The sequence below is a fragment of the Stomoxys calcitrans genome, chromosome 2 (genome assembly GCF_963082655.1).
Source record: "Stomoxys calcitrans chromosome 2, idStoCalc2.1, whole genome shotgun sequence".
Classification (NCBI taxonomy): Eukaryota; Metazoa; Arthropoda; class Insecta; order Diptera; family Muscidae; genus Stomoxys; species Stomoxys calcitrans.
Window position 1 is genome coordinate 237,444,693 of NC_081553.1, and position 72,089 is coordinate 237,516,781.

A 72,089-nucleotide genomic window follows, 5' to 3' on the forward strand; every position below is an offset into this window, starting at 1 on the left:
GAGCTGAGATGACTAAAAATGGATGTCAATGAATGTCTAGAGTTCAAATTGCAAAAAGAAAACGAAATAATTTTAATATTTCGCTTGAGTTCGCAAAGAAAGCTTGGCTGCAATTTTTTAAATTGTCACCTGAGTGACTTATTTGTGTGTGTGTGTGTGTGTGTGTGTGCTTTTTCTTCATTCAGACATGTGCTTCATTTTCCAGAAGGTGCTCAATCAATAAACCCTCCTAATAATGGTTCGATGGTTTATTGACACTTTATTGGCATTTACAACTAAAATATAAATTATAATGGGTATGTAGGTATTCTTATCGAAAGGGGACAATTATCACAAATAACGCCTTAGATGCGCTTACCGCTACATTGGCTTGTACTTTTATAGGGCGGTGTGGCCGCCAGACCTTGTCACGGCGACCATTAGCCAGGCAAAGAGAATTGCAAATGTGGGTGTTGATAGGAAGGCTGCACTATTGCACCTGCAAGAAAAAGTGGCATTCAGCAAACAATTGCCAATAGTGGGGTATCATTTGTTGCTTACTTCTCTCCTTGCTCCACCCAAGTCAATAGCGACGAACTAATGCCTTGAGAGTCCAACAGCTTGTTGATATCATTGATCATATCCGGATCCGTGGTGTTTCTGCTCAGGACTCGAAGCAAACTAACCGATTGGGCAATACCTGAATAGCCACACACAAAGGCAAACTTATCTAAAGTCCCCATATAAATGAATGTGACTGTTACATTGGTGTCCGGACTATCTCCATAGAAGGTCAAATTGAATTCTCCTCCTTGGGTGTAATTGTTCCAGGGAAATGTAATGTTCTCCTCGACCCTTTTCCATTTATTTTCCAGGTTGTTCATGTAATCCAACTGCAGGGTGTACTCATCGTTTTGAATTGCAGAGGGCGCCGTCACCTTTAGGCAAGCTGGAACTTCACTTTGAGGAGCTCTTGCTACTTCATACCAAACACCGGACGTCTAGAATTTTAAATAGACATCATTTGTGCTTTCTGCTATGAGATTTTAAAATTTACCTCATCAAGATTGACTTTTTGAGCGGTCGCATTTCCAACGCAACTCCATCGTCCTTGTGCTTGTCCTGAGCCCAATAGGGTGAGCAAAATAACAATAGCGAACAAATATAGGCACTCCATTGACTTGCTGGCCATTTTCGCAAATTCGCAAGCTAAAGCAATGCCACACACTCTCGAGGCGAATCCCACAACAGCTAATGATGAAGTGACTAGTCGCTTGGTCGTGTGGTGCCTTTTCTCGCAAACACTGAATCGATTATGTTATCAGGAGACAGTTGTTTGCTATCAATAAAGATATCGATCGATAGAGGTTGCTAGTCTGCATTTGACAGTTGAGAAGTTGTAAACCTCGTCTATGAGACATTTGGAAATATTGACTTTTTTTTTTAGATTAGATTAGATTAGATCTTTATTAAACAAAATTCAACTATATAAGTATAATATTCATTGCTTGTATTTTTTTTTTTTTGATTAACTTTAATAAAGATAGTTAAACTTAGACAATGTTTTTTTTGCATTAAACGTCTGTCACATTTGTGTTTAGTTTAATTCTTGTATCAAATAGTGCCTATAATTCATTGCACATTTTATGTATTTAATCAAATTGCTCCAATCATCCTGTCGTTGTCCATTCAATATATTGATCATTTCATGATCAGCTAGTATTATTTTGCCAAAGTACAAAATTCGAAATTCTTTTAGCACTGGGCATACACCTACGAAATGTTGGATATTTTCGATAGCCCGCATATTGCAAAGGTTACATAATTTATGGTTATCTTCCACACCATATAAATTGCCGTTTAAGTTAAGCATATTGACTTCATGACTCATTCAAAAATTCGTGCTAATCCATAAAAAAAAACTATCAATGATGCACCTCACTACTCATACAGGTACACATAGAGGTCAAAATTTCGATACATAAAAGTTAATAAATAACAACTAAAAGCGTGCTATGTTCGGCCAGGCCAAATCTTGGCAACCCACCACCATGAAATCTGCTAAAAATGTACACAAAATTATCTTGGCAGAAGAGCATAGTTGTACTTGGCAAATGTGAATTTGTCCAGGAACATTCCATTAGGGAACAGGGCAAACTTCTCACATATCAATGTCCGATTCAAGTTTTATGCTCAATGAAAAGTCACCTCCTTTTTATAGCCGAGTTCGGACCGCATGCTGCAGTACGTCACCACTTTGGGGAGAAGTTTTTACATGGCATAGTAAATTTCAAAACAAAATTGTAATTAAATTCTTATTTAAAAAGAAACATTTTTGTGAATTTTTTTTTCAAAATTTTAATGAAATTTTCTAACGACAACATTTTAATGAGATTATCTATAGAAGAAATTTCAGTGTAACATTCTCTAACCCGGGCCGGATTCTCTTCGAAGTTTTTGTTTTAAAGACAAAATTTCATTAAAATTTTTTCTAAATATAGGGTGATTTTTTAAGAGCTTATTGAGAGGAAAGTTAAAAAAACACATAAAATTCAGACAAGTGAGTCAAATCTTTATTTGAACTTATAGTACGGTCCATATAATTTAACGTTTGAAGATAATTTCATGCAAATGTTGACGGTGACTGTGCCTCAAACAGTCAATCCGCGTTGTCTTACGAATCAATATTTCAATGCGTCAATTGAAGCGGGTTTGTCTGTATAGACATGGGCTTTAACATAGCCCCACAAAAAATAGTCTAAAGGCGGTAAATTGCACGATATAAGCGGCCAATTGGCGGGTCCCGAATGTGAAATAAAATGTTCACCGAACTCACCTCTCAATAAGTCCATTGTTACTCGTGCTGTATGGCATGTGGCACCGTCTTGTTGCAACCACATGTCATGCAAGTCAAGCTTTTGCATTTTAGACAAAAATAAAGTTAGATATCATCTCACGGTAGTGCTCACCATTCACAGTTGCGTTACGACTCGCATCATCTTTGAAGAAGTACGGTCCAATGATGCTACCAGCCCATAAACCCCACCAAACTGTTACTTTTTCTGGATGCATTGGTAACTCTTGCAACGGTTCTGACTGATATTCAATCCAAAATCGACAATTCTGCTTATTTACGTACCCATTGAGTCAAAAGTGAGCCCAATGGATGAAGCGTGCGATAAACTTTCTTAACAGACAAAATTTCAGCGTAACATTTTCTAACGAAAAAAATCAAGCCTGGGCCGGACCCCTCATAATTATTTTTTTAAAGACAAAATTTCATTAAATTTTTTTCTAAATACAATATGCAAATTAAATTTCTTTTAAACTCCAAATATTAATGAATTTTTGTTCTAAAGACTAAATTTCAGTGAACATTTTTCTAAAGACAAACGTTTGCCCAGCCACACTCCATTTTGACTAAACATTTCTAAAGCCTTTTTATTATGTTTATTTTTTTTGTCCTAAATAGAAACAACAAGTACGAGCGTGCTTAGTTCGGCCGGGCCGAATCTTATATACTCTCTACCATGGATTGCATTTGTCGAGTTCTATGCGCGGTATCTCTTTTTAGGCAGACAGAGAATATTGAATAAGAACTGTTATGCTATTGGAGCTATATCAAATTATAGTCCGATTCGGGCCACAAATGAATGCTGAACATTGTAGAAGTCATTGTGTAATATTTCAGTTCATTCTGATAAGAATTGCGCCTTGTAGGGGCTCAAGAATCAAAATCGGGAGATAGGTTTATATGGTAGCTGTATCAGGCTATTGATCGATTCAGACCATATTAGACACGTATGTTGAAGGTCATGACAGAAGCCGTTGAACGAAATTTCAGCCAAATCGGACGAGAATTGCGCCCTCTATAGGCTGAAGAAGTCAAGACGCAAGATCGGTTTATATGGCAGCTATATCAAAACATGTATCGATTTGGCCCATTTACAATCCCAAATGACCTTCACTAATAAAAAGTATTTGTGCAAAGTTTCAAGCGGCTGGCTTTACTCCTTCGAAAGTTAGCGTGCTTTCGACAGACAGACGGACATGGCTAGATCGACTTAAGATGACGACGATCAAGAATATATATATATTGTGGGGTCTCAGACGCATATTTCGAGGTGTTACAAACAGAATGACGAAATTAGTATATCCCCATCCTATGGTGGAGAGTATAAAAATGTAATACCCTACACCACCTGGTGTACGTGGTACTTTTTATATGTAGAACTTATCTCGAAATCTAGTCAGACTTTCATTTGGAAACCTATTGAAATATCAAAAAGTCATTAATAGGCATTAAACATAAGTAATTTTTGATCTGTTCGGTAATTTCAACATGGATCTATTCCCCGTTGGGTGTGCTTTTACAACTGAAATTGATCCTGTGAAAATTATCTCTTGAAACTTCGCTGCGTACTACGGCCTTTTTTATTATTTAATTTAAGAGCACACTCAGTTGATTAACTTACGTCGCTAATCGCCGGAGACTTTGTCATTAGACTTAAAATACACATGCTTGGCATTGTTGTTGCTCAAAGACTCCCCTCTGGCTGACTGGTATGTTGTAATGAAATTCCTGGGACAAGTTCTGTGCCCTCCTGCCGCTGTCTCCTTTGTTTTAATCAAGGTAACCTTTTTAGAAATTCAATCCAAGGAGTGTCAGCGCTAACATTGGCCACTGGTGCAGCATGCACTACAATACGCTTTGGAGAAAGGCATTGTAGAGGGTAGCCAAGGCAACATAAAGGCGAAGAAAAGAGTGCTTGCACTCTGTGTACACTACACCAACATGATGTACAGCTCAAAACAAATTTCAATATAGTTACTCAAAGTCTGGAGTAATGATGCCAAGGACATTATTACAACACAACCTGTGGGTTGCAGAGTCAGTTATATCCTTCGAGAGAAGCCAAAGACGAAGAGAAGTAGGAGCAGAGCTTGGCAAGCATTGTATTAAGGCAACATCCACAGTCATTTGGAAAGCGACTGCTGCAATGTCAGCTCATAAAAATTCCTCCACAGGATATGCACAGCATCAGCATGTGTACGGGAAAGGAGATGTATGGCAGAGCACTAAACTGGAGACAAGCGACAGACGAATGCATGGCCCTATGATAGACAGCAAGAGAAACGCGCAAACTATTGAGCTAGGCGGCATCACTGATGCTAATGGTATGTAGAGCCCTGTTTGAGCCTCGCCTCAGTGTGTTGGTTAGATTGGCATCTTCCGAGATGCCTTCCAAGTCGAGCGTAGTGAGGTGTACCCAAGCACAAAAGGGAAAACAAAAGAATCAACTTAAATTGATTTTGAGGAATAAAGTTAAACGAACACTGCACTGCCTGCACACACACACACACACACACACACATCCATATAACAGAAAGTACATCGTAGTGAACAACCGAGCGGTGGTGGCGTAGCTGCCTTGTCAGTCATGCCTTTCCCAATTTTAGGCGACTGAATGGATGTTTGCAAATTATTTGCAATAAACAGACAATGATACTCTCTGTCCTTTACTACTGGATGCATTCGAAGAGTTCATACACCAGAGACGCGCCTCACCCATGGACTTTTGCGTCCAGACGAAATAGTAGTTGTAAAAGAATGGGCAGCGTACTTCGCTGTGTCTCAGTTTTTTGCGGCGCAATGCTATACTTAAGCCATTCGATCGCTCACCTTTGCCGGTGCAGCCTGATGTTTACTTTCATTGACATTGCCTCAGTGCGAGAAGCCACATTCACACAGACTCACAGATCCCCCTCCCCCCAGAAGGGAGGAGAAAGCAATGAAATGCTATTCATTGAAATTCAATTCCACAGAGTCCTTGAGACCTTGCCGCAACACTGCCCATCACTACTGCAAACCATTCATGGCTCGCTTTATTGTTTTCAGTTGCGTTGCTGATGTGATTATTTCTGCGATAATTCGAAATAATTTTTTTGTTTGTCTTTGCTTTTCGTGCAATTGCATATCAAGTTGATTTTAAATATTTAAAAAATCAATTTAAAAAGTAAACCAACAACAACAAAATTTTCAAGCTTGCTTTGCATTTTTTTTACGAATATTTCGAAGCTCTATATTTGTATACCTCAACACCACTACTGTGATACGGGGTATTATAACTTAGTGAATTTGTTGGTAACACCCAGAAGGAAGAGAGCTATATATAGCCCCCATGTATATGTATCAAGCACCCATATGGGCATATCGGCCGCACCACAGCAGTGTACATCCAGTGGATCCTGGCTTAAGTCCCCAACTTCTGCCCATACAGTTGCGATATGAATAGAGAGGATTAAGCCCTGGAAGGATTCCAAACTCGCCATATGTCCTTTTTCTTTTGCACAACACCAGCTGTGTGATTCTGGGGTTAATGCCAAGCGCTGAGTAAGCGCGTCTTGAAAGAGATTCGTGATAGTAGAGAGAAAACGACTGCCAAACCATATGACGATGACATTAGCATAGGCAATCAACTTAGCACAGGCTTCAACTTCGTCAAGCTAATATAGGTGAGCAACCTCATTTCAGTCCATTGGACCGATCGCTGCAGGAACATTATAGACATTATTTGAAGGCGCCAATAACTCGCCTTGTCATATCGAGCATCATAGACACTCAGTATTTAAGCAAGAATACGTGCCGCCCGACCAGACGTTTTACTTTTTGCTGAAATGACTCGTTAGCAATGTCTTCAATAAGTGGGGCATGGATTACTTTATAGGTATGTAGCTGGCGAAAAGCAAAGAGCCACGAGATCTTTCCTGTGTCATTACTTTGGTTAAATCCATCGCAGTACATTCGATGAATACATTTTTGGTTTTTAGGGATATCTTGGAATGATCACCATTAATGACGGGAGGTAAAGACAACCCCACTCCATTGGCATCTTAGATCGCGGGATTGGCCGGTGAGCCGGAACGCAATTGCGGCAGAATTGCTCTGGTTTGCCAGGCAGGTCAATCTCCAAGGACTACATTTACCCGGCAGCTGTTCACCTTATCCGTTTGTTTATTCCAATCTTCATTAATACGAATAAGTTGCCTTGTAATTAACGAATTTCAATAGTGTGGAAAATTGTTTTTGTTTTGGTTGACAGTCATACGGTAACAATGATGTCAACATATAACTGTTTACTATCAAAACAACGCTTTACACGCCAAATAAAAAAGTTCAATTACAACATAACAAATTAGCAACATTGTTGGAAACATTGTGAGATTTCACAAAATTCGAAGTCGATACTAGGCTTTACTTGTTAATAATAAAGAAAACAACAGTAAAAATTTTTAAGTTCGGTCATGATGAGCTTTGAGTACTCTCCACTAAATCTTGCCTTTCGTATCGGCGCCTTATATTAACTCAAGAAGTTCAAATGAGGTCGGGTTTAACCCATTCTTCCCAAAGGTATTGTGGAGACTAATCTCACTCAGAGCTCCAACTTTATTCGAAATCAAGTCTAAATTACAAAAATCATGAGTATAAGAAGTCTTTGTATGTTGGTGGACTTGCATATTCAGGTATATTTCGTTTTTAATTGTTAAGGGTCTTGTTCAACTATTTGAACAGAGTTGGCTCACAAATAAACCTTGTAATGAGCTCGGGAAGTCTAATTGGGAGATGGGTCTTTGTGACAACTTAATTTGGGTCGCATTTGACACAGGTGTTTAGGAGTTCAGTACATCTCACTCTCGCAAATCGATATGGCATGATCAGTTAAGAATTTTACGAAGATCAAGGAGACTAATCAGAAGATCGGTTTATTGATTTTAAGGGATCTATATCATGTTATACACCGATTTGAACCTTACTTACGCGCTTGTTGGAAGTCATAACAGAATACAAAGTGCAAAATTGCAGCCAAATCGGGTTATAATTGCGGTCTTAAAATCTCAAATCGGTCGATTGGTTTGTATGGCAGTTATATCAGTTTATAGACCGATTTAGATCGTGCTGATTTTAAGAATTCGTTACAGAACACTACGTTCAAAATTTCATCCAAATTGGATAACAATTACGGCTTTTAGGGTTTCAAGTTGTCAAATCAGGAAACCGGTTTATGTGGGCTATATCCAAATCTGAACCGATATTGCTCATTTGCGAACCCCAACGACCAAGCGAATATCTTTATTCGTTTAAACGCTATCGTGATTTCGACAGTGGGACGGACATGGCTAGATCGACTTACAAGATCAAGACTATCAAAAATATATATACTTTATGGGGACGCAGGTCAAAATTTCGAGGTATTATAAATGGAATGACTAGATTAGTATGGCCTTGTACCCTTTCTTTTGAATGAAAATAGCCTTTTCAAAGACTCTCAAAATACTTATAACGATGTATTTGTTATCTGCATGTGTCACGCATTGCCAGAGGGTTTACTGTAGCTGTATTTTAGCCATACTTTTCATTGTCAATGTCTAGCATTTCGAAAAAATCGATGCTTATCATTATTTAAGGTTTATGGTAGTTATCAAACAACCAATTAAATCACTTAACTTCAAGTGTATACTTGGAGAAATTGTTAGAGTGGAACTAAAAAGAAAGAAAAATAAAATTTCTTAAGACCACTGTGGCATGACGCAAGATCCGCTGAACGACTTGGTGCTTATGCCATTGCTAATGTTGACGACATTGGAGAGATCATCTTAAACGTCTGTACTAAGTGATGGTTGACATTCTGTGTTGATACAGCTCTCTATCCAGATCGGCTCTTCTTTAAATTTGCAACATACACCCTTATTTTTGATAAAAAAAAGCCCAAATCAGAATCAATTATTATTCGGATCCACACAGGCGCACAGATAGTATCAGTGTGGTGAGATGTGCTTGTTTCAACAAAAAGCATCTATTAGCCAATATCATTCTTCTTTTGTCATCAATATCATTTTTATACCCACCACCGAAGGATGGGGGTATATTCATTTTGTCATTCCGTTTGCAACACATCGAAATATCCATTTCCGACCCTATAAAGTATATATATTCTTGATCAGCGTAAAAATCTAAGACGATCTAGCCATGTCCGTCCGTCTGTCCGTCTGTCCGTCTGTCTGTTGAAATCACGCTACAGTCTTTAAAAATAGAGATATTGAGCTGAAATTTTGCACAGATTCTTTTTTTGTCCATAAGCAGGTTAAGTTCGAAGATGGGCTATATCGGACTATATCTTGATATAGCCCCCATATAGACCGATCCGCCGATTTAGGGTCTTAGGCCCATAAAAGCCACATTTATTATCCGATTTTGTTGAAATTTGGGACAGTGAGTTGTGTTAGGCCCTTCGACATCCTTTGTCAATTTGGTTCAGATCGGTCCAGATTTGGATATAGCTGCCATATAGACCGATCCTCCGATTTAGGGTCTAAGGCCCATAAAAGCCACATTTATGGTCCGATTTCGCTGGAATTTGGGACAGTGAGTTGTTTTAGGCCCTTTGACATGTTTCTTTAATTTGGTCCAGATCGGTTCAGATTTGGATATAGCTGCCATATAGACCGATCCTCCGGTTTAGGGTCTTAGGCCCACAAAAGCCACATTTATTATCCGATTTTGATGAAATTCGGGGCAGTGAATTGTGCAAGGCCCATCGACATCCTACGTTAATTTGGCTCAGATCGGTCCAGATTTGGATATAGCTGCCATATAGATCGATCCTCCGATTTATGGTGTAAGGCCCATAAAAGCCACATTCATTATCCGATTTTGCTGAAATTTAGGACAGTGAGATGTGTTAGGCCCTTTGACATATTTCTTCAATTTGGTCCAGATCGGTTCAAATTTGGATATAGCTGCCATATAGACCGATTTCTTGATTTATGGTTTTGGGCCCATAAAATGCTCATTTATTGCCCGATGTCCCCGAAATTTGGAACAGTGAGTTAAGTTAAGCCCCTTGATATACTTTTGCAATATCGCACAGATCGGTCCAGATTTGGGAATAGCTGCCATATAGACCGATATCTAGGTTTTAGGTTTTGGGGCCATAAAAGACGCATTTATTGTCCGATGTCGCTGAAATTTGAGACAGTGAGTTTGGTTAGGCTCTTCGACGTCCTTCTTCAATTTTGCCCAGATCGGTCCAGATTTGAATATAGCTGCCATATAGAACGATCTCTGGATTTAAGGTTTAGGGCCCATAAAAGAGGTATTTATTGTCCGATTTCGCCGAAATTTGGGACAGTGCTTAGTGTTAGGCTCTTCGACATTTTTCTGTAACTTGGCCCAAATCGGTCCAGATTTGGATATAGCTGCCATGTAGACCGATATCTCGATTTAAAGTCTTGGCCCCATAAAAGGCGCATTTATAATCCGATTTCACTGAAATTTTACACAGTGACTTATGTTTGGCTTTTCGACATCCGTGTCGTATATAGTTCAGATCGGTATGAGGTATATGAGTATAAGGTATGAAATTTTCACCGAATTTTGATGAAAGGTGGTTTACATATATACCCGAGGTGGTGGGTATCCAAAGTTCAGCCCGGCCGAACTTAACGCCTTTTTACTAGTTTGTATTTATGGTGGTACGGAAGAAGATGAAGTCGCAGACTATTTCTTTGACTTTGAATTCTCAAAGTATGATCCTGGTTTTAAATGCTACTTTAGGTTAAAATACCAATATTTTCACACTACACTACCATGTTCATACGGAATTCTGCGCTGAATTGGGATGATTGTCTCCCAACAAAACTGAGAACCAAAAGATGTGAATATACAGCAGAATTCCAGACATTGTTTTGTAATCATTACGATGACATTGTATACAATTAAGTATAAGCAAACAGTTCTCATCACCAAGGAAACACAATGTGCGAATGAAGAATGTGGATGACATTTGCCACATTCAAACTTAAGAACAAGTGCAGCATCGAGTACTTCGCTTCATCCACAGCATTTTAAATTGCTAACATCCGGCTGCATGTGCTGCCGTAATTGAGCTTTGGCAGCACTTTCGTTTGCAAGTCATTGTTAAGGAACGAAGAGCGCTTACTCATATTAAAACAACTACAATAGGCTGTATCGCCTACCTTGAACATGTTAAAAGTGAATAGTGAATTTTCTCAGACTAATTACATTCGTTTATAGTTATTGTTTAGGTTTATGTTAACCACTGCTGCGGAGTCGGAGTCGAGCAATTTTGCCCATAGTCGGAGTAGAGATAATTTTCTCCACGCCAGACAAATTATTAAAAAGTTTTCAAAAAAATCAAAAAAATCAAATTCTAAAAATTTTTTAGAATAAATAAATAAAATGTTTGTTGTTTTTATAGTAGTCTGTTGTAAGCAATTTTGCTGTTTTTATATATTCAAGCTCAAGGTCTTGTTTGTTTTTATTTAAATTATTTATTCATATTTGGTGTACATAAATCGTGTTTGGTTTTTCATTTGGATATACCATACCTTGAAAATAGATTCCATTGAAATATTGACTAATAAATCAAATAAAAAACCAGAAAGACCTCGAGCTTGAATTGAAAAACAGCAAATTTAAAAAAATAAGCAGTTTAAATTTCAGGCAATTTTCTCTTAGAGAAACTTTTATCGATATATGTTTTTAGGGAAAATGTTGTATATGAGTTGTCTTTAAAGACACCTTCAATAGTTTTTTTCAGAAAATGTCACTGAAATTAAAAAAAAAATAAAAGTTTTATTAAAATTTTGTTTTGAAAAATTTCGTTAAAATTTTGTCTTAAGGAAAATTTCCGCCTTAAGAAAAAATTTCGTTAGAATTCTGTGTTAAAAAAAGTTAAAAGTAAAATATTTTTCCTTAACACATTCCATTATAGTTTTGTCTTTAGAAAAAATCTCATTGAAATTTTGCCTTTAGAGAAAATTGCATTGAAATCTTGCCTATAGAGAATTTTAAGAAAAATATCAATAAAATTTTGTTTTTGAAATGTTATTAAAAAAATGTCCTTGAAATGTTATGCTTTAAAAACTAATTATTAAAAATTTGTTTAAAAAAAATTTATTGAAAAATTCTTTGGAAAAAAATTGCAAATTAATTGAAAATTTGTTTAAAAAATTGAATTGAATTTTTGTGTTTGGAAAAAAATACATTAAAATTTTAAGCTTTAAAGAAATTTCCATTAAAATTTTGTGTTGAAAAATTGCATTGAATTTTGTTTTTGGAAAGATTTTATTAAAATCTTGTCTCTATGTACAATTTTTTGCTATCCATATTTTGGGAGTCATAGAGGAAAAAGTTGTGTGTCAAATTTCAGTGAAATCGGATTATAACTGCGCCTTTTATGTGGCCAAGGCTTTAAATCGAGATATTGGTCTATATGGCAGCTATATCCAAATCTGGACAGATCTGGGCCAAATTAGAGAAGGATGTTGAGGGACCTTATACAACTCGCTGTCCCAAATTTTGGAAAAATCGGATAACAAATGCGCCTTTTATGAGCGCAAAACCTTAAATCGAGAGATCGGTCTATATGGCAGCTATATCCAAATCTGGGCCGACATGGGCCAAATTGAAAAAAGTATCGAAGGGCCTAACAGAACTCACTGTCCCAAATTTCAGAAAAATCGGATAATAAATGTGGCTTTTATGGGCCTAAGACTCTAAATCGGAGGATCGGTCTGTATGGCAACTATATCCAAATATGGACCGATCTATGCCACATTGCACAAGTATGTCGAGGGTCTTAACTTTACTCACTGTCCCAAATTTCGATGACATCAGACAATAAATGCGCTTTTTATGGGACCAAAACCTTAAATCGATTGATCGGTCAATATGGCAACTATATCCAAATCTGGACCGATCTGGGCCAAATTGAAAAAAGATGTCGAAGGGCCTAACACACCTCACTGTTCCAAATTTCAGCAAAATCGGATAATAAATGTGGCTTTCATGGGCCTAAGACTCTAAATCGGAGGATCGGTCTATATGGGGGCTATATGAAGATATAGTCTGATATAGTCCATCTTCGAAATTAACCTGCTTAAGGACAAAAAAAGAATCTGTGCAAAGTTTCATTTCAATATCTCTATTTTTGAAGACTGTAGCGTGATTTCAACAGACAGATCGTTGTTGCAAACGGGATGACAAAATGAATATGCCCCCATCCTTCGATGGTGGGTATAAAAAAAATGGGGACATACATTGAAATAAGTTATTTTGTCGAAAGTACTTGTCTGAATCTATTCAAAAACAGACAACTAATTCGATTTATGTTCTTTTGTCATATGCAATTGCAAAGAAAAGGAGATATGTCGATTTGACCTATTTAATAACTTTGGAAACAGAAGTGGTAGGAAGACCCTGGTAAGACAGAAAAAACCGTCTTCAAAATCTACATTTAAAACAAAAATCAAAAATCTGGAAAATGTTCTTATCTCGAGATAAGTTGTTTTGTCAAAGGTCCACAGAAATAATTGAGGGTGTCCAAGATCTGGTTTCTAAATTATTAGGTCTTGCAATATTTGGGCAAGCGTTGGTAAGATTATGGTCTCGTGTCTGGTCGAGTATTCCGATCAATTTTTGTTGATTGCTCTTTTCAAACTACCCAATTGAGGCTTAACATATGATTTTTGCATATAGCTATAAAGAAAATGTGTGTTTTCACATTAACAACTATCGAATACTGAGTTATAATGACAGCCGTTAAACCTCCAATATATCATATTTTTATTATTCCACAAGCGATATGTGTTAGTTATGCTTTATGTTGTTCAAATTGATATTATAAATGTATATCGAATATTTGTGTCTTTTAAGTGCTCATTATCTACGCAGTAAATTCAATGCGGCCCAATGTTTCATGAGACTTTAGTTAAGCAACCAACAGTCTCACAAATACCTAACGGAGGCGGTTTATTTCATTCGTTTACCCATTGTAGGACTTTGAAGTGGATATCGTTAAACATATCACGAGAGCCACAACAAAAGCTACTTCTCCCACATAAGGATTTCAAGTTTGTGTGCCGCAGTGGTGTGATGTGTGATGCGGTATGGTGTATGGTGGAGGTGTAAAGCTGACTTAAAACGCACTCATTAAGCTGATTATATTGTTATCCTTTTTATTATTATTATGCATTCATACTGTACTGTATGTATGTTGGTAAACTGTGCAAGTGTTGGTATATCAGCTTTCACACACTCACACCCATATAAAACACTCACAACATGGATGCAACTTACAAAGAGCTGCAGAACATGAAGGAGTATGAAAACATGCAGACACGGCCAGACTGTAAATTTGTTTGGTTGGCTGCAACCATATTTTCATCGAGGATAATTCTTTTTGAACAAGTCAAGTTCTCCCTGGTTTAGGGCCATTAAGGACTACACTTCGACAAACATGGCATTCACAATGCCACACAAATACGTATGTATAACTTACAAGCGTGGCATACAAATGCAAACACATGCCTAGCATCTCTCATACATATGTAATTATGTTAATTCCAGCCACAAATATGAACGGTTAATGCATCATAATTATGCAAATCGTATTAGTGCAAATATTGCGTTGCGTTTTTTTAGTCACAAAAAATTTTCGTTTTGCACGATATTGTTGACCATGTGGTAATGTGCCGCAACAGTAAGGCGAACTAATGCTTAATATAATCCAGCAAATCCATCCATTAGAAAGTTGTTTTAATGCCGAAGAACATATTTTGGCATCAATTTATATAGAAACAATATCTATGCACCGACGGAATAAAACCAAATGTAAAAAAGTCTGTTGGAAGTCATAAAGTCAGTCCTCCATAGTCGCAATGTATCTTAAAGGATACACTCAGTGTAGCGTCGCATATTTTTGTTCAACTATGCAAAAATTTTACTTTGCCGATAGTATCGATAGGAAAAATATCAATAAATATTTAGACAAAATATGAAATGTTGATAGTATTGATAGTGCTATCGATATTTAGCCAGCTTTAGTTTGTAACCTTCAAACCGTTATGTGATATATACGGCCCGACACTGCACAGAAGTTGGACTCGGAAAACTGCAAAAGTAGCAGAAGACAACGAAAAAGGATTCCCCATAGGATTCCAGGACAGGTTCAGGAGTACCAAATGCTAGGAGAGCTGCTATATAATTTTCTGGCCTAGACAACACTGAAGAATTTAAATTAATGTATGGCGATGAACCAGCATCCTATAGCACTATGAAAAACCGATTTAATGAATTCAATCGTGGCTGACGATCGCTTTAAGTCCTATTCCGTGAAGACGACCTTCCGGCCGTTGTACCAGAGAACATTGATGCCGCGCGTAAACTTACAATGCAAGATCGGCATGTAACATACCATGAGGAAGAGGCATCCTTAGGAATTTTTATAGCTTCCACCATAGGATGGGGGTATTCTCATTTTGTCATTCCGTTTGCAACACATCGAAATATCCATTTCCGACCATATAAAGTATACATATTCTTGATCAGCGAAAAAATTTCAAGACCATATAGCCATGTCCGTCCATCTGTCTGTTGAAATTGAAAGCAGGTTAAGTTCGAAGATGGGCCATATCGGACTATATCTTGATATAGCCCCCTTATAGACCGATCCGCCGATTTAGTGTCTTAGGCCCATAAAAGCCAAATTTACTATCCGATTTTGCCGAAATTTGGGACAGTGAGTGGTGCAAGGCCCTTTGACATCCTTCTTCAATTAGAAGAAGATCGGTGTAGATTTGGATATAGCTGCCATATAGACCGGTGTCCCGATTTAAGGTCTTTCGCCCATAAAAGGCGCATTTGTTGTCCGATTTTGCCAAAATTTGGTACAGTGAGTTGTGTTAGGCGCCTCGATATCTTTCTTCAATTTTGCTCAGATCGGTCCAGATTGAGATATGGCAGCCATATAGACCGATCTCTTGATTTAAGGGTTTGGGCCCATAAAAGGTGCATTTATTGTCCGATATCGCCGAAATTTGACCCAATGAGTTGTGTTAAGCCCCTCGACATACTTCTGTAATATGGCTTAGATCGGTCCAGATTTAGATACAGCTGCCATATAGACCGATCTCTCGATTTAAGGTTTTGGGCCCATAAAAAGCAACTGCAACTTGGCCCAAATAAAAGGTGCATTTACAATCCGATTTCACAGAAATTTGACACAGTGACTTATGTTAGGCTTTTCGACATCCGTGTCGTATATGGTTCAGATTGGTTTATTGTTAGATTTAGCTGCTTAAAATATCACAATTTTATTATACAAAATTTGAACAATGACTTGTTCTTATTAGAATTTGGTCCAAATCGGACCATATTTCGATAAAGCTGCTATGGGGCATTTTTAACCGGATTTAGACGAAAGGTGGATTTCTATATACCCGAGTTGTTGGATATCTAAAGTTCGGCCCGCCCGAACTTAGCACGCTTTTACTTGTCCGAACACCTTGCCGTAAAAGAAGTTTGTTCTCGTGGGATGACGCACAATTTGACAATCTCTCAAAAAAAGACTAAGTGCGAATATATGTTGGAAAAATACGATCGCGGTGTTTCAGAATACGTTTATAAGATCGTCAACGGTGGCGAATTGTATATTTATGCTTATGAGTCCGAAACAAAACAATAATAATAATACCGGGGTAAATCCTACGAAAGTTGTTCGTAGAAGAAGATTTTCGAAGCAAATGGTCTCAAGTGTATCTAAGTGATACACCACAATTTTATTGCTTGACGTCTTGTCAATAGAAAAACGATCAAGAGAAGACGATTCATTGTTCATCATGGCAATGCAAACTCTTTCACATCGGCTTAAACCAGCGCTTTTTTCGCCGACTAAAGCGTCAAATTGAAGGGTCATTTGGCTTACTGCCGAGCCCCTAAAAAAGAATTCATTGGGTGCCAAATGAAATCTTTTTTATTCCCGCACTCTAAGATACAAATGCGTGCTCAATGATTTTCGTCACACAGAAAATACTGTTGGAGCGTTCAATTAGGATGTTTTGGAGGTGTCTCAATCGGAGTGGAAAAAGTGCTTCGACAATTGGTTTGAGCTCATGCAAAAGTTAAATATGTTATGTAAAAATATATAAGTTATGTAAAAATTATTGTTGATAAAAATTAGCATTTACATTATTAGGTCAGAAACTTTTATAGCAACCCTCGCACTGAAGCCAAGAATGTGGCATACAAAGCAATCATGAAAGGTATCTGTAAAGGTATTCTGTGTCGCCGGAAAAGGCGTTAGTGTAAGCGAATCGAGGTGTTCAGAAGTCAGAATCATGTCTTTTAAATAATTAAACAACAAACGGGTGTCATTGGAACACACATATCCTTCAGCAGGGACAAATAAGCAATTCGGGTAACAGATAAAGATCGAGTGCTTGGGAGATGAAAACACATTTTCCCAGCTGTGGGTATCTGACGATAGTGGCGAAGAGGATGGCTCAGATCCAGTTCCTGATGAAAGTATAAAATCCATACCGCCTAGCTAGAAGGATGTAAACTTGTTGAAGAACAACAAGGCAGCTGTAGCCGATGGTTTACTATCTCAAATTGTTAGGAGCGAAATTTCATGTATACTATGAGAGATATACAAATACATATAATAGGGCCTTATCAATGCGACTTTAGTCTTAATAAATTGGAGGTATGACGTTTGGGTTCGAGATATAAAACCCTTACATAAGAAAATGCCTCAACCAAGAATTTATTAGAGTGTGGCTACCTAGGGAGACGCCCCAACCCAAAAGTTAGCTAAGTCGATTAGGCATTGAGGGACTTAAATGAAAGTTTTTTTAAATAGACTAAGACATATTATTTAATTAAAATTTTCGTTGAAAAAAGTAGCAGAAATACTCGTAGTGGAGGTTGTGAACTACCAAGTCTGCAATGTCAAGATCAATTGGGGGACGATATCTCCAAACTTGTTAACAGAAGTTGTCATTGAGCTTTAACTTGAATCGAACAGCACTCATTTATACAGAAGAAGTTTGTTCCTGTTCCTTAATGGAATGTTCTTGGACAAATTTGGAATTTGTTGCCAGAAATTGAAGAAGAAGCACAAAAGATGAAGGCAATAGGAAATCCTTACAAGTACATCTAAAGAATCAAACAGTCTATGACGGCCAATTAAATAAAAGTCTGTGATTCTTTTCCTTTCTTTGTGTTACACTTCCTTCATCAACTTTTGCATGTTGTTGAAAGAAGACATTTCCAGTCGTTGGGCCCAAGAGTGTTGTTTTGTTTTGTTTTGCCTCCACGCTTTATGTCTTGAATTAATCAATAATTGCAACTGCATTGCATTTATGTTTGCATGTGTTCAGCGTGTGATGACAGTGTGAAAATGATAAACACGTAAATGATGGTTGTCCCAGAAGAGAACGCTGCACACCAAGCCGCAGTGTGGGGGACTTCAGCGCCATTCATTACAATAGCAGCAGGCTACATATGGGTGAGAGCACTTCATGCTGCATGATATGCCCTTTCTGCAGTGTTTTCGTTTTTGTGCGGTTGCTCTCTTGGTTCCCAACTATATTATGGTAATTAGATTTTTGGCCAGACAATATTTTTAATGTGGCTTTTTGTCGACAAAGAAAAGTAACAACGGCCGTTTATTTGATTCCCCGTCGAGTAGGATGGGGATTGCTGTGACGACGACAACGATGACGGCGATGATGATGATGATGCGGCTGCTGCTGATGACGATAATCAGAAGAGAATAACGCAGCGAAAGTGTTCCATTGCGGATTTCTGTTTGAGCTGAAGGTTTGGGGCTGTGGCCAACCTAGGCGAGTAAAGTTTTCGTACAGAGCGTCATGTGGTCTTAACTACTGTGCGTTTTTTTTTCTGGCAGCAACGAGTTTGTTCTTGTATGTGGTGTATCTGTAAGGGTTGCTGTTGCAACAATATGTTACTCACACAACGTCGGTTGTTTTAATGTAAAAAATTAATATTTTGTTGATGTACCAGAACAGCATCGTGGTGGCAGTCGGTGTTGGAGAAATCAGAAGACGACTCGCTCTGCTTGGCCATAATGAATATCAAGATGATTCCTTTTTGGGATGTGGTCGCGGATGGCGGCAATTCTTAAGGGTTGTTGAGACGCAACGTTTATGTTCCACAAATAAGTAGTGTCATTGCTATAAAAATTAACTGCAGACGGTGTTAAATTTTCCTTCTATTTCCCCAAGTGCCCATCAAGGCATCTAACGTCCTTCTCCGGCTGTGTCATGTGGAGCACAAAGACTACAATGGGTATGGCGTCGGGGGGAAAACGTCAGGCACTGCAAAGAGCACAAAAAAGGTTTTGCATGAGGCTGAGATAGACAAGGGTGTCATTGTCTTGGCACTCCATTTTATGGTACGTATGGCGTACGAGGAAAACGCTACAACTACAAAAAGCAAAAATGAAAACGGAATTTTCACCTTTCCCCAAGGATGGAGAGCAGCAAAAAAAATGCCAAGCATCACGATGCTTTAAGGGATGTGCGTAGTGAAGAGGAATGCCTTATGCTGGATGCTCGCTTTTCTACTCTATGTGGCCTTAAGCTGCAAAATCCTAACTCAACGCAGGTGATTTATGAAGGTTGGCCCCGGTCTGTGGAGAGCAAAGACGGACGTCGCCTTTGAAGTGGGATGAATATTAACAATTTTAAATTAACCCTGACATCAGAGGTTGAGCCAAACGTCATGACTTGTTGGCCAAATTGTTACACATTCGATGGGTGTTGGGTGTGAGGCCGACTTGGGGTCGGCCGGTGGGGTGGTATATTTTGATTTTTCCCTTCCAAGATGGCTTACGGTTGGCCAGTTGTGACAGATTTATTTTTAATTAAATTGCATCATGATTTATAATTTATGTTCGCATGATATATGAGTTCAAGACAAGCGGCCATGCTCCTGGGTATTTGGTGTGAAGATTTGCCAATGAGTTTATTTGTGAAGTGGTCTAAAGAGCATGAGAGGTATGTCAGCATGATTTTACATTTGAAGAAGGGTTAGAGTAAATCTGCACACAATTGTAAATACAGATCTCCAGCAGGTTAAAACACTCTGACGACTTGCCAGAGATCTTTATCTGCGATTGGTTGTATGATAAAATGTGAGAGTGATCCAATTATGATTAAGTCACGTGGTAAGATCGACTCCTACCGAAAAGCATCAGACTTTATAGGGAATTTAAAACGAAACTAAGGCATTAAGAAACTAATCTAGACATGATCGTATTTATTACCCAATTTCGTTGAAATTTGCCAGAGTTAATTACATGAGATATGATTGATTTTTATACCCATCATCGTAGGATAGGATATCATTCCGTTTGCAACACATCGAAATATCAATTAACGACCCTACAAAGTATATATATTTCGGATCGTTGTAAAATTCTTAGACCATTTAACGATGTCTGTGTTTTGTTTGTCTGTCTGTCAAAAATTGAGATATTGAGCTGAAATTTGGCACAGATACGTCTTTTTGATGCACGCTGGATGAGTTCTTCAACGGGCCAAATCGGACCATATTTGGATAAAGATGCTATATAGAGCGATTTTCCGATTAAGGGTCTAATACCCATAAAAACTTAATTTTTCATCCGATTTTGCGGAAATTTTAAACAGTAAGTAGTTATAGGCCCTCCGACATCTGATCCAAATATGGTTCAGATCGGACTATATTTATATATAGCTGCCATATAGACCGAACTCCCGATAAAGGTTCTGAAGCCCATAAAAGCTTTATTTTTTAATCGATTTTACTGTAATTTGAAGCAGTGAGCAGTTGCAGGCCTCTCAACGTCAAACCTAAATATGGTTCAGATCGGACTATATTCATATATAACTGCCATATAGACCGATCTGCCGATGAAGGGTCTAATGCCCATAAAAACTTAATTTTTCATCTGATTTTGCTGAAATTTGAAACAGTAAGTAGTTATAGGCCTTCCGACATCTGACCTAAATATGGTTCAGATCGGACTATATTTGCAAATAGATGCCATATAGACCGATTTGCCGATAAAGAGTCTGAAACCCATAAAAGCTTTAATTATTGCCAAATTTCGGCCCGGTATCTGCCCTAAGTATGGTTCAGATCGGACTATATTTAGATATAGCTGCCAAATAGAGCGATCTCTCGACAAAGGGTCTGAAGCCCATAAAAGCTTTATTTTTTAACCGATTTCACTGAAGTTTTAAACAGTGAGTAGTTTTAGGCCTCCCGCCAAATATGGTAAAAATAGGACTGTATTTAGATATAGCTGTCATATAGACCGATATGCCGGTTAAGCGTCTGAAGTTCATAAAAGCTTTATTTATTTCCCGATTTTGTTGAAATTTGAAATACAAAATTTAACAGTGACTTAAATGTCCGTGTCCATGTCCGTGCCGAATTTGGGCTTATAAGTTATCCAATTTTCACCGGATTGTGACGAAAGGGGGTTTACATGTACACCCGAGGTGGTGGGTATCCAAAGTTACGCCCGGCCGAACTTAATGCCTTTTTACTTGTTTTTATACCCTCCACCAGAGGATGGGGGGTATACTTATTTCCTCATTCTGTTTGTAACTACTCGAAATGTTTTGATATAGCTGCCATATAAACCGATCTTGGGTCTTGACATCTTGAGCCTCTAGAGTGCGCAATTCTTATCCGAATGGAATGAAATTTTGCACGACGTGTTTGGTTATAATATCCAACAACTGTGCGAAGTATGGTTCAAATCGGTCCATAACCTGATATAGCTGTCATATTAACCGATCTTGGGTCTTGACTTCTTGAGCCTCTAGAGTGCACAATTCTTATCCGATTGGAATGAAATTTTGCACGACGTGTTTTGTTATGATATTCAACAACTGTGTCAAATATGGTTCAAATCAGTTCATAACCTGATATAGCTGCCATATAAACCGATCTGGGATCTTGACTTCTTGAGCCTCTAGTGGTCGCAATTATTATCCGATTTGCCTGAAATTTTGTACGATGGATTCTCTCATGGCCATCAACATACGTGTTTATTATGGTCTGAATCGGTCTATAGTCCGATACAGCTCCCATATAAATCGATCTCCCTATTTTTTTTCTTGAACCCCCAAAGGGCGCAATTCTTATTCGAATTGGCTGACATTTTACACAGGTCCATATCTTGATATGATATAGCTGCAATACCTTCTCCCAATTTGATATTTAATAGGAACTGTGTCCTCCTAAAATGAAAAACCCTTAGGAGGTTTCGATTTTTTATACACATTTCTGGGGTTCAGGTAAAATTTAGAGTTTTGGATATATTTTGAGACTTAGTGAACTTTTATGACAAATATTCTTGTAAGGGGTGTAATCTGCCACAAACCCATTTTAATGTGTTTTCAATCCTTGTTCGAAAAGCTGCCTGCAGAAAAGCTTCAGCGAGCCGCTTGATAGTTCAAATGCTGCACACAAATATTCTCTGCAATGTTATAAGCATTACAAGTATACTCTCCAATATTTACAAAAAAAAAAACTACCAAGAGGGGAAAAATTCAAAGTGTATCGAAAATTAACTATTTGTCAATTCTAATAAGTTTATATAATTTTAAGTTTAATTGTGATTATATCCATGTCTTTTAAATTCTGTCAATGTTCTTCAATACTTTTCACAAAGATTGGATTGTGGTTTTTGCTCATCCACGGCTGTAATAAGTTTTACATATATATGTCGTGTTGTTTGGTTTTCGTGAGCTGGGAAAAATAAACAATTCTTCACAAATATTAATTTTCAAATTTCCTCATCCTCATTGGAAGGATTGTTTGTTGGTCTTGTGATGACTTTCGTATATCATTTATTTCATATTTGTTTGCACTGTTTACTCTGACATTTTTCACGAGCCACGTGTCATAGCGTTAATTTAGTATATTGGCAATAAATTGTCCCCATCCATGGCTCATAATGAAGTGGATGTCGTTGACATTCCATTAAGCTGGCCAAGCTCAAGCGTAAATAAAAACGAAACGTGTGTCAAGTGTTTCGCATGACAATTTTTAATTGAATTAAGAACATGAGGGTGTGTGTGCGTTGTCTGCGTACCCAGGAAAGCATTTTTGCCTAGCGCTCTGATGTCAGATTTTTTCGAAGTTTTCTGATATTTAAATATTTCTCAAATTTTGCCAGAAATTCATCAGACTTTTGGTCAGATTTTTTTTGTCCATTTAATTGTGACCGAAAATCTGCAACTATTCTACACACACTAGCAAGGGAATTAATTTTTTCGTATTTCCGAGCATCAGCTTGCGAAAATGTGCAGGGATACTGCACATTTTCGCAGTATGTTTTTCCCTTCCGATTTTTATACCCTACACCACCACTATGCTACGGGGTATTATAGCTTAGTGCATTTGTTTGTAACACCCAGTTGGAAAAGAAATACACTCATTGATAAATATGCTGATCAACTCTGAATCACATTCTGATTCGTCTGGCTGTCTGTGTGTCCGTTTGTATGTCTGTCCATGTTAATTTGTGTACAAACCACTGGTCGCAATTTTCATCCGATTTCCTCAAATTTGTCACATAAATTTTTTATACGGCGTAGGAACAAATCCTATTGAATTCAGAAAAAAAATCGGTTCAGATGTAGATATAGTTTCCATATATATGTTCGTCCGATTTGAACTAATATTGCAATAATGTAATGTAACCGATTTTATCGAAATTTGGCAGGAAGGATTTTCTCTTAACTCTCGATTTTTACTCCTAGGGCCACTTCAATCAGTTATCAACCGTAGTTATTAGAGTTTGAACAAATTTGCTAGAAATTTAATAAGGATTGTTTAATAACTCATCTGAAAACATTCGCCGAGGTCCATCAAAAATGGTTCAGAATTAGATAGCTATATCCCACATTGTACTCATGGGGTAGGCGTAGGGTATTATTCAGTCGGCACCTCCCGACTTTTGCCTTTTCTTACAGGTTTTTGTTGATATTTTTAGAAACACTGTTATGATTTTCAAGCAGTTAATTTTTTTGTATAACACGTTTGTTTGTTGCTTTTTTCAGCCGTTTAGTAGCATTCGTGCCGTAAACTGGGGAAAAAAGTAAAAGTATTAAAGTGCAGTGAAAAATAAGTAACGTAATAAAATTTGGGGTAAGTACTATAACCACCGTAAGTACCAGGAGGCCACCGTAGCTCAGAGGTTTGGTTTTCCCCTCCTAATGCTGGCAACATTTGTGAGGACGACGCCTTGTATGCCATGTAAAACTTCTCTCCAAAGAGGTGTCGCACTGCGGCACGCCATTCAGACTCGGCTCTCATAGTTGAGCTTAAACTTGAATCGGACTGCACTCAATGATATGTGAGAAATTTGCCCTTGTTCTTTAGTGGAATATTCATGGGCAAAATTTGCTTTTTACTATAACCACCAATCGAAATATGTTGCAATATATGTATGCATTATAAAGGGTGATTTTTTAGCTATCATCTTTTTGCCAGCACTGGTTAAACAGCTCACGCACGTTTTGTGCTTTGTTTTACTGTCAAACATCTTCAGTTTGGTCTATAATTTGACCATGAATCGTCTTACAAACGAACAACGCTTGCAAATTATTGAATTTTATTATCAAAATACCTGCTCTGTTAAGAAAGTGCATCGCGGGCTTCTTCCATTTTACGACAAAGCTCATTTTTGGCTCAATGGGTAATAAGCAGAATTGCCGATTTTGGAGTGAGGATCAGCCAGAAGAATTGCAAGAGCTACCAATGCATCCGGAAAAAGTCACAGTTTGGTGCTGTTTATGGGCTGGAGGCATCATTGGACCGTACTTCTTCAAAGAAGATGCGAATCATAACGTAACTGTGAATGGTGAGCGCCACCGTGAGTTGATATCCAATTTTTTTTTTTGCCCAAAATGCAAGAGCTTGACTTGCATGACATGTGGTTGCAACAAGACGTTGACACATGCCACACAGCACGCGAAACAATGGACTTATTGAGAGGTGAGATCGGTGAACATTGTATTTCACGTTCGGGACTGGTCAGTTGGCACCTAGGTCGTGCGATTTGACGCCTTTAGACTATTTTTATGGGGCTATGTTAAAGCCCATGCCTATACAGACAAGCCCGCTTCAATTGAAGCTCAATCTCATGACAACATCAAGAAATTTGTACGCGAAAATTTTGCAACTTTTTTTAATTGGTTTCAAATTCATTGTAAATAAACGGTTTTGTCTAATAAAAGATGAAATTTGACGAAAACTACTCTTGAGATTTACGGATTATTTTCTATACATACATATGAAAATATCTTAGATTTTTTTAGATTATAAACAACTTAGCAAAATATTCGTACAAATTGTTTGAAAATTTAGAACCTATAGGATTATTTTCTAGTCAAACTTCCGAAAGTGATCAGAGAGGAAAGTATTTTTTCGCGTGTTTTTTTAGATCATACCTAACATGTAGCCAAATTGAACAAAAACGAGATATTTCTCAGTTTTTCTGTTCAACGTTCGAAACTGTTTCGGGATTTCAGATCAAACATGCGAAAAATTTCAGAGATTCTAGCAATTTAAAAATATTCCTTCCCTTGTCCCTTGGCCGAATATAATACAAAAATCTAATAAAACATCAGAAACTTCTAAATAAATTCAAAAACTGTTTTGAAATTTCCTCAGATTTTTCTTGGGAATTCTAAATGAATTCGTTGAACAAACTCTAAGGATCATTCCGAACATCCCCGACAAAACTTTAAATTTTTATTGCAAATCGCCCATACAACTTTCGTACGGTTTTGCATGTAAATACGGAATCAGAATTGGAAACTTTTGCAGAGATTCTAACCGAATTCGCGACAAATTCCGCAAAAATGTTTACTGGGTACATAACGATGTAGCCAAGGGTGTCTATTGCATTACTGTAAAGTCAAAATGGAATAATTCTAATAGATTTTTACAATTTCTGTAAGCACTGCGATGGTTGTGTTGTTAGCGGAGCTAAACTTATCAGAGTTGGGGTCATGGGTTCGACTTCCACCAGATGCTTTGATAAGTCGTTACTTTGTTAACTTTTTGACTGCTTTCTCTTGAAGTTGCCCAGTTTGTTTTGCCATCTCATAACGAATAGAGGTCCTATAGAAGAAATAGGTGACTCAAATGATATGCATTGGCGATTAGAGTGAGTGTAAAAAAAACTGCACAACGGTCATTTAAATCGATGGTGACAAGGGAGTCAAAGATATTTTCGAGTAGAATAAGAAATCAAGTTTAGGTCGCACCGGTAGCTGAGTTAGTAGTGTGCTTGGATTACCAGTGCAGGGGTCGTTGGTTCGATTCCCGCCAGAAGCCTTAGTTTGTCGCTACTGTGGTATCACAATGGATCAAATTGTCTAAGCAAGTCTGTAAAGGACTGCCACTCTTACCTAACCTAACCTGGAAATCAAGTCGAAAGTCAATTTTAGATGGGAGATATGGGGTTTTCCGACAGAAGGTGTTATTTTGTCACTTTCAAAGCGATCATTCTTCAACATTTGACAAGTAGAAACCAGAACATTATTAAGCAGTAAGGAAAGGGGAAAATTGGACGGGGCCGACTATAGTATACCCTACTGTACTCTCTATAAATGGAACTTATGTTGAAATCTAGTCAGACTTTTATTTTGCATACCTATTGAAATATTGTAAGTTTTCTAACAATAGGGCCAAAATTGTGGCTACTTCAGCCTTAAAAGGCCTTATCGGATGAAAAATATATATGGAAGCTATATCTAAATCTGAACCGATTTTAATGATTTTTTTCAAACGTATTTGGACGGCAAATAAAAGATCTCCTAAAAAATTTGTAGAGATCGGACCAAAACTGTGGCTTCTACAGCCTTAAAAGGTCTTATCGGATAAAAAATATATATGGAAGCTTTATTTAAATCTTATCCGATTTTGTTCAAAATCAATCGTGACAATGGGACAATAAATATGACTGTACCTTGATCCAGGAATACATGGATAGAGAGACGGACATAGCTTAATCGAATCAGGAAGTGATTCTAAGCCGATCGGTATACATATCGATTGGGCAAGCTCTTCTCGTTCTTAGCGTTGCACAAAGTTATAATAATACCCTGTACCATAGTGGTAGTGGTAGGGGTAGGGTATAAAAATGGAACGATGAACTCTGCATTTAAATTTTTAAAATTGACTACAACAGACAGTGGTGAAAAACATGCAATTCGCATCGAAATCGAAAAATCATCTTGACTTGATGAGGCCCATTTCTTCCTTGGTGGTTACGATGCATCTGGGACTCGGAAACCCCAAGAGTTGTTGAGGGCCTCTCTAATTTCAACTTTTTACTGTTCGCCGGGGTGATGTTGAGGGATGATTAATGATTTTTTTTATGGTCGGAGTTGGATGGTATTGATCTGGACAACGTCTGGTTTCAACAAGGCTGCACAATTTGGCACACAAGCTAAAGGTGATCACAATTGGCCACCGAGATGTTGTGATTTAACACCTTCTTCTTTATGAATTACGTGAACTTTAATGTGTGCGCCAATAACCCAGGGTAAATTCAATACCTCAAAGTTAGAATTCGTGAGACTATCGAGGACATAGGACAGCCCCTTTGCTACTCATGAAAAGGATATGGTACTGTAAGCGTGGTGGTCATATGGTCATTATAAACGGCATACCTACCTTTTTATTATGAAATAAACATCCGATCACTTATCTCAAAAATTGCATTTCTTTTGAATACCAAAATAATACATCTTTTTGGAAAGCCCTATATATCCAAATATGAATAGAGCTTGCCCATTTTGAATCTTTAACGACTTTCATCAACAAGAAGTATGTAAAAGAAGCGCCAGACAGACGGAAGTATTTGCCATACAGACGGAAGTATGGACTGCCAGGGATAGATTGAGTCAGAATCTCAAGATGATCAAGAATATATACACAGTTTGGGATCTCCGATCAACATTTTCAGGTTTTGAAAATGGAATGAATGAATAATAGATTGGTATTCCCCCATACTATGGCACTATGGCGCTGGGTACAATAATCCAATGACCCTTTATAATTACCATACCCTATCAAAGGAATATTTTACCCGCATACTCTTTAAGAGGGCACAGCGATGCGGGCCAGTTTCAGCTGGTCCTTAATACTTATAAACAATCAACTATTTACCCATTTCGAACATCGAAGCCATTTGATCAACAAAGTGAACATTAGAACGTGTTGTATGCTAGTTCTCTACATTGTGCAGCACTCTAATGTTTGTTCGCCTACGGGGTTTATGTGTACTCGTTCATATCTTCAATTAAGAATATTGATGCACACTTATTTGTTTGTTTTTGCATTAGAATATGAAATATTCTCACCCCTAAATCTGAAAATCTTGGACGATAAAAACACAGCATTTCAATGTATTTGTTTTGCAATTGGTGAAGGGAAATATATAAATAATCATTTGGGATGCTATGAGAGCGCTAATTGAATTTCACTAAATTTTAGATTTTTAAGTTTTTAGTTTTGTTAAACGAAAAGGTTTGTCAGTAGTTCAAAATGGACAGTCTTTTAAACAGTTAAACATTCTTACTCATAGTACAAAATTCGCGATACTTTTTGTGCAGACGTCATATCGAAATTTTCCCACAAAATCGAATTTAGTTAACCATTTCAACATAAACATAAAATCGTATTTAAAAGAATTGATTGTATATCCCGAATGTTACGTTCATGGGTAAATTTGCATTTTGAATGTTTCGATAAAAAATATTTGGGCTTAAAATTGATTTTTATGAATAGAAATGTTGAATATGTTTTACTTAATACTACATTATGGCTAGAATTATTCCAACAACTATAGCAGGAAAGAGTTTCTAACTAAACCTTAGTTGAATCAACAAAATGTTCTGTCATTTCTTTATACAAGTTTTATTACAAAGGATTTCTTGTAAAATCTACTATCCGTAAACCTTGCACATCGTAATATTGCGTACTGTCCGATTTAGGTTTTAGCTAAAGATACTCAATTATGTCCCATTAATTATCGAGAAGATGAACATTATATTATTCTTCCCAGCGCTATTGTCCATCACAATAACTCAATGGATCATATATGTAGCTCCCAAATTCCCTGAAGCTATTTTATATCAACGATATTTGGATATCTACAAATACACAATTTATTTTCTTCATGATGGTCAACCCATTAGGTAGTGTCCGTTTCTATCGGACTTTTTTTTTAATTTTTTACACTACGTGTTCATTTATATAAATATTTTGAAACCCCATATGGAAAAGAAGTTGGAACATATCATAATTTTCAATTCTTCTGTAATTTTATTGAAATTTCAACTTAAAGGTATTCATTTACTAACAAAAATGGAAATAATTAAAAACAAGTAAAAAGGCATTAAGTTCGGCCGGGCCGAACTATGAATACCCATCACCTCGGGCATATATGTAATCCCCCTTTCGTCACAATCCCGTGAATTGGATAACTTATGCATCCGAATTCAGCACGGACATTTGTATTTCAAATTTCAACAAAATCGGATAATAAATGAAGCTTTTATGAGCTTCAGACCCTTAATCGGCACATCGGTCTATATGACGGCTATATTTAAATACAGTCCGATCTTTACCATATTTGGGTCGGATGGCGGGTGACCTAAAACTACTTCATGTTTAAAATTTCAGTGAAATCAGATAAAAAATAAAGCTTTAATTCGCTTCAGACCCTCTATCGGGATATCAGTCTGTATGGCAGCTATATCTAAATATAGTCTGATTCGAACCATATTTTAGACGGATGTTGGGAGAACTAAGACTACCCACTGTTCCAAATTTCAGCGAATCGGATAATAAATAAAGCTTTTATGGGCTTTAGACCCTTTATCGGGATATCGGTCTACATGGCAGCTGTATCTAAATATAGTCCGATCTGAACTACATTTGGGTCCTCAATGTTTTACTCAATGTTTTAAATTTCAGCAAAATCGGTTAAAAAATTTAGACCCTTTATCAGGAGATCGGTCTATATGGCAACTATACCTAAATTTAGTCCGATTAGATTCATATTTAAGTCAGATATCGGGAGGCTTAATAAAGGAAGCTTTATGCATTAATGGGTTATAGTGGAAGAAATAGCTGTCTGAAAGTGAAGAAGAATTGTGCCCATGACCATGAGCATTCTTAATTCTTTGACTCCAAGTTACGGTATCATAGCGTTCCTTAAATGTAAAGTGAATTAAAGCAAATATCATCACATTTGTTTGTAAAAAAGCATTCCTAAACTCCATTGATTTGTTGCACAATTTGGGCGTTCTTTTTGGTATGACGCTAGACGAATGTGTTGTGATGCCAACGCAAAAGTTCAGGTTGTTAAGAGAGGGGAGGTTGCTTGATGAGCCTAACTAAATTCAGATGCATGCAACCAAAAATCCAAAAATTGGTTTGTCCCAAAGAAACTTTAGACATTTTTTAGTTGGCTCTTGGTTTTGTGCGTGTGTGCCACAGGGATACCATACCTACTGCAAACGGTGGTGTATACCATTCATGTGTATCATGGTTACGCGTGCACTTGCTATTTTCGCAACTATCCAAGCATGAAATGTTGTGGCTGGTTTTCCCAGCTCTTCCCCCCAAAATCAAGCGGAGAGCTAGCAAACGCATCCAGCCATCGCTTCAACCAATCTACTGACAAAGCAAAACAAACATTAGCCATGGTAACCGCAAGATTTTTATTAAAGCTTAGGCTTCATCCCTAATACAAAAATTCGAATATGGTTTGATGTATGGCTTGGGTGGGTGGGGTGGAAAGCGTCTAGCGTATGTCCTGACGCGTGCATTTGTAATACACTTAAGCGACATTATATTTTCTCCTTGGTTATCCTTGGCAGTGTTATTCAATTTGCGTAGTAATGGGAGCAGGCTCACATTTCAAAGGTAATTTTTCCCAATTTAAATGTCTTTCCATATCGCGGAAATAGCTGAATAAATACATTCACATAAATTGTGGAGCTCTAATTAAATTCGAGCTGGGTTGGCATTTAATGTTGGTACACATCAGATGGATGCATATCCTCGAGTATGGCCATATTGCTAGTGCCATTTATGATTTATGCCTGCGAACGGGGCTTGTTGTCGTTGTTGGTGGTTCCTTGAAATTGAAAATCAAAGACATATGCATTATCACAAGAGTGGAGTAGGAGGAGGATATAAAACCTTAAATAGCTTTAAAAAATAAATGAAAAAAAAAAGAAATACAAATGAAGGTTAGCATAAATAGGCTGGATTATAAGCATACAATTGATAGAATCTATCTACCTAAAACAGTGTTGGGCAAATATACACATACTATTGCACATTATTCTGTATGTGTAGAGGAACATAGCCCCATGAGCTTGGAATTAATGTGTGCATGTGTTAGTGTACCCACCACTGATCTACAATCAATGTGACAGAAAAAGACAATAAGGCTGCTGAGAGATCAAAAAGTCAAATCAGGTTGTCGGCTTATTCAAGTGTCTGGGGCTAGGTATAAAAATTAGACTTCTAAGAACCGAAGAATTCTAATCAGGAGACCAGATTTTTATGGGGTTTATATTTATTTATGAACAGACAGTAACTGAAAAGAGATCATACTTCGCCAATACCTGCTGGTAGTATTATATTTACACTATTTTTAATACCATTTGGCTACAATGTAATACTAGATGAAGGTTTTAAAGATCCAAGTTTATATTCTTGTCATAGTCGCCGTTATTCTTATCTGTGTTTTAATTGAATAAAATGTTATGTTAATTTTGTTTATGCGCAAAGAATTTTTGTAAGTGCAAAAAGGTAATGAAACGAAACTCGATTAAGTATATTCGATAATGTATAAGTAGCAGTATCAGTTTTTCTATCATTGTATTTTAGTCCCACTGTTGGAAAGTATAAGGCTACTTCACATACCGAATTTTGGCTAAATGGATCAAAAACGATGGTTTCTATACTGAAAGTAAAATGTTTAACCATACGGTATTGATAGTGAAATAACCCCGATTTATGTGAAAGCAATACCGAACGGTATGTATGATGTAAACATTACAATTGGATAGTGTTATACATTCGAACACTATAGCGATTTTGACAGGCGGGGAGACAGAAGGACATGGCTGCATCGACTTAGCATGTTAAGACTTGGAATATATAGATGGCTTAGTATAAAAAGGGTTTAACTCCATTTTTACCAAAATGGTATTTTTGGTTTATTCGGGATGTCAGATGCACCTTGCCTTAAAATTTCAGGAGGATACAATCGCAAATAACAGAGTTACAACGAATTCAAAAAAAGGCCTTGGTCAAGTTTTTTCCTCCTTCTTTTTATACCCACCATCATAGGATGGGGGTATATTAATCTAGTCGATACATTCGTAACACCTCGGAATATTGATCTAGGACCCCATAAAGTATATATATTCTTATTCGTCTCGACATTCTGAGACAACTAGCCATGTCCGTCCGTCTGTCGAAATTACGATAGCGGTCGAACGCGTAAAGCCATCCGCTTTCAATTTTGCACAAATACTTCTAATTAATCTAGGTCATAAGAGATTGCAAATGGGATATATTGGTTCAGTTTTGGATAAAGTCCCCATATAAACTGATCTCCCGATTTGACTTCTTGAGCCCTCACAAGCTGCAATTCTTGACCGATTTGGCTGAAATTCTGCATGTAGTGTTCTGTTATGACTTTCAACAACTGTGTCAAGTACAGCCCAAATCGATCCATAACCTGATATAGCTTCTCTATGAGCCGATCTTCCGATTTGACTTCTTGAGCCCCTGAAAGCCAAAATTTTCATCCGATTTGACTGATTTGACGGGATTTTGCACATAGTGCTCCGTTATGACTTCCAACAGCTGGCCCTAGTACGGTCGAAATCGATTTATAACCCGACACAGCTCACATATAAAACGATCCCAACTGTGTCAAGTACGGTCCAAAACGGTATATAACCTGATATAGCTCCCATATTTTAGCAGAATCCATGATGGTGGGTTCCCAAGATTCGGCCCGGCCGAACTTAGCACGCTTTTAATTTACTTGTTTTATATTTAGCCATTGATGTGTCTTAGATGATTATTTCGAAGTTTCGAAATTAGATGTTAGATATGTTTAGTGTGCCCACAACACTTCGATGCATATCTGTTTGGTAATTAGTGGTTATTGTGTATGTTTGACTTTACTTAACTTATTCATACTGTGAACAAATGGTTTCCACAACCAAATAATGTACACCGGGATAAAAAGTTTTTCCCTTGCTTTAATTTTTCAAGGCATTCAGTGAGAGGAGTGCCTTTTAAAACTAAAAAAATGGTTTTCTTGCACTGCGTCTGCATCTACTACAATCTAGTAATGGACAGAATATTGTAAAAATTAGCACAACTTTAAATTTTGTTAGATTTTCTGTTGATCTTGTCTTGGCAGGGAGTGAGTGAGTGACTTTACATCTTGGCCCCAAAAAGTTCGTCCTGTCGGAAACATTTATTTTATTATGGCAGAGAAAATATTATAGAACATGTGTTTTCCATTTTGGAAAGCATGAACAAGTATTGGTTATTTTCAGATTTTTACTCAGAGTTTATCTGTATTTGTGCGCTCTATTTGAATTGTAGATGATTGCAAGTTTTCATATGCATTTCCTCGTACTGCGTTGCCTCGCATCCATAGTCTATAGGTAAATATAAAAAACTCGGCATATATACATATGCATGTATGTATCTGTACAAAGGTCCACATCAAAGTAGATAAATAACTTTGTCCATTTGTATGTGAGTGCCGGGATGTAGTTTTACAGAACAAAGTTTACAGTTTCACACTTTCCATTAGTTAACGTGTATTGAAAATTACATATTCATTGTTTTTTCTCTTTCTCGCCTTCAGATACGAGGAAGCAGCGAATTTACAATACCCTTCGTTTGAAAGAATTATTTTTTTTAATTTAAAAATTGTTATTAAATTTTCAAATAAAAATTCAAAACCAGTAAGGAAAGGCAAAAGTCGGGCGTAGCCGACTGTATCATACCCTACACCACCTTGTCAACGTACTATTTTTAATACATAGAACTTGTTTCCAAATCTAGTCAGACTTTAATTTTGCTTGCCTATTGAAATATCGGAAAGCACCTTGTAAGGTGTTTTACGATAGGATTTCTACAGGTGGATTTCTTAGGTGGATTTCTACAGAAATATCTAAATCTGTGCCGATTGATTGATGAAATTTCGCACACATACTGGGACATTAAATAGAAAATTACCAATATTGTAGAAATCTGATTAAAATGTTGGCTTCTACTGCCTTAAAAGTCCAAATCGGATGAAATATGTGTATGGGAACTATTTCTAAATCAAAATCAATTTTAATGAAATTTTGCACACGGATGGGACGCCAAATAAAACGTCTCATGTAAAGTTCGGTCCAAAATTGTGGATACTTAAAACTCCATATCGGATGTAAGAGCTATAAACAAATCTCGACCGATTTTGACAAACATTTTGCACACATATGAAGACATCAAAAAAAAAAAACAAAAACTCTTGCTAAATTTTGTAAAGATCAAAAAAAGGTGGCGTTACAGCCTTAAATGCCCATATCAGATATATATATGGGAGCCAAACCGAATTTTATGAAATTTTGCACACGTATTGGGACGTCAAATAAAACTCATCGTGCTTAATCTTGTTCAGATCGGCTTCTACAGCCCTAAAAGGCCATCTGGTATGAAAGATATATATAGAAGCTTTAACTAACTCTGGACCGATTTTGACGAAATTTTGCACACATATGAAGACATCAAATAAAACACCTCATGCTTAATTTCGTAAAAATCGAAAATAAGTAATAAGGCGTTAAGTTCGGCCGGGCCGAACTTTGGATACTCACCACCTCGGGTATATATGTAAAATACCTTTCGTTAAAATCCGATGAAAAATACATACCTTATACCCCATAGCAGCTATATTCAAATAGGTTCCGATTTGGATCGAATACTAATAACTACAAGCCATTGTTCAATTGTGTATAACAATATATTGAACTTTTTAGTAGCTGTATCCAAAAATAAACCGATCTGAACCGTATACGACACGGATGTCGAAAAGCCTAACATAAGTCACGGTGTTAAATTTCAGTGAAATCGGATTATCAATGCCCCTTTTATATTTTTATAAATCGAGATATCGGTCTATATGGCAGTTATATCCAAATCTGGACCGATTTGGGCCAAGTTGCAGAAAAATGTCGAAGAGCCTAATACAACGCACTGTCCCAAAATTCGGCGAAATCCGACAATAAATGCGTCTTTTGTGGGCCCAAAACCTTAAATCGAGAAATCGGTCTATATGACAGCTATATCCAAATCTGGACCGATCTGTGCCATATTGCAGAAGTATGTCGAAGGGCTTAACTTAACTCACCCTAAATGGGAGGATCGGTATATATGGCAGCTATATCCAAATTTGTACCAATCTAGGCCAAATTAAAGAAGTATATCGAAGGGCATAACACAACTCACTGTCCCAAATTTCAACAAAATCGGATAATAAATGTGACTTTTATAGGCCTAAGACCCTAAATCGGCCGATTGGTCTATATAGGGGCTATATCATGATATAGTCCGTTATAGCTCATCTTCGAACTTAACCTGCTAATGGAGAAAAAAAGAATCTGTGCAAAATTTCAGCTCAATATCTCAATATTTTTAATGACTGTAGCGTGATTTCAACAGAGAGACGGACGGACATGGCTGGATCGTCTTAGATTTTTACGCTGATCAAGAATATATATTCTTTATAGGGTCGATTTCGATGTGTTGCAAACGGAATGACAAAATGAATATACCCCCATCCTTCGGTGGTGGGTATAACATATTTATTTTCTTATGCTATTCTCTATATAACTATATATGTAGTCGTCAACAACTAGTTGCAGTCAATCGGACAAAATGAAAATGAAATTTTCACATGGAAAAGAGCAAAACGAAGGTTATTTCCTGGTCTCTTCGAAAAATTTTAGAAGTGGATGAAATGGCCACATTTCCTAAACTAAGCCTTGTAGGGAAATCGAAGGTTAATTCGTGACCACTTTCAAAAATTGAATTAAAATCGGCCAAATGGTGAAATTTTTACATGAAATACTTTAAATGGCCATATCTCCTTAACTAAGCCTCGTAGAGTAAATCGAAGGTTAATTCGCGATCACTTCGAAAAATTCTAAAATTGCATGAATATCAAGCAAATCGGGCACCATATTGGTGAACTTCACGTATCAAAATCTGCATAATTACATAGGTTCAATTAAAGCTCCAAGGGGTTTTCGAAGACGAGTTTAAGCCAGTTTTTGATGAAATTTTATTTTGCCCCTCTCCTCTTTGCTTTGGTTCCTTTAATGGTTCGATTAGTAACAAGTATGCTATGCGCACATTCCTCAGAGTAGGGTGAAGTGGAATGATCCATTTTTGTACAGAAAAAGTTTTGTTCTCGATGTGGACGTTAATTTGACATTTGAATTCGTAGTTGAGTTTGTTTGTAATTTTGTTTATTTGTTTTCTGTTCATAAATGCACACAAAGGACACTCAGTGTTTTTTAACGCATGTGTATGGGTGCGTGTGTGTGTGTGTGTGTGCTTGTGTGTCTGTGAGAGCTTGATGGTGCGGATGTAGTAGTGTAGTAGACAATTTGATACAACTTTTTTACAGATGTCATTTGTGCAATATTGCAATTTATTTCAATGCTGCTAAAAATCTGCTCAACTTGTCCGAATGCGAATGGGCAGGAACGAGTGCGAGAAGTGTGTGTAGAACATTGTTTCTCTGCAAGTGTATGTGTGTGCATGTAATTTGTTAAATTTTATTATTTCATTTCACTTTAATAAAATGTCACTTTTTATTAAGTAGAGTTTTGTCGCTTCCTCGTTCCTTCTCTCTCTCTCAGTTGTGCCCAGGCTCTGTCTTTGCCTTCCTCCAAATCTCAAATAGCAGCCAACAACAAACGCGACAATGAAGTGCTAAATGATATTTGAAAAGACAACTCTGGCAGCAACAACAACATTAAAATACTCGTAATACAGTAGAGAACAGAGCAGCCCAGGCTAGCTTTAGCTTAGCTCAGCTCGGCTAAGCATAGAAGAGAACAACTTTTTAATCACATTTAACTTTTGTTTAATAACCATCACACAAATCGCTTCTTGTTGCAAAACAATGCACGCCATACACACATACATAAAACACACATGAGCACACACATACGTATCTGCAAAATTTGAGTCCTTTGAACATGGAAGAGTGAGAATGTGTTGGTGCTTTGGCAACAAAGTTGTTAATATGTTTTTCAGCAGAGATTGTAAAGCGCTGAAAGGAAAATGAGTCAAACATCCCCCATTTATGGGTTCAGATGCCTCGGTTACACTGCACATAAATGTTCAATGATTTTATACCCACCACCGATGGGGGATGGGGGTATAAAATCGTTGATGTCCGTCCGTCTGTCTGTTGAAATCACGCTACAGTCTTTAAAAAATAGAGATATTGATACTGAAACTTTGCGCAGATTCTTTTTTTTGTCCATAAGCAGGTTAAGTTCAAAGATGGGCTTTATCGGACTATATTTTGATATAGCCCCCGCTGATTTTAAGGTCTTAGGCCCATAAAAGCCACATTTATTATCTGATTTTGCTGAAATTCGGGACAGTGAGTTGTGTTATGCCCTTCGACATCTTTTTTCAATTTGGCTCAGATCGATCCAGATTTGGATATAGCTGCCATATACACCGATCTCTCGATTTAAGGTTTTTGGGCCCATAAAAGGCGCATTTATTGTCCGATGTCGCCGAAATTTGGGACTGCGAGTTGAGTTAAGCCCCTCGACATATCTTTGTAATATGGCACAGATCGGTTCAGATTTGGATATAGTTGCCATATAGACCAATCTCTGATTAAAGGTTTCAAGCCCATAAAAGGCACATTTATTTTCCGATTTCGCCGAAATTTCCTATATAGCTGCCATATTGACCGATATCTCGATTTAAAGTCTTGGTCCTCACTGAATTTTGACACAGTGACTTATTTTATACTTTTCGACATCCGTGTCGTATATGGTTCAGATCGGTTTTTTTCTAGATATGGCTACCAAAAAGATGAATATTTTGTTATATACAATTGAACAATGACTTGTACTAATTGGTATTTGGTCCAAATCGGAACATATTTCGATATAGCTGCTATGGGGTATAAGGTATGCATGTTTCACCAAATTTTGAAGAAAGGTGGTTTCCATATAAAAGCGAGGTGGTGGGTATCCAAAGTTCGGCCCGGTCGAACTTAACACCTTTTTACTTGTTAAAAATTGGGGTGGTTTTTTTGTAATATGTTGTTCGGCTAAGTGTTAAGTCGTATATTGAACAAGTAAAAGCCACCATAGATCGCATTTGTCGAGTTCTTTTCCCGGTTAACGGAGTGGCAGAACTTTAAAGGTGCCTCCCCAATCATTATATTTGGCTTTTAGGCCCTAACACATCCTCTTTCGGACCCGTTGCGTACTTTTCCAATTACTCAGCGTGCAGTATAGCGACGCATAATAAACGAATCCAGTAGATGCCCAAGCCCTTGTCGCTTAAAATTTAACCACCCTTCATTTAAATATAACTAAAAACTGTCTGAATAATATATTTGGATATTTACCAACCGCCACAAATAAAAATTTCATCCAATACTTTTCAAAATCGAATAAAAAATTTACCTATTAGTAGGTCGGTCTATACCAGCGTTACGGTGTTATGGTCGAAAACGCACATGAATGCCGAAGGCTTCAAAACTATAAACTGTTTGAAATTTAATTGAAATTTGGTACTAAATTTTCTTCATATGGGTTCAAGGCCTTAAATCGGCAGATTGGTCTATATGGCAGATTGGTCGACCATACTCGGCACGTGTGACGAGGTTCCAATGCAACTAATTGTACCAACATTAAATCGGTTAGAAAATAGGCTTCTTATGACATACAAAACACAAATCTTGAGATAGGTATATGAGGGCTTTATTTAAATATAGTCCGAAAAAAAATATCAACTGGAAGTTTCAGCTAAATATTTTGATGTTTAAGACTGACGATGATGGTTAGAAGAAACTTCTTACTTTTTGGGCAACCCAATAGTTTCCACATAAACCGAACTACTAATTTGACCTTTTTCATCTAAATTGGAGGAAATTTCATAAATGACACTCATTTCATAATGTATGTAAAAGAGCATAACGATTTTCTCTTGTCTTATATTCAGCAAAAAATTTTTAAAACCAAAAACTCTTATTTGTGGCCTTAATTGCTTTTATTAACTTAAATTTTTTATTTATTTGTTGTAGCCTTTAAAACTTGTTTGTTTGTAAACGGTTTTTCTTTCAGTGTTCCCATACACTGCATGATGGTGGTGATGGCATAGGTGGTGATGGAAATGCTCAAGTACAACTAATCCAAATATATTTAAAGGATTTCCAAGTATTTTGTGTTGTCCAAATGTGCGTGTGAGGAAAATTGCAAAGTTTTCGATTTTTCCAAAATGAGGTTTTGGAAAACAAAACAACCATTCAAGTTCTAACTTGGAGTCGTGAAAACCTACCTCCTCACATTACATAGCCCCAAGTAAATCCAAATTCAAAGCCAAATTCTAGCACTAATGCGAACGTACACGCACACTACTCCATGTTTCCTATCGTTCCTACACTGCCATAAACGTGCAATCTTCTGCTTACACACTAGCATCCTTGTACATATGTGTGTGTGACAGTTTGTGCGTTATGTGTGCATTACCAATGATTGTCTTCAAGTTTTATTAGCAAACAGAGATTTGCTGTTAATCTATTCACAAAAAGTTAAGTTTTTATAACTGAACAAATAATTTGAAAAGTTTTTTTTTATGTGGCAGCCAAGCCATATACAACCAAGCATACGAGTACATTGTCGCACAGCTACCATGCTTTGTAAATAATTCTTCGTGTGGCAAAGTTTGCCAGGATATTTCACATGTCACCGCACATGCAAATGTCCTTTTGGCGCAGTACGTTCTCTCGATATCCTCACTGCTATTGATAAGGGTAAAATATTGGTGATGATGGAAATAATATCAAATATTTTTCTACTGCATTTCTTTGGCGTTGACGTGGTGTTTGATAATGGCCAAAGTTATAATAGATAACAGTGTAGTACAGTCAAATCTCTGTAAATAACAATTGAATTATGGCAATCGGTTAGATAGTAAATTTGACTTTGAATAAAATAAATGTCAAAATAAGTTGGTGTAATTTATTAAAACATTTCAAAATTATCGAAGTGAGGGCGATGGAGCTAAGCTAAAAGTGTGGTCATATAGTAGTTAATCTTGAGGTTCGTAATGACAGTGAATTCGATAGGGTGCTAACCACAGTTGGAAAATGTTTCTCATATAGGAGGGTATTCTGAATTCTTAAGATCCTTAACCTTTTCCTAAAAGTCTAGAAGTAAGACTGTTTACGTTGCAATCAAAAAAAATATACGTTGAAAAATAATATATATATATATATAATTTTTATTCCCTCCACCATAGGATGGGGGTATAGTAATTTCGTCATTCTGTTTGTTACACCTCGAAATATGAGTCTGAGACCCCATAAAGTCCCCATTAAGTCGATCTAGGCATGTTCGACAGACAGACGGACTGTCTGTCGAAAGCACGAAAGCACTTTCGAAGGAGTGAAGCTAGGCGCTTGAAATTTAGCACAAGTACTTTTTATTAGTATAGGCCGGTTAGGATTGTAAATGGGCCCCATCGGTCCATGCCATGTAAACCGATCTTGGATCTTTACTTCTTGAGCCTCTAGAGGGCGCAATTCTCATTCGATTTGACTGAAATATTGCACGTGGTGTTTTGGTATCACGTCCAATAACGGTGTTAAGTAATTTTCAAATCGGTCCATAATCTGGTATAGCTAATATATATTCCGATTTTGGATCTTGACTTCTTGAGCCAATAGATCAATCTCATCCGATTTGGCTGAAATCTTGCATGTGGTGTTTTGTTATGACTTCCAATAACTGTGCTAAGTATGGCGCAAATCAGTACATAATCTGATATAACTGTCATATAAACCCATCTGGGATCTTGACTTCTTGAGCCTCTAGAGGGCGCAATTCTCATCCGATTTGGCAGAAATTTTGTTCAACGGCTTCTCTCATGACCTTCAATATACGTGTCTAATATGGTCTGAATCAATCAATAGCTTGATACAGCTTCCATATAAACCTTTCTCCCGATTTTGCTTCTTGAGCCCCTACAAGGCGCAATTCTTATCCGAATGAACTGAAATATTACAACCATAACCATATAATAGTCTTTTCTTCGAAAAATAATTTTTTCCCGTTCCCGGCCTGGGATCCCTGGAAATCGTTACTATTTTTCTTGTTTGCTGGGAAGTGGAAAAACCTGGCTTCTAGGCGTCCATGAAGTCAAGTCGAAGAGACTTTTTAGAACAAAATCTGAACCGATATAGCCCATTTCCAATCTTGGACGACCGACATAAATAGGAAGTATGTGTGCAAGTTTCAAGTGGATGTCTTTATTAGTGCGAACGATATCGTGGTTTCGATAAACAGAGCAACGGGCATGGCTAGATCGACTTGGAATTTCGGGATAGTCAAGAAAAAAAATATTTATATATATATACTTAGTTGGTTCGCATATTAGTGTTTCGAGGTGTTACAAACGGAATGATTAGATTAATATAACCTGTCTCTATGGTGTTGGGTATACAAAAGTTCAAATTGACATGCTTGGAATAGCGGTTTTCTAAATAATGCTTGATGACGATTGCTGCCAAACTTTTTGCTGTATTAATCAACAAATCATACATACATACATACATACATACTAGCTCCTGTCCCTTATTAGAAGTAAAAAATTAGAGAAGGTTTTGTAAATCGCATTATTAATTTCCGATCCAAAGTCTATTCAGTGATAGTATTTGTGAATCGTTCAAATATCCTTCAAAACATTTTCTTTGGTTCCACTGCACAATGGTGAAATTTAGTGAGCTGGCATCTTGCCCATTCACATCATATGTGCATCTGGATACTAAAGTACTGCGCTAAGTACTTGAAGGGGTCATTCAAACATTGCTTATTAATAGTTGCTGTTCCATCGCCACCACTCTTCTTACAATCGTACAAATCGGGACAAGAGCAGCAGATTTGCATTTAGCCTCGCTGTTGCTGCAGACAAAGGTACATAAATCACGCTGAGTTGGTCTTTTCTGAGATGAGATTTTACGCAATTGTGAGTTTGGCTAAAACACTCTGTTTGCCATTTTCGCAACAATTAATAACCTGAGCTGTCTGCTAGAGCAAAAATGGTTTGAAGAAGATGAATGAATTATCAGAAATGGCCAATATAAGCTACATATAGCAATCCACACCGACACACTCGCATGGGTATATGCCGGAACATATGTATAATACGTTGCTGCAATGATGTTGTACATTAACATACTTACTAACCTGCTGGCCCAGTACCTAACTGTGGGCTTGTGTTGGCTCACTAAGCAAATAACGAAAATTGCAATATTGCAGCTGTAGAGGAATGGAGTTTTAGTCAGTTTTTCTTTCATAAAGTGGGTTAAGACATTTTCTCCCATTAGCCTTTTTTGTAGCAAGGGTTCATGCAGAAATGCATACACGAGCACATCTATAACCCATTTGTACTCACACGTACGCACTTACCTAGGTACTCTTTGCTCTGAGATGATTGCTGCAGATCTTGTCCATTTTTCAACTTTTACGCTGTATAACGCCCTTAAATATGCTCATGTTATTTATGCATGCACTTCGCATGCATAGCCTTGAGAGGGAAACTAGCCTAAATCACTTTACATCGAGTTGAGAAGGGCGCTATAACGATACGATCACTAACATGTGACTGTCTAATAATGGATTGAAAACTGCAAGTGATTTTCTTTTTTTTCTGATAATTACGAATTGGGTCATTTTTGCTTAAATTGATGTTGAAATAAAGAAAAAAATCACATATGTATACTGCAAAGGAAAGTGGCTAAGGAAAGCTTTTGTGTTGGGGTGTGCTTACCTAAGGCTACCAGTTTGTTAAGTTGCTTAGTATGCATCAGCAGTATACAATTTTATTCCAGGTGCATCAAACTCGAGCTATGCTTTTGTTATAAATGAAGTTATTGCAACGAGAGGCAATATAGAAGTTACCATCTGAAATGGTAACGTTAGCAGAGTTCGTGATGAACTCCACAAAATCCAACTGTTATAGGAAAACGATTTTTTCTAATGTCATTGGAAAATCATGACGATCCCTGGTCAATGAATGAGTTGTATATTAAACTGTCAATCGAACCGTATATACAGTCAGGATTCACTAATAGAAGGTTAGGTCACTGGCGAAAACATAAAGTGGATATGCCCCTTGAACATCATTAAGGAAGTCAAATCTGCCGAATGAAAATGTCATCAAATAGGAGAAAACGTACGAAAAACAGTTATTTGTTCCTACAGATGTTTAAACAAGAGCTAAAGACAAACATTTAAGTTTTATTGAAGTTTTTCTACTTGTAATCTAGGCAGATATAGACAGACGACCCTTATACGCAAAAATTTGCAAAAGTTACTAAACTTTGAAAACTACTATCGGAAAATGGCTGAATTGCTTGCAGTTTCGAATATACTGACGGAAAATGCTGTAAAATGGATACCGAAGTCCGAAACCTTCGTCAAAAAACCGATAGTTGTGAGGTGAAACATACAGCGGTCAAAAAAAGTATTCATCATTCAATGTTTTTTTTTTTTAATAAGTCTACAAAAGACAATTGGAATAAAAACATATTAAACTAATGATGCAGTAGTGCTTGTGTGATATATATGTACACAATTTCATTGTTTTTAAAGAAAAAAATAGTATTTATTGGAACAAAAAGGGCCATTTTACAGCTGAACACAAAAAATTAAACAAAAAAAGTATTCATCATTGCAAAAAAACAAAAAAATAAATAACATAATTTAAAAAAATTAATACTTTGTTATTCGACCACCGCGTCTTATAACTTCTTTTAAACGGTTTGACATCGATTGGACTAATTTAGCGGTTATATTTTGGTCTATATTAGTCCATTCCTCCATTATCACCTGTTGCATTTGACTCTTGCTCGAAAAATTGCGCGTTCTCAATTTGCGTTCGAGATGTTCCCAAAGATGTTGAATTGGGTTCAAGTCGGGACTTTGAGGAGGAGTTTTAATGACTTTGGGGCAGTTATACAGCATCCACATCTTGGTATTTAAAGCAGAATGTTTGGGGTCATTATCTTGATAATATTGAAAGTTATTACCAAGCCCAAGTTTTACAGCACTATCTTTTAAATTCCTCTTTAAAATGTCAATGTAATACTTATGATCCATTACTCCATTAATAATTTCAAGATTTCCCGCTCCTGAAGCCGCCATACACCCCCAAACCATTAAACCACTTCCACCATGTTTTACAGTAGCAACTGTGTTTCGTTCTTCAAGCTCTGTATTTGGTTTTCTGTACACTATGACCTTTCCATCGCACCCAAAAAGATTAAACTTGCTCTCGTCTGCAAAAATGACTGTTTTCCAAAATGATTCGGGCTGTTTTACATACATTTTTGCGAAGTTTAGCCTTTTCACTCGGTTTATTTTATTTATAAAGGGCTTCTTACGTGCAGTTCTTCCTCTGTAACTATGCCTTTTGAGTGTATTTCGAATTGTTTGTGTAGTAACTTCCTTCCCTAAATATTCCATAGTGTTTTTACGAAGAATGGTCGCATTTGTCTTCGGAGTTTTCTGAACTTGCCGCACTAGCCAACGCACATCTCCAACTGAAAGTGCTTTTGGTCGACCAGATCTTGGTTTATTGTCAACAGTTTTCGTTTCTGTCCACTTTCTGATGATGGATTGTATAGTAGATCGTGGTCTATTTAATATTTCACTGATAGTTTTTTGAGTTAAACCATTCCTGTGGTGTTTTATTATCAAAACTTTTACCTCATCAGAAACCTCGTTTTGCTTACGACCCATTTTGACAAAAACTATATTTTCAATGAAATTAAATATTTGCTGTCAAGGGCAAAGCCTCCTTTACTAAATAAAACAGAAAAGGGGGATTCCCAAATAATATTTGAATTTGACTTTGATGATAGCACATCAATGATGAATACTTTTTTTGTTCTGTTTTTGGTGTTATTATATAAAATTGCATTTTTTGCGCTAATTAAATTTATTTTTTGAATTTATTTTAAAACATATTACGAAAAATAAACTATTGCATAAAACTGCATTATTTGTTTACTTTAAATTTTCTTCAATTACCCAAAATAAGTGAATTTATTATCAATTTTGCTAATGATGAATACTTTTTTTGACCGCTGTAGGTTAGGTTAGGTTAGGTAAGAGTGGCAGTCCTTTACAGACTCACTTAGACAATTTTAAGTCCCTGTTGTAATACCACAGTAGCAAGAGACCAAGGCTTCTGGCGGGAATCGAACCCATCACCCCTGCACTGGTAATCCAAGCACGCTACCAACTCGGCTACCGGGCCGCCCACGTCGTGAAACATAGAACGATCATCTGTTAATATCGTTTATATAAAAAGACGTTGGAAAATATTCACGTTGTTATCTCAATTCTTCTTCCTTTAATTTTTGAAAGTTTTTGAATAACAAGGTTGCTTATGTTGGCGAAAAAAAATATACAACAAAGGTTGATACATTCGAAATATTCAAAAATGATACATTCAGCTGGCCAAAAGAGAATGACCCATTATTCCATAGACATGTGGTTGCTGATTTAAGCTTCGCTGGAAGCTATACCGACGACTCTTTACCTAGGTTGATCAAGCCCTGTTTAAAGGCAATATTTATTAATTACTTAAATAAGCTGTTAGGACACAATTCGGCTGCATATTATGCTTAAACTGACAAACAAATAAAAAAGGAGCATTTGTTTGACATTTTTGTAGCTGAAATTGTTTAGGCAGTCTATATGCATTAAAAATTGCTATATACCATCGATCTAGCTCCCATTTAAAGCGCTTTAGAAACTTTATTCGTCTATCTAACTGTATGTTTGAGTGTCACAAGTTATAAATGGGATTTTTTTTTCTGAAAAGCGTACCTTCCATCAATGATACCATCAATCAATGTCTTTTCATATAAAAACGGAAAAAATATATTAAAATTTATCTTTTATTTGTAGACCGATATAGGGACTTTACAATTCTGAAAATATTTCAAACCCGAAGTTTGTTTTATTTTTTAGAAATAGGTAAAACTAGAAATGGGTAAAACTATTCCGGTCCCAGTTGATGCTTTTGGAAGTTAGAGTCTCTCTGTACTTAAATTGGGTATTTGGTAAACACAAACTTACTGATCGTCCACCTAATAAAATCTTATTTTGAAATGTACTTTACTGCATATATTTTTTACCCTGCTCTGCAATTGAAATGATTTCTATGACTAATGTTAATGATGCTGGATGAAACTGAAACATACTCCTAGATGTTGGAGTATATGCTTAAGCATTTCGCGAAGCAAAATCACGGAATGGCGAGAATCGTACTTTTAAATAAATGCTTGAAGTACTTTTAAATAATTGGTTGAATCGTGAAATGTAAGCACAATGAAGTTCTAACGTTTTCTCACAATATTGTTTTGAAAGTTCTTTCTCTTTAAATGTATGGCATTTTTGGTCAAAAACTAAAATTGTCTACACACATAGACAAAAGTTTGGAAGGGGAGAAAAAAAATATTATAAAATGGAAGAGAAGATTTTAGTTTTTTTTTTGATAAAAAAAATGGGAATAAATGTCATGATCGCAGCCAGAAAATATACCTTAAAAAAATATGACTCGTAGTAACAGGCAAGCATTAATAATAGCATAACACTCCACGGATCACGCGTGGTCTGCGAACAAAAACACATTCAAGTGATGCTGTTGCTACGGTTTTCAAATAATAAACAACAACATTTGATAAATACAAGGACAAAACGTTGTTGTTGCATTGCACACAAGTGATGTGATGCTATTGATATTATTTACACTATCAGCAATGGAAAGTAAGCTAGGGACAAATGATGTTGTAGCATACACACAAAAAAAAAAAAAACGTTGGGAATATCATTGGAACAAACAAATTTGTTTCATTGAGGAAGTACTATTTTTGCAGTAACTGTGCAACATTTCGCTCCACCGTTGAAGTCGTGATTTAACCACATTTTGATGGTGAAGTCATTTACGGTAAAACTTTAACGAATTTTGTCAGTGGTAAAAACTGGTTCTTTTACGCAAAAATTCAAACTTCTTTGAAGCCAATATTGCTTCGTTTACAGCAAAAGACGATTCGGTATACGAAAAGAGGATTATTTTGGTTTCTTCATATATCGTGCCCTTTCCATTTGGAAGAGAGTGTAGCTGAGTAAGACTAATTTCAGTTTTATTCATTGGGTAAGCTCTGTCCACCAGCAGTCAGTTCGTGTTAGTGTGCGGATTTAAACTCAGTACTATCCCTCAAATTTTACTTTAGGTGAAAAAAACAGATAAATTTATCCGTTTTTAAGAACTATTGGCAGGTATTCCCATGCTTTCTGATGTAATAGCAATTTAAGAAACATGTTTTCAAAGTACTCTAAATCATATTTATTCGGTAAAGAAATTCACTGCTGCAGATGTAATGGATATTAGAACTTCACTGCACATAAGGGATCAACTCAAATCTACGATTGAAGTGTGCAAAAGTGATTCATTTTTATACCCACCATTTTGTCATTCCGTTTGCAACACATCGAAATATCCATTTCCGACCCTTTAAAGACGATCTAGCCATGTCCGTCCGTCTATCTGTTGAAATCACGCTAGAGCTGAAACTTTGCGCAGATCCTTTTTTGTCCGTAAGTTCGAAGATGGGCTATATCGGACTATATCTTGATTTAGCCACTACATAGGACGGTCCGCCGATTTAAGGTCTTAGGGCCATAAAAGCAACCTTTATTATCCGATTTTGCTGAAATTTGGGACTGTGAGTTATGCTCAGCCCTTCGACATCCTTCTTTAATTTCGCCCAGATCGGTCCAGATTTGGATATAGCTGCCATATAGACCGATTTCTCGATTTAAGGGCTAGGCCCCCTAAAGACGCATTTATATTTCGATTTCGCTGAAATTTGACACACTGACATATGTTAGGCTTTTCGACTTCCATGTCTTATATGGTTCAGATTTGTATTTATTTGGATATATCTACCAAAAAGTCTAATATTTTGTTCTACAAAATTGAACAGTGGCTTGTGCTTATTAGACCAATCAGTTTCAGTGCCGAATTTGGTCCAAATCGGACCATATTTCGTTATAGCTACTATATAAATTATTCGTTTTTGATCGGATTATGACGAAAGGTGGTTTACATATTGGGTTGCCCAAAAAGTAATTGTCGGTTCTTTCTTCTTCTGTCAGTTCTTTTTTCTGTCAGTTATCAGCTGTTACTTTTAGCTTGCTTTAGAAAAAAGTGCGCGAAATTTAGTTTACATTTGTTTGATTGGCGTCAATTTTAATATGGGTGCCACATGTTTTGAAAGAAATTCATTTAACAAACCGAATCAACGCTTGTGATATGCACCTTAAACGCAATGAATTCGATCCGTTTTTAAAAGGAATCATAACTGGAGATGAAAAATGGATTGTTTACAACAACGTTAGTCGAAAACGATCATGGTCCAAGCATGGTGAACCAGCTCAAACCACTTCAAAGGCTGATATCCACCAAAAGAAGGTTATGCTGTCTGTTTGGTGGGATTGGAAGGGTGTGGTATATTTTGAGCTGCTTCCAAGGAACCAAACGATTAATTCGAATGTTTAGTGTCAACAATTGGACAAATTGAATACAGCCATCAAGGAGAAGCGACCAGAATTGGTCAATCGTAAAGGTGTCATATTCCACCAGGACAACGCTAGACCGCACACATCTTTGGTCACTCGCCAAAAACTGAGTGAGCTTGGCTGGGAACTTTTGATGCATCCACAATATAGCCCTGACCTTGCACCATCAGACTACCATTTATTTCGATCTTTGCAGAACTCCTTAAATGGTAAAACTTTCGGCAATGATGAGGCTATAAAATCGCACTTGGTTCAGTTTTTTGCAGATAAAGGCCAGAAGTTCTATGAGCGTGGAATACTAAATTTGCCAGGAAGATGGCAAAAGGTTATCGAACAAAATAGCAATTATATATTTGATTAAAGTTCATTCTAAGTTTAATTAAAAATGCATTTACTTTCTTTAAAAAAATCCGCAATTACTTTTTGGGCAACCCAATATATACCCGAGATGATGGGTATCCAAAGTTCGGACCGGCCGAACTAACCCCTTTTTATTTGTTGTACCCTCCACCATAGGATGGGGGTACACTAATTTCGTCATTCAGTTTGTACACCTCGAAATATGCATCCAGGTCCCCATAAAGTATATATTGGGTTGCCCAAAAACTTTTTTACACTTTTTTACTACTATATGAAAAATCCGCAACTACTTTTTGGGCAACCCAATATGTTCTGATCGTCATGCCATTTTAAGTCGATCTAGCCATGTCCGTCCGTTCATCCGTCCGTCTGTCTGTCTGTCGAAAGCACACTAACTTTCGAAAGAGTAAAGCGAGGCTTGAAATTTTGCGCAAATACTTCTTATTAGTGTAGGTCAGTTGGAATTGTTAAGGGGCGAATCGGTCCATGTTTTGATATAGCTGCCATATAAACCGATCTTGGGTCTTGGCTTCTTGAGCCTCTGGAGGGCGTAATTCTCTTCCAATTTGACTGAAATTTTGCTCGTGGTGTTTTGGTATCATTTCCAACAACTGTTCTAATTACTGTCAAAAGCGGTCAATAACCTTATATAGCTGCCATATAAGCCGATCTGGGGTCTTGACTTCTTCAGCTTTTAGAGGGCGCACTTCTTATCCCATTTGGCTGTAGTTTCGCAGGTGGTGTTTCGGTATTACTTCCAACAACTGTGTTAAGTATGATACAAATCGGGTCATAATCTGGTATAGCTGCCATATAAACCGATCTTGGATCTTGACTTCTTGAGCCGCTGGAGGGCGCAATTCTCATCCGATTTGGCAGGAATTTTGCATGAGGTGTTTTGTTATGACTTCCAATAACTGTGCTAAGTATGGCGCAAATCGGTATATAACCTGATATAGCTGACATATAAACCGATCTGGGATCTTGACTTCTTGAGCCTCTAGAGGGCGCTATTCTCATCCGATTTGGCAGAAATTTTGTACAACAGCTTCTCCCATGGCCTTCAACATACGTGCCTAATATGGTCTGAATAGATAAATAGCTTGATACAGCTCCCATATACACCGATCTCCTGATTTCCATGACCCCCTACAAGGCGTAATTCTTATCCGAATGGACTGAAATATTACACAATGACTTCTACAATGTTCAGCATTCATTTGTGGTCCGAATCGGACTATAACTTGATATAGCTCCAATAGCATAACAGTTCTTATTCATTATTCTTAATTTGCCTAAAAAGAGATACCGCGCAAAGAACTCGACAAATGCGATCCATGATGGAGGAAGTTCGCCCGGCCGAACTTAGCACGCTGTTACTTGTTTGGAATTGTATTGCTTTTTCAATAAATTATTCGATTTGGTTGGAGGTGCTCAAAAATGAAACGGGACTCGACTTTTACCCATCAGTAGTGTCTGATGGCTTAAGTCAAACTGATAGAGGAAACAGGCGCAAATACGGAGTGATGAAGTTAATATTCGCTCGTCCTTTAGTTCTGTAAAATCTGTTTTTAACAATTACTTGGAGAACAGACAACTAAGGAAATCATTAAAAACTATGACAACCCTGCTGTAAAAATTATAAACGTTTTCCAAAAACGTAAACGGCTTATCTTTTTCCCAAAACTTTATTATCAGATGATTCTCGTATAGAGTTAGCAATGAGTGAGTAATTTAAGACTTGTGAGCACCTTGCAATTCAAGGACTTCTAGACTTGTAATTACATTTCAATAAATCCTTCTGGTTTACTCTGAACACTTGAAGATGCATCCGTTTTGTGTATTCCATTTAATTTCATCCCGGCCATTGAGTTGTGCATGTGAGAGTCTTGTGGAGTTTTTCTTTTGAATTGTTTGACTAACTTTGATAAAATTGTTGACAAAATACTTTGTAACAATTGTTTATTTACTTTGTGTATCCATGCTAGCACAAAAAGTGGCAAGCCAAGTCAAGGAACAAACCATCGAAGGAACGAGCGAGCGAGTGAACTAACGAACAAATAGGACTCTTTTAGGTCTAGGACATTAACAAACATGCAGACGTCTTTGGCACAAAGCAACGGTTTCGTTCTTTCATGAATAAAGCCCAATGGTTGCTGGTGGGCCAGTTGGGTTGGTCGGCAGCTAAGCCCCTTCGAACATACAGTGCAATGCAGGGGGAAGGACATGGAGGGGGTAAAAGCCATTTCATTTCATTATATTGCGTATCGTTTCATTTGTCGTAAGAAGTTGTTCAACATAAAAGTGCAATGAAATCGCAACTGGAACACAAACGGCAACTACAATGTCAGCAACAGCATCTTCACTTCATTCTTGCCACAGCATCCAACTTTGTGGGCACCGTGTGCTGTGAGTCCCAGCCCTGCTATCGTCGCAGACAATGTTGCAACTCAACTCTACAGTCTTGTATGTGTGAGTGTAGCATGCTCTACTCGTACATCACGCCGGGCCAACAAATGGAAAACTATTGTGAGCGAAAAAAACTTTTTAAGTGAATTTTTGATTAGATCTGACCAAAAAGTTCTTTCCTCTGCTATTCTTTCGCTTTTCTCACGTCAGGACATGCAACGAGTATCAAGTGCAGTATCAACGCCACCCACCACCCCCCAGAAAAACCCCTTCTCTTTCTCTTTCTCACACACACACACTCTCTCTCTCTCTCTCTCTCATGACTACTTTGTAGGAATTGTTTATAGCGACACATACATTCGCTCATTTCGGGCCCACTCTCAGTGGCCCGTAAAGGATAGTCCTGATAAAATACTACAAAACGACTGCAGAAACTTTGCAACATTCCTCACTGGCAAATGAGTAGGCACTCATACTTTTCAGGTGACTTTGGAGTTATTGCCGTGGATGTCATAGCAAGCCCCCGCTCCCCCACCACAGCTCGAGTCGAAGATGCAACCAACTCCATTCATTTGTTTGTAGTGCCAGATGAACGACAGTCTCGAGATGCGAATGAAAGTGGAAGTAATTTTTGCAATTTGCAAAACGCGTTCCTCTCCGAGCTCTGCTAATAAAGTACGCCAAGGAATCTCCCGCCGAACACAGTATGAGCGAGTACTTGGCGTCTGGCAACTAGGCAACCAACCACTTGGATGACGTTGTGCATTTGCTGCAGGACGCCGCCAGAGCTTTTAGAAAAGTTATTAAAATTATTTGCGACAGACGGTGATAAATTAGAAAAATCTCAAAGAAAACAAATAAACCTCGACAGAGATGCCTGCTCGAGTGCCAACTGCAAACAGAACTCGCTCATAAACTTCAATTCCAGAATAGTTTGGCAGAACTTTCGTATATGCCTCATTACCTTATCCTGTGTCAACAAGGTGCTGCGATTATTACTGCGGAATTGTCATTGCAATCATGTCTTCGGTTTGTCGAACGCAGAGTGGGAATACGTTCGGAATACCATGTGCGTCTAGCAAGCACAGGAGGCGGGTATATTTATTTTACTTCAGTTCAATTACTGATTTGAGTACATTTGGAAATTCGATATCCTTTACGCCATCCCTAGTCCCCGTCCCCACTCAGCTCCCTTAAACAACGGACTACGTCACAGTAATCAGCGAAAGCAAACAAACAAATCAACCAACCAAAGGCACACATTGGCGATGCCACGACCCTCATCGACCTGATAACATTTATCCAAAGTATTGTTTACTTGCCTTAAGCATTCGTAAAGGGATCTATTTAAGCTGTACAGAGAACGTTAAAAGTGAGACCACACAATTGTCTACTAACTCAATTAGGGTGTTACAAAGGATGCAGTTCGAGTGGGTTCTTCACATTCGTAGCACAGTTAACTCTAAAATACAAAACCAAGTCTTGTATTCTTTAAATGTAGTCAAATTTTGTTTTTAAAAACTTTAGCTTTTGACAAATTTTCAAGACTCAGTACCCAGCTTTAAATCATTAAGTCCATTGCTTCTATTCAGATACCCACACCTTGTGCGTAGAGTTTAAAGTGCGCTTTTGAATCGTAAACAGAAAACTCGCTTTTCTCTTTCAAAGCCAAACTTACCCACCACGTAGAAAACTCTCTTGCTGTCAAGGAATATATAATACGGACATTTCTGGAGCCCACCGTAGCGCAGAGGTTTGCTTGCCTATGATGCTGAACGCCTGGCGAGACCATCATAAAATTTTCAGCGTTGGATATCCCCTCCTAATGCTGGCGACATTTGTGAGGTATTATGCCAAGTAAAAACTTCTCCTCAAAAGAGGTGTCGCACTGCGGCACGCCGTTCGGACTCGGCTATAAAAAGGAGGCCCCTTATCATTGAGCTTAAAAACTTGAATCGGATAGCACTCATTGATATGTGAGAAGTTTGCCCCTGTTCCTTAATGGAATGTTCATGGGTAAATTTGCAATTTTTACATTTCTTGAAACTGATGGTGCTTTAAGTAATAACAACAGTCCGGAATTTTATGCAAAATCGATATTTCGCCATTTTTTATTTAGTAAATGGGATGGTATATCGCATATATACTTGCGGAATCGAAGTTTCCGAGCAATTATATGTTTTTAAAATTTCATTTTATTGCAAATTACAATCACATTTGCCAAATAATAGATAAGGAATTTTCTAGTTTGCATAAAAATCCAGACTCTTGTAATAACTCATATGGGGATCTGTTACCCTACGCATTTATTTATTGTTTAAATTTCAATCAAAATTTCAGTTTAATAATTGGAGCTAAGGCCTTAAGCTCTTGCACAAATACTGAGTGCCTATGATGCTCGATATGACAATTTTAAATAATCAAAGGCCAACCTGTTCCCACGTCGATCGGTCATATGGACCGGAACGAAGCTTGCCAAGGATCGCCGCATCCACACGAAAATGTGGCTACAACGTCATACTACTGATACGACACAAATTTCTATCGAAGATCAGCGACATCATGGAAAGGTCACTGGCGAAATGGGCTATAACAAATAAATTATACTTATGTAGCCATTCCGTTTGTAACACCTCCAAATATTCGTCTAAGACCCCATAAAGTATATATATTCTGGATCGTCTAAACGTTCAAAGCGATCTAGCCATGTTCGTCCGTACGTCTGTCGAAATCACGATAGCGGTCGAACTTGAAATTTCGTGCGGATACTTAATATTGATGTAGGTCGTTAGGGATAGCAAATCGGCAATATCGGTTCAGATTTAGATATAGCTGCCATATAAACCGATCTCACTATTTGACTCGTGAGCTCATAGAAGCCGTTATTTTTGTCTGATATGGCTTAGATTTTGCATGTAATGTTCCTTTATGACCTTTAAATCTGTACCAAATACGGTTTGAATCGTTCTATAACCTGATAGAGCTCCCGTATAATCTGATCTCCCGATTTGACTACTTGAGCCATTACAAGCCACAATTTTTGTCCGATTTGGGTGAAATTTTGCATGGGGTGTTCTGTTACAACTTCCAACAACTGTGCCAAATACGGTCCAAATCAGTCTATAACCTGATATAGCTTTCATGTAAACCGGCCTCTCCATCATCCTTGTTCGGTTCCTAGAAGCTTTCATTTTTGCTGGGTTATCAGAAGTTTGGTATGTAAAATAAACGTAACGAAAACGGTCAACAGACGTTCATAAAAATCTGTTGAAATCACTCTACAGCTTCTGTTCAAAGATGGGCTTCTTGATATAGCCCCCATAAAGACCGATCTCTCGATTTAAGTTTTTGGGCCCATAAAAGCCAATTTTTTATCCGATTTTGCTGAAATTTGGGACCATGAATTGTGTTAAGCCCTTCGACAACTTTCTGCAATTTGGCTCAGATCGCTCCAGATTTGGATATAGCTGCCATATAGACCGATAGCTCGATTTAAAGTCTTGGCCCCATATAATCCGCATTTATAATCCGATTTCGCCCAAATTTGACACAGTGGCTTATGTTAGGCTTATGGTTCAGATCGGTCTATATTTGGATATGGCTACCAAAAAGACCTATATTTTATTCTGCAAAATTGAACTACGACTTGTGCTTATTAGACCACTCAATATCCGTGTAGAATTTGGTCCAAATCGTATCGTATTTCGATAAAGGGGGCATTAATTATGCATTTTTCACCGGATTATGACGTAAGGTGGGTTACATATATACCCGATCTGGTGGGTATCCAAAGTTCGGCCCAGCCGTACTTAACGCCTTTAACATATTCTGTCTTTCGAATATCTGTTCTCAAATTGTGTTAAGTTTAAGGCAATAACATAATAAAGGGTATGTTCTTCACAGATTTATCAGCAAATTCGTTGTCTTTAAGCCACAATGGCCAGGGCTGCAAATGAGACAAATTCTTGGGTGGTAATGAATAAGTTGATTCCTTATATGGGTGGAATAATTATTTGTACTATTTGCGTTTAGTATGGAAGTCTCTATTGGCTCAAGAAGTCAAGATCCAAGATGGTGTATAAGACAGCTATATCAAGTTATAAATCCATTTCAGCCATACTTAGCACAATTATAGGAAGTTATAACAAAATATCTCATGCTAAATTTCAGCCAAATCGGATAAGATTTGCACTCTCTAGATGCTCAAGAAGTCAAGATTCAAGATCGGTCTATATGACAGCTATATCAAGACATGGACCGATTTGGCCTATTTACAATCCCAACTGACCTACACTGATAAGATGTATTTGGCCAAAATTTCAAACGGCTAGCTTTACTCCTCCGAAAGTTTGCGTGCTTTCGACAGACGGACTGATAGACGAACGGACATGGCTAGATCCACTTAAAATTTCATGGCGATCAAGAATATATATATACCTTATTGGGTCTTAGATGCATATTTCGAGGTGTTACAAATGGAATGACGAAATTGGTATACACCCCATCCTATGGTGCAGTGTATAAAAAAGCAAATAAAATTCACTGAAAAGATGGGGGAAAAAAGTTACATTTATCAGCGACAGCACAACATTTGGTGCAGTTTTGGAGTGCATCCAGATCGCCAAAAACTAAATTTTTTCTACACCTTTGGAAGTAAAAATGTAGTTGGGGACTTATTATTTGTACAACGCTAATGATTGCTAACATTTATTTTTGGTCGTTTTTAAATTTGTTTTCTTAAACAAACTTAACGTACGTGCATACATCAGCCATGTCAAAAGAAATTTTCTTTTGCCTAAGAAAGACCTCTTCATAATGATTCAAGCTAAACCACATGGCACCGCACTTCCCGATTTAACATTGCGCGATATTAACAATAGAACCATTATGGCAAACAATAGCAGAGGTACGAGTATCAAATCCTAATTAGATTTACCCAGAAAAAGAACTTTACAGCCAAGTAAATAGTCTCGCTGAAACGAGGTTGGATATATGGCCTACATAAGGCTTTTGCGCCAGAGATTGCCAATTAAATTCACATGCCAGCTTTTTGCCATAGATTGCCTTTGACAAAAGCCATGGCAAAACAATGTTAAAATGCTTGTCAATGAACAACGAACGCATGATTGATCTGTTGGTTGGTTGGCTGGCTGGCTGGCAGGCTGACTGGTTGCCGGTTTGGAGGTTATGATAAATGATATATTCCGCTTAGTGCTGGGAGGGGTGATTCCTTCATGTGGGAAGACGCAAATCAATCTGTTGCTAAACAATGGCTATGCAATGGCACTCTGCTCCTGCCGCTCGCCTTATGCACGGGTCCTTGGAGAATCTTCAAGTGGATTATATTCAAAATTGCCACGAACTCATTTCCATACCTGTCAGAGGTTTCATTAGGTTCCCATTGTTGTTGAAGGACCCATTCGCTCTCTCGCTCTCAGCCGGTTCATTTTGTGGTACATAAACATCAATGCCGACACAGAGTGGGAAACCCTGTTTTCGCCACACAAAGGATGGCAAAGGGAATCCAAGGCATAAATTGGCTTAAATCCTCAGAGATTCACCATGACAGTGTCTACAAGTGATGGTGCGTTTTTCGTGTGTAAGTGCGTCCTTGTGCTACGCAATGCCTTCAAATGGGGGTGCGTATGCCGCTACTCTACCTACAGAGCTTTCTAAACAACCACAAAAAATTTCTAGAAGTCTGTCTTCTCCCATCTAAAAAGTGTACGAGTATGCATGCAATAAATGTTAATTTTGTTCTTTTGTCAAAAAGCCAAAAGCAAACATAACACGCAGGACAGGAGGGGTGTCTGTATGGAAGCTGTTACCTCACAAAGGGCTGGCGGAAGCAAGGCAATGTAAATAGAGAAGATATTGTCGCCCAGACCAGAACACGCTAGACGACGGAAGCAACAATTAACTTTCATTATAAACCATACAAAAAGCCATTTTTCATTTCCGTCGTTCAAAGCCTACACTCAGTATAGATGACAAAAATAACAGAGTAACGCAAACCACTTAACCTTGTCCACCCCTTGTGACAACTTACATAATATAATAAAATGTATGCATATGTGCGCATACGATACCCAACCACTCTGTTATGAAATCTACATCAATTGATTTTAAAAAGGCAGAATTTGCCACTGGAAACTCGGTTGGTGCAAATCGGCAACTCTGTTGCCTACTTCAAACTTATCACCCACCATTTGTTATTGTATTTGGCCATAACTTTGATGTTTTCTATTAACACAATTTCCCGGGAAAAAAATGATTTTTTTTTTTAATTTAATTGACAAGTCCGATTTTTAATTGCATTCCATGATGACTTTCACAGTCCACACCCAATTTGAAAGTGCCTTGGGAAATAATTGAAAAACTGATGCTTGAGTCCTGAGCTCTTTGTGGCACCACATCATTTTGATTCTATGCCATAGATAGAGGGAAATGCTGATTGCAAAACCCACCCTCTGAAATGAGAGCGAGAGGCATATTCATTTCGATTAACTTCAACTCAAACACTGCCACATACACCTTGCTCATCAACGCCATTCCACATAAACACACAAACCTGAGAAAGTCACAGCCCTGCAGATCCCTTAGGTCCCATTCAACCCCCATAAGAAGGATACATAGCATCACTTATTAACTAATGAGCAAATCCAGTTGATTATTTATCTAATTTTCTCTTTTGTTGAAATTATCGTCTGGGGAATTTAACACGAAACATGCAGGAGCATATCTACTACTTATATACACTTGGCTATGAAAAGAAAAAAAGTGCCTAAATACCACCTCCAGTGATTCTGAATAAATAAGTTGGCAAACAGCAAATAATATCTAAAGAAATTATCTCCAAATAATACAACAACAAAAAAAAAAAACAAAAGTAAAAACGCATTAAGTTTGGCCGTGCCGATACCCACCACCATGGGTGATATATTTGTTATCAAAATTTATACTACTACTATATGCATATTAACATCCAAATATAGTCCAATCCTAATCATATTTGGTTCAGGTGCCAAGAAGCTCTATACAAGTAACAGTTCGAAATTTCAGCGAAATCGGGTAATAAATGAGCCGTTCATGTGATTAAGCTCTAATTCCGATGATCGATCTATATGACAGCTATATCTAAATATGATCCGACCTGGACCATATTTGGGTTGCATGTCGGGAGTCGTCCCCATTAGGGGGCGCAATTCTTATCCGATTTCGTTGAAATTTTTACATATATCATTTTGGTATGACTTCCAACAACTGTGCATTGTATGATTCAAATCGGTCTATATCCAGATATAGCTGCCATATAAACCGCGTTCCTCAGTAAGAATAGGAAAGAATCTCTCCGAACCTTTTAATACCAAACGAGGTTTCAGACAAGGAGACAGCCTTAAGTGTGATCTCTTTAATATCCTGTTGGAGAAGATTATACGAGATGCAGATGTGAATAGATATGACACGCTAATCACAAGAGAATACATGCTGCTTGCCTATGCCGACGACATCGATATCATAGGTCGGTCAACAGAAGTAGTAACTGCAGCCTTTGAAAGAATCGAAAGAGAATCAGTGAAAATGGGTCTGGCAGTTAATGGAGATAAGACGAAATGGATGGTTTCAACTCCCAAAAAGCATTGCACACCCGAGCAGATAAAGAAAATGGAGAGAAAGTTGGGAACCACAACTTTGAGACAGTCAGTAACTTTATCTACCTCGGCACCGCCGTAATCGAAACGAATGCCACCTGTTTTGAGATTAAGCGAAGAATAATACTGGCAAACAGATGCTACTTTGGACTAAGTAAGCAGTTTAGAAACAAGGCCACCTCTTGACGGACGAAGATTGCACTATACAAGACACTGATACTACCCGTGCTGTTATATGGTTCTGAAGCATTGGTACTTGTGAAAGTAGATGAGGCAGTGCTTGGAATATTTGAGAGAGAGAGATTCTTCGTAAAATATATGGACCAGTTTGCGATAATAGAGAATATAGGCGACGTATGAACCAAGAGCTGTATGACGACAATAACATAGTTACACGCATCAAAATACAACGGTTGCGTTGGCTAGGTCATGTTGTCATAATGGATGAAGAAGCTCCAGCAAAAAAGTCTTTTGAAGGCAAACACGGTGGTGCACGCAAACCGGCAAGACCAAAAGCCCGATGGAAAGATCAAGTTGTGGGAGACACCTCGAATCGCTTGGAAACGAGGCGCTTGGAACGCTATTCTACGTTCGGTTAGTGGAACAAATACATAATTTCATATAGCTGCCATATAAACCGATCTGCGATCTTGACTTCCTTATACTCTAAAGGGCGCAATTCTTTTCCGATTTGGCTGAAATTTTGTACAACGGCTTCTTCTATGACCGATCTATAGCCTGATACAGCTGCCATATAAACCTATCTCCCGATTATGTTTATTGAGCCTCTACAAGACGCAATTCTATTACCCAATGACTTCTACTTCGGTCCTTAACATTCAATTCAATGTTCCGAATCGATGGTATAGCTATATATAACTTGACATAGCTCCAATAGCATAATAATTCTTATATATTATTCTTTGTTTACCTAAAAAGAGATAACGCGCTAAGAAATTGACAAATGCGATCCTTGGTGGAGGGTATTCAAGATTCGCCCCGGCCGAGTCTATCACTTACTTACAGCAAATCATAATACAAAACTATAATGGGGCTGTGCCAAAATGGAAGACTTTTAATATAATTGTGTATCATAGCATCGAAATAAACCCATATAAACTCTGGAAGAGCTTGTATTACCGACTGAGATCTGTTTATAAATGGTTTAATATTGAGATTGAATTGAATCATTTTCAATGGGCACAATCTATTTTAAAATTAAAAATGCCTAGACATGAGTATAACGTTAAATTAGTTTATAAATAAGCAAAAACTAGTTGAAACGCCGTATAACATGTTCTATATATCAAGATGAAGACTTATCACAAGTTCTTCCAAGAATTTCTCGTAAACCAACATGTGCTTTCATCGTAAGCAAAGTCGAACTTTTTTTTTAGAGAAATAGTTTCCTTGGAGAAAATTTCCTTTATGTGAGACGAATTATTTTTTGCGTGTACGTTTCCCGAAAAGAGAGCTAGCAAATGGCAGTTGCTCATTGAATAAAGTGTGATTTAAATGTTTGAAAGTTCTAAACTCATTGAATTAAATTCATTAAATTCGTTTTGAATTGCGAGAGGAAAGCCAAGAATTTCAATCAAATTGAGAACCAATGACTGGGAATGAACCAAGTTGATGCTTGCATTGTTATTTGTATAGACGTACACGAGTCTGTGGGGGTCGGGGATTTCCATCATCAGGATGTCGTAGTGGAAACGAAATCTATAAAGCAAACACGATATTTATACATCGCATATAGATACACACACACACACACACATATGAACATTCAATCATTCATATACAATATATATGAGTTGTCGGTCGGGGTATATGAGTGACTCTGTGCCTTTGGATGTTTGTGCTGTCACTTCGATAAATCACAATTACCCGCGCGTTTGTTTTGTTTCTTGTGCAAATCGCAAATCCCTCTAAATTCGAACAGATTGACAAACATAACAACAATCCTACTTCCAGAGAAGCAATAAAAAATTAGTCCTCCCTCGTATCTAAAACAAACAAATGCGAAAGCCGTTCATTTCTTCTTCATTCGCAGAAAATTGACAAAATTTCATCATTGACAATACCAACTACCAATGTGCCCCCCTGCTTCATCTTCATACTCATTTCTATTTCCATCCTCTCCACCACCACAACCAACCACTACCTCCTTAATCAACACTCACATATGCTACTACTGTGCTAACTGAAACTTGCAGGAAGTTCTCTGTGAGTTATCCTTGTGTGCCTGTGTGCATGTGAATGAAATGTCGTTACGAGGTACGACGAGCATAAAGCAAACAACAACCATTTCACGCAACAAATGTCGCGAAATTCTCATCACTATTGTTTAGGGGTGTATTTTTTTCATCTTCCTTGGCATTGCTTAAAAAAACAACGAAGGACATCGCAACCCTGCAGCGATACGATTGCCATCTAAACGCGATAGAAGAGTAAAAGCATCATCACCCAGTAATGTTTTCTGTATGTGTGTGTGTGTGTGTACGGATGCGTATAACGACAAACGTGTTGTTTGTGTAAATAAACATTTCCTACCATATCAATTCAAATTCATAATAGACAACACCAGTCTACAAAAACAGAACACTTTGTCCAAGTTTCAAAAGTTTTAATTTGAGTACTACCACACGAGTTTGAAACCAATGAATGGAGAAAATAACATGGCCTTGAATCTGGAAAAAAGTGTGACCAACTTATGCAGTAAGTAAGGAAAGGCAAAAGTCGGGCGGAGCTGACTTTATAATACCCTACACCTACCCCACAATTATAAATCAATCGGTCAATATATAAATTTGTATGTATATGAGAGCCATATCTACATCTGGACCGACTTTCAAACAGAGCGTTTGAATATTGTTCTTACTACGGTCATATAAGTGCAAATCCGGCGATAAATATTTTGATTAAATCTCGCAAACAGTAACAAAGCTGTCCGTGCCTAATTTGATTGCCGATCGGTTGAAAATTGTAGCTACAACGGCCATTTAACTGCAAATCGGGCGATACATATATGTGGGAGCTATATCTAAATCTGAACCCATTTTAATGAAATTTTCCACGTATATTAAGATCAGTAACTAAACAATTCGTGCCAAATTTTGTGCAGATCGGTTTAAAATTGTAGCTACTACGGCCATTTAAGCGGAAATCGGGCGATATATATATGGGAGCTATATCTAAATGTGAACCGATTTTGATAAAATTTTTCAGATAAGCAAGAAAACAAATTTTGTGCAGATCGGTTCAAAATTGCAGTTACTGCGATACATATGGGAGCTATATCTAAATCTGCACCGATTTTTACCAACGTCAATTTTTGATGATTTCGTACTCCTTGTGTATAAACCTAACTTTCTGATCTCATAAAATCGGATTTTAGTTATATTGGGTTGCCCAAAAAGTAATAGCGGATTTTTCATATAGTCGGCGTTGGCAAATTTTTTCACAGCTTGTGACTCTGTAATTGCATTCTTTCTTCTGTCAGTTATCAGCTGTTACTTTTAGCTTGCTTTAGAAAAAAAGTGTAAAAAAAAGTATATTTGATTAAAGTTCAATCTAAGTTTTATTAAAAATGCATTTACATTCTTTTAAAAAATCCGCAATTACTTTTTGGGCAACCCAATATATAGCCGCTATATAAACCGATCACCAGACTTAAAGTCTTGTGGTCATTTTCCATCCGATTTCGTTGAAACTTGGCAGAGTGAGTTCTGGTAGACCCCTATCCAGACAACATCAGTAGCACAACATGCACTGAGCAAAGGCCACTCTCCAGACTTTGACAACGTCACAATATTGAACAAAAAGAGAAAGGAACAGAAGAGATAGATGATAGAAAGCTTAAGAGAACAATGAACTAAAAAGAAGACACTGACAACATAAGGCCAGTTACGGTGTTGCTATAATGTAAATCTGTGATATTAGGCTTAAGTCGCGTTTATTGTCGTGCATGTGTAATCAATGTAACGCGTCTTAAAAATATTATTGTATGTTTTGCATTGTTTTCTTTTCGTATTGCATTTTGACGGAATGCTTAATGTTTTATTTTTATTTATTGAAAATAGACGAATTTCCCTAAGGAAGTCATCAAAAAAGCGACGGAACGTTGGGAATAAAAAACTAATAATACCTTTGTTTTATTGGTTTAAAAAATCAGAGCTCGAAAAGCTAAAATAACATCAACAAAATTTTGTTTTATTTGACCCATATTTGACGTCACGAGCTTCTTAAAGCCTCAAACTTTGTTCGGTCCATCATTTGTTTAACTTGGTTGACCAATATATTTTTCCCTGAATATCGCAAACTCTTTACATTTGAAGAATGCTTTTGGATCTCGAAAAACTTTGTAGGCTAGTGCGAATCAGATGCGCTACAAAACTCTTTACTTGATGTGTTAAAAATCGCAAACAAATCACTCTTCTCTTTCTCTACAATGTAAAGTGTAAAGAAGAATTTTTCAATAGTGTTGGCAACACTTGAATTTGAATAAAACCAGCAACATATATTCGTAGATGGGAGATACGAAAAAGAATCTTGCTGTCTACTATATATGTGCTAAAATAAGAAACATGTACTGAAATATCCAATAGAGTAGATATTTCATTGCAAATGTAGAAGAATGTTAATTTGCTACTAAAAGTGTGGCTACTTTATTTAAATCGCATCCATTGTTTTCAAATCACCAATGTCGTGCAAAGTTTGATGACTATTGGACAAGAAACCCGTCCTATACGGTGATGTAAAGAATACGTGAAAATAGAAACAGGAATTGTTTTTAAGTCGATCGGTCTTGCGCTTATCCTTCTCAGCGTTGTAAAGAAGAGCCCAAAGTTGTAATACCCTGTACGACAATATTGGTGTAGGCCATAAATACAAATAAAATTGTTAGTTGAAGGATTCAAAGCGAAGAGTTTCGAATGTTGAAGTGGATATCAGTACTTGAACCTTATGTTGATCCGATGTGGGGCTCTTTAGGATTAGTTTTTCTTTGTTGTAACTCTTTATCTGTCGTACGTTTAGATAGTGAAAAGGAGAATATGTTTGCAAAAATAGATTTTACCCAATGACAAAAATAGGAACTTTTTAACATAGAAACTTCAGGCGAAGAGATAGGCTAATATGAGTAATAAAGACTCAATCCCAAAAAAATTAACATATAATAAATTTTCCTAAATATAAAAAGATTTACACAAACCATCTTAAAAGTTGTCTTGTGCGGACCTTTAGTCTGAAAAAAAAAAAAAACACAACGATGACAACACTTTTAATACATCCCCACATAAATGCCAAACAATATGATTGCAATACGCGAGAGACACAGACACTGCCATCAGTTAAACGAATCGACATGAACCCAACAACAATCATAAACAAATATTGCAATAAGAACGCTATAATTCTAAATAACAACAAATCCATGTGTCGCACTCTTCAATTGTCGACACTCCCATATTTCACATTGGTTTCCATGACGGTGTCGTCTGGAAATGAAGTCTGGCGAATGAAGGAGTATTTAGCATGCCATCCCATGTTGTAATGTGTGGAATATTAATTTTTTTGAGAAGTTTATCAGCAGATATCTTTTTGATACATTTAATATTGCCAGCAAATGTGCTAAATATATATGTTTTTTAACCAAAAATATAAGACACATTTTCAATAGTTTTGGAAGTCAATCCGTTTTTAAACCCTCCACCATAGGATGGGGGCATACTAATTTCGTCATCCTGTTTGTAGCACCTCGAAATATGCGTCTGAGACCCCATAAAGTGTATATATACTTGATCGTCATGTAAATTAAATCGATCTAGCCACGTCCGTCCGTCTGTTTGCCCGACCGTCCATTTGTCTGTCTGTCGAAAGCACGCTAACTTTCGAAGGAGTAAAGCTAGCTGCTTGAAATTTTTATTGAAATACTTTTTAATGAGCGTAGGTCGGTTGGGATTGTAAATGGGCCAAATCGGTCCATGTTTTTAATATAGCTGTCATTTAAATCGATCTTGGGTCTTGAATTTTTCAGCTTTAAGAGGGCGGTTGGCTGTAATTTTGCACGTGGTGTTTTGGTATCACTCCAACAACTATGTCAAGTATGGTTTAAATCGGTTCATAACCTGATATATAAACCGATCTTGGATCTTGACTTCTTGAGCCAATAGAGCGCGCAATTCTCATCCGATTTGGCTGAATTTTTGCATGAGGTGTTTTGTTATGACTTTCAACAACTGTGCCAAAGTATGGCGCAAATCGGCACGTTACTTGATATAGCTGCAGTGCTGTCCGATTCAAGTTTAATCTGAATGATAAGGGGCCTCCTTTCTATAGCCGAGTTTGAACGGCGTGCTGCAGTGCTACATCTCTTTGTGGAAAAGTTTTTATTTGTGGCTGCCATTCCAAATGCTGCAGTATCTCACAATTGGCGCCAGCATTACGAGGGGCCAACCACCGCTGAATATTATTTCAGATTTTCTCGCCAGTTTTCGAACCCACGCTAAAGTCTTCCCTACGGTGGCCTCCACTTGTTTTTATCTAAGTACATTAATATTTTATATTCCATTCCATACATTTTTAAAATGATCTCCAAATGAAGTAATTATGGAGAATAATGACACCGAGACACCGATGCTTTCATTTATAGAAATCCGTCATAATTAAATGGCTGGCTAATAAATGTTGCAACATGAGGCACCGAGGTTGGAGGTAATTTAAATCTATTTATTTTAAGTCCTATTAAGCAACATAAATAGCATTTGTCATCGCTTGTTCTTTATTATTTTAAATCTTTTTAATAATGTAACATTTTAATTTAAAAGTATTCATCAGTCACCGCTTATTGTCTGCCGCAATGTAGCAACTCGTCCCATGTTAAATTTTAGAAAATGGGCGCATAATAAAGGGGATACATTTATTACAATAACTCTAAATCCCTTTAAGGTCACCATATTAATTGAAAATTTACTTTTTAAGCTAAAATATAAGATAAGTTATTTCATTTAGCAAATTAGTTCGCAGCATAAGCTGTAGCAGGATTTTCTTGCCCGAGGGATGGAGGAATATTTATTTTGTAGGTCACTAGCGGTCACGGGCTCGCTCCGCTGCTCTCTTTCTTTCTTTTTTTACTTTATTTGGATCAAAATTTTCCTTTGAATATTAATTTTCGACAACTAAAGAGCTTCTAATGAAATACCATGCTACGAAAATAGTATATCGCTTAACTAACAATTTAACAATATAAGTGCCTTTATCTGAATTCCATATGATCTTTATTGGTCTACGAATTTAAGTTTGGATGTAAGGTGTAATCCATCCTTCAAAGACTTTATTTCTGCCTGATATTCTCATGAAGCCCGATTAAGGGGTGTTTTCATCGTGAGGTGGACCCCCAGACACTTGGCCCTGAAAAAATATCATCATCGTGTTTATCTCTCAAATACCATTTATTTAAACCCCATATTGTCATTGGTTTAGTGGCAGTTTACAGGATAAGGCGTCCCCCAAACACATGGCCCCAGAATTGGTTATAAAATTCGTTTTCCAATCTCAAATACCTTTCATTTGAGCCACATATTGGCATGGTCGAAAAATGTTTACCCTTGGGGGGTGTTTTTGGGTAATACCAAATACCTTTATTTGAGCCCCATGCTGTGATGGTCAGTAAAAAATTGTTGTTTGTCCCAAAAGTGAGTATCAATTCTTGCTCTACCACCCAATACCTTTCATTTATGGCCCACATTGTCATGATCGGTAAATATGCCCGATTTAGGGGTGTTTTGGGGAGTGGGGTGGTCCCCCAAACACTAAGCCCTGAAAATATATCAGCAACGTGCTCCATACTCATATATCCATATATTTGAGAATAGCGCACGTTGCCTATATTGCTATTAGCCTCAAAATTGGATGTCAGATTTGTTTTCTAAGCTCAAATACCATTCATTTTAACCCTTTATTGCCAAAGCCAGCAAATATGTCCGGTTTGGGGTATGGGCCCTAAAAATTATGAATATCGAGCTCTACTGTCTTGACTGTCCTATTTTGGGGGTTGTTATGGTGGTTAGACGTCACACGTAGACAGTTGGTCCCGAATGTTGGTATCAGATTCATGGTCTACTCCCAAATACCTTTCATTTGAGCCATATTTTTTCATAGTCGGCAAACAAGACCGTTTTGGGGGGAGTTTTGGTGACTTGGCTTTGAAAATATATATATCAGATTCGCGTTCTACTCTAAAATACCTTTTATTTGAGCCTCATATAATAATGGTCAGCAAATACTTCCTATTTGGGTGGTGTTATGGGGGTGGGGTGGCCTCATAGATACTTTTCCCGAATATTCGTATCAGATTCATGCTTTACTTCCAGACACTTGGTTCCACATTTGGATATCACATTTGTATTCTACTCGCAAATCTGAAAATTAGGGTAAGGGAGAGTCGTATATGGTTTTAGATAAAGCGACTTAAAAGGCCAATATTGAACTTATAAGTATTTGGTCCAAATCCGAACATATTTCGATATAGCTGCTATGGGACATAAGGTAGGCATTTTTCACCGGGTGTTGACGAAAGGTGTTTTACATATATACCCGTGGTGGTGGGTATCCAAAGTTCGGCCTTTTTACTTGTAATATATAAGTGGATTTGGAATTTTCTTTTTTAAGGAAAAAATTGCAACCATTTTTTTCCAACATAAATTAGCGTTGTCCGATTCCGACAAAATATAAACTTTGATGTATATGCAGGCATGCAATATCGAGTTATTTATTCAAAGACCTTTATTTAGTACATATGTATCTACTTACATTTCATTGCTCCATTGGCCACTTCACAATGAACAAAAACCATCAATGGAAATGAGAACAATTCTGACCATTAGGTGCATTTTGCATTATCATCCGTTGGAATGTGATAAAATAAAGCAAAAGCTAAAGTTTCGATTCCACACCTCTTATAGTAGTAGATCTACAATAAAACTAAGAGTTTTGGGCAATGTTGGTTATATTGGTCATTTTACCCATTTTAGAGAATGCCCATAAACCAGAGCTGGGGCGGTGAACAAACGATGATGTTCTGTTATGCTCTGTTGGAGTATCAAACATCAAATTGATGGCTACTGCCTTCAACAACATTAACATCCCTTCGTTTAAATGAACTGTGAGTGGGAGTGGAATTTTGTCATAAAACCCAAAATAATGCACCATTTACAACGAATCAAAGGTCAAAGTTGCGATGAACATCTGAGAGGGTCAGTGCAAGGGGGTCGTTTTGATTTGTATGTTTGTGTGTTTGTGTGTTATTCGTTAACATACAGACTCTCCCCCTATGGACTAATTTGAATGTATGAAACATTGGAATCTCGTATCAAAATCCAATGTCATTTTGACTTAATGGCCTCACAAGTTAGACTTTTGTTCTCCTTGGTTGAATTTATCCTTTTTTTCGGAGTGTTGTTGGGTACAACCAACAAAAACAACATTACCAACAAATAAAAACGACAAAAATTTGTGGAGCGTGTCATGTGAGTTGTCTTGAATCTGAAAGAAATTTCATCCATAAAGAAAACTGCAACATTTGTTCCCTAAGTGTCTTTAAGAAAGCTCACGTCTCGTCCTTTGCATTTCTCACCCCCCTCCCTGCCACGATTGCTGCTGTCATTTGGCTACACTTGATTATGACGAAAAGTTCCAAAGCCAATTCGAAGAACATGGCAATTTCGCAAGGACAACGTACGCTTAAATCTGCTGCAAGACTAAGGATGATGGATTACTGAAAGACGTGTCGTTGTCTAATAAACCTGTCGTTGTCAACTCGTCGGTCGCCCAAATGTAGTTAAAAGCGCAAACTAAATATTTGGCCAGGTGGGAGTCTCTCCCCGGCGGGGATGGTGTCACTGTCCAGTGGGCCATGAATTTCCCATCTTTCTTCAAGGTGAGTGTTTTGGTATGTGGGTTAGGTTTCAATCCTGTCATAAGTGTATGACACATACACACACACGCACACATTAATACGCAGACATAAACACATCGCATGGCTGGTCTTCTAAGTAGTTTAGCAAAGTATTTTACGTTTGTTACTCTTTCTTTGTGGGATCGAAAGGAAGAGCGGAAAAAATCCACTTTATCGCCTTTGGGCAGCAGGACATTAAATTTATGGTGCGCATGCGGTCGTTGAGTGTTGTAAACTTTTTTTATTGTTGAACTCCTTGAACGCCGTACACACATTCCCCCTTATCTATAAAAGTGAAAAGTTTCGGCAAAAGGATTATAAAGTTAAATGCATGCAGCAGGCTTAGGAACTTTTTCTTCTACGGGCTAATAGCAACAAGGAGTGAGTTGGGTGGGGGGGGGGGGGGGGGGGGGGTGGGGGACAACAGCAAGGTGGTACATAACCTGAACTTGGCTATAAAAGTATCCAAGAAAAAGGTTCGTAATCAAAAGCTGCAAGTTTTATGTTTGCACTTTTCAAAAATCTTACATGGCCACGAAAGTAACTTTGTTTCATGCCATAAACTTGTGATATAGCCCCCGAATTGCCAGCTAGAACATATTGTGCCTGAGCGTCTTAAATACAGATTATTTGTCATAACTTAATGTTATTGTCAAAGTGATTTGCAACTTTCAACAACGCCATACACAGCCCAGCCTAGACAATGTAAGCCAGTCTGCATAGGATTTAATTCAATGTCGTCTTACATCTACAACACAGAATGGTTTCCGCATACATGCCATGCCTGCTGTTGTTGGGGGCTAAATGTCGCGTGTCATATTTGTATTTGCGCGACAGTTCATGAAATGATTATTAATTCGAAACGCAAATGGGTATGAGTTTTGAGCAGGTAAGGGCCGAATAATGTGCACCATATATAGCAGAACAGAGTGCTGAAGACATATAAGTAGAGGCAATATCTTTTTACTGAGGCCACCTTTGCACAGATGTTAGCATGTTCGCCTGTGACGCTAAACGCCTGGGCTCGAATCCAGGCGAGAGCATCAGAAAACAAATTTCAGCAGTGTTTATCCCTGCCTAATGCTGGTAATATTTGTGTCGTATTATGCCATGTAGACACTTCTCCACAAGGTCGCACTACGTCACGCAGTTTGGACTCGGCTATAACAAGGAGGACCCTTATCATTGAGCTTAAAACTTGAATCGCACAGCGCTCATTGATATGTGAAAAGCTTGCTCCTTTTCCTTAATGGAATGTTCAGGATCAATGATCTCGACAACCACTCAGGTTTAACCATCCCAAATAGTTGCCTTTATCCGTTCTCAAATGACATATTTTTATTAGTTTTTTTTTCTATATATATTTGGTGGCAAAAAAAAAAAACGTAAGTCCGTCCACGCGACCGCATAGTGTGAGGCGTCTTCTCAAATTCAATTTTTTAGATTACCTAAAGGTTCGCAATTCACTTAAATCGGTGATCTATCTTTAATTAATAAAAATTGGTGTTCGCCATTTTGAGTCTATGGGGAAAAAAGGAATAAACAGCAAGACTTTGACTTTTATGTATATGTTGACGTAGGATAATTTTGGAACTATTCTAACTTAGATAAAGCTTCGACACATATAGGTAATACTTTACTTACTTACTTTAATTGGCTATGACAGAATATTTGTTCCACTAGCATAACGTAGAATAGCGTTCCAAGCTCCTCGATCTTCTGCGCTCATTCTAAAATCTCTGACACCAAGTTTCGAGGTGTTTGATCTTTCCATCGAGTTTTGGTTGTTGTTGTTGTTGTAGCAGTTTATTGTGTACTATCTTTCGTCTGCTTGATTCTGTTGAGTGTCAAGACCCAGGAACTCCGCGACTAAGATGGGGTGCGTCCACAGGGATCTGGGTCTGAGTCGAGTGGGTCTGGCCGGGCAGTTAAACAGGTGACGTGTATCGTGCGGTCCCTGGTTACAATCGGGACATACATCTTGCACGTCGGCATCAATCCTAGCTCTGTGGGAATTGAGGCGGCTGCATCTGCCGGAACGTAATTGAGCCAGAACCACTCTAGTTTGCCGGGGGAGGTCGATTTCTTCGGGTGCAATGGGTGGTGGTCGTTCTCCAAGGACTACATTCACCCGGTAGCCAATTAACGCGTCTGCTACCGTGTCTGCATGAATGTTGTTCAGACCCGCTTGATATGCCGCTTGATCTAGAGGTTCTCTCTTGTAGCGCTGGACCTCACGCTCTAGATCGTGTAGATCAACCTTAAGGCTTCTGGGCGGTGGGTATCTATCCACAAGATGATGATTTGGATGATTTCTGCGATAACAGCCCAGAAGGTATTGCTTAGACAGCATGTAGTTATGTCTTCGCACTGGTAGGATCTTTGTCTCCTGATGGAGTTGGTCCACATGAGAACTAACGAGACAGCCCGTCGCAGTTCGGAGGGCGGCATTCTGACAGATCTGAATATTATTCCACTGCGTGTCACAAAGTTGACGTGACCACACTGGCGCTGCATAACTTACCACAGACCGGCCAATTGCTTTGTACGTGGTCAACAACGTTTCTTTGTCTGCACCCCAAGTGCTGCCAGCGAGTGACTTGAGGACCTTGTTTCTACTTTTGACTTTATTGCAGATTGCTGTGGCATGTGGGGAGAAAGTGTAGGAGCTGTCAACTGTGACGCCAAGTATTTTGGGACACTTGATGGTCGGAATCATTTCTCCATCGACCATCACAGTCAGCTCAGAATTCACCTCACGCGTATTTGTAGTGAACAGTGTGGCTGAAGATTTGGTGGCGGATATCTTCAGATTTCTTGCAGCGAAATATGAGGCAAGCTCGTTGAGGTAGACGTTCAACCTATCG

The 72,089-nt window shown here is 37.6% G+C and overlaps 1 protein-coding gene across 1 annotated transcript; it reads right to left on the bottom strand.

The window, feature by feature from the left end:
* Nucleotides 1–233: 233 nt before the first annotated feature.
* On the bottom strand, nucleotides 234–1,247 carry LOC106087779 (uncharacterized). Its single transcript, XM_013252952.2, has 3 exons — nucleotides 1,037–1,247; nucleotides 541–980; nucleotides 234–478 (listed from the first exon to the last, which is right to left on the bottom strand). The coding sequence occupies exons 1-3, from the start codon at nucleotides 1,169–1,171 to the stop codon at nucleotides 379–381; spliced, it is 675 nt and encodes a 224-aa protein (XP_013108406.2). The 5' UTR covers nucleotides 1,172–1,247; the 3' UTR covers nucleotides 234–378.
* Nucleotides 1,248–72,089: the final 70,842 nt, after the last annotated feature.

Excerpts from the sequence above, each read along its gene's own strand:
- LOC106087779 (XM_013252952.2), bottom strand. The coding sequence starts at position 1,171 with ATGGCCAGCAAGTCAATGGAGTGCCTATATTTGTTCGCTATTGTTATT. Across the intron at positions 981-1,036 it reads AAAAAGTCAATCTTGATGAG|ACGTCCGGTGTTTGGTATGA; the intron begins GTAAATTTTAAA and ends TTAAAATTCTAG. Across the intron at positions 479-540 it reads TGGGTGGAGCAAGGAGAGAA|GTGCAATAGTGCAGCCTTCC; the intron begins GTAAGCAACAAA and ends TTTTTCTTGCAG.